This window comes from Balaenoptera acutorostrata, chromosome 9, assembly GCF_949987535.1.
Source record: "Balaenoptera acutorostrata chromosome 9, mBalAcu1.1, whole genome shotgun sequence".
Lineage (NCBI taxonomy): Eukaryota > Metazoa > Chordata > Mammalia > Artiodactyla > Balaenopteridae > Balaenoptera > Balaenoptera acutorostrata.
Genome location: NC_080072.1, coordinates 13,334,653 through 13,406,741, shown reverse-complemented (window position 1 = coordinate 13,406,741; position 72,089 = coordinate 13,334,653). Strand labels below are relative to the sequence as shown.

At 35.5% G+C, this 72,089-nt stretch overlaps 4 protein-coding genes and 3 pseudogenes across 4 annotated transcripts; 6 read left to right on the top strand and 1 right to left on the bottom strand.

Annotated features, from left to right (window-relative positions):
• The first annotated feature begins 3,382 nt into the window (after positions 1-3,382).
• On the top strand, positions 3,383-4,312 carry LOC103019481 (olfactory receptor 4P4-like). The gene has a single exon (XM_007197492.2). It carries the CDS (start codon positions 3,383-3,385, stop codon positions 4,310-4,312), a length of 930 nt encoding a protein of 309 aa, XP_007197554.2.
• Positions 4,313-15,189: 10,877 nt separating this feature from the next.
• On the top strand, positions 15,190-16,105 carry LOC114237843 (olfactory receptor 4P4-like; annotated as a pseudogene).
• A 10,706-nt stretch (positions 16,106-26,811) lies between these two features.
• Positions 26,812-27,744, bottom strand: LOC103018681 (olfactory receptor 4P4-like). The gene is given in 1 exon segment (XM_028166196.2): positions 26,812-27,744. A coding segment is annotated over 1 exon segment (933 nt).
• Positions 27,745-48,669: 20,925 nt separating this feature from the next.
• LOC103018944 (olfactory receptor 1165-like) lies at positions 48,670-49,602 on the top strand. Its single transcript, XM_007181262.2, has one exon. It carries the CDS (start codon positions 48,670-48,672, stop codon positions 49,600-49,602), a length of 933 nt encoding a protein of 310 aa, XP_007181324.2.
• A 9,379-nt stretch (positions 49,603-58,981) lies between these two features.
• Positions 58,982-60,446, top strand: LOC103019233 (olfactory receptor 1165-like; annotated as a pseudogene).
• A 7,831-nt stretch (positions 60,447-68,277) lies between these two features.
• Positions 68,278-69,216, top strand: LOC103019495 (olfactory receptor 5D13-like). Its single transcript, XM_028166197.2, is given in 1 exon segment — positions 68,278-69,216. A coding segment is annotated over 1 exon segment (939 nt).
• A 2,271-nt stretch (positions 69,217-71,487) lies between these two features.
• Positions 71,488-72,089, top strand: part of LOC103019763 (olfactory receptor 5D13-like) — an 803-nt pseudogene continuing 201 nt past the window's right edge.

Below are 72,089 nucleotides of genomic sequence, written 5' to 3'. Positions count from 1 at the left end.
AATATAAATGCTCTTCTGATTATCTCTTACCATATTTATACAATTGGATAATAAAGATTTCAAATATATTAAAAACATCAGCAACTTCTGTTTTTGAGGAAATTATTTTAGGAGAGGTGAGAGATAGAAAAAAATATCCATAGTATTCCATCAGTGTTATAACTTTATAGAGTTATTGAATCATTCCTGTGATAACCCTCAAGAGACTAAATTAAAGAAATAAGCCTCAAACCTGTCTTATAGATCCCTTTTATATTATTGGCTTTATTTCTATAATTATAACCTCACACACATTGCCTGCCGTAAAATACCTGTGGGATTTTTTTCCTTCTTGTCTCTGTTGTGTTTTTAATTCAAGTTATTCCCAGCAATGCTTTCCTAAAAGATTCTTTTGGATAAACAATTCATGGGAGAGTCAGATGTATTCTATATGTATTTGCCGTTTCAAAGCACAGTCTCAGAAAAATAAAAGGAAACAGACTGAAGGATCACCTGACATTCAAAGAAATGTAAAATCTTGCAGAAGTGAGCATTATGATTAGTTACATGTATATACATTAAATTCATATAAAAGAACTGGGATTTGGAACAATTTTACTTTTTTTTGATCTTAGTAATTGAAATTTTAAAGTTCCGATTCTTCTAGATTACTTTTCATGGTGGTTATTTTCAAGAGAGGGAATTCAGAAAAATTCAGATGGTAATTTGAGGGCAAACTGAGGGTTTTAGGCCTTTATTCATATTTGTATTTGTGAGAAGACATTTCAGCATAATGAAAATAGTATGAGATTCCATATCATACAGAAATTATTTAGATACAGAATTCTCCTTAGTATTTGTATAAACTTGAGTTCTATCATCCTTATTTGGAAAACAGGGGCAATAATACAATAATATATACCTTACCAGATGGTGCTGAAGGTGAAATGGTCAGTAAATGAAAATTTTTTAGTATTATGCCTAGAACATATAATTAGTTAGTATATGGTATCTCAACATTTTACTCTAAATGCAGCTAATAATGAATACCACAAATTTTAATTTCACACATTTTCTTTATTATAGATATGATAAACAGTTAAAGAAAAAGAAAAATCCTATCTAATTGCCCTTGGTGGGTTTTTACACTTGTACTCTCATGACATTAGTCATAAATCTTCCTAATATGCTTATAGAAATGCTTTTCCCTTTAAACAGTAGTTGATATATCTTTGCAAACAATTCCCCACAGAGATTTTTCTTAAAGAATTTAAAGTTTGAAGGAGAATTTTTGGAAGAAACTCTTTAACTGAAAGGTATGTGAAAAGGTGGGCTCAATATTCTTCCTTCACTCCTAAAAACACTGTGCTAAATATATATTTGGGTGGTGGTGGTGGTGGTGGTGGTGGTGGTGGTGTGTGTGTGTGTGTGTGTGTGTGTGTGTGTGTGTGTGTGTGTGGATAGAGAGAGAGGCGGGGGGAGGGAGAGAACAGGGTGGGAGAAAGAAAGGAACAAGGCACAGGGAGTTTTTATGGACTAAAAGAAGATCAGGAGAAAAATAAGACCTGCTTTGAAGGATCTTTTTTTATGTGTCTGAATTTTCCAAAGTGATATTCAATCATTGTAAGTAATGCAGCACTGATCCAAATGTTAAGGGAAGATGAGGCTTGTACCAATGTTTAAAAAACATTCTAAACCAAGAGATGCATTTTCTACAGTTTTGATTCTCTAGTGTTTCTAGTTTTGTATTATAATTTTAATGAAAATTTGTCTTAAATTTGTTTATATCATGTGATCAGAGTCTTCTACATAAACATAGACTAGGTTTATCAATTTATATATAAAGAAGTACTTTGCTAATCTCTCCTTTAGTACACAGAACAAACTTATGCCAGTGCCCATGTTTCTTCCTTAAATTTATGTAAGTCTAATATGAGTTCTTCAGCCAATCTCCCTGTGGCAGAATACGAAACCCAAAGGTAAAACCATTAACTGATGAACATGTTGGTGTCTATTTTCTTATAAAACAGTTGATTTTTCTCCCAATATTTGTTGGAATACTGTTCTGTGTAGCTGACGTTAGAATCATAAGCTCTTTATGTTGGATATTCTTTGTATGAATTTCACTTTTGCTCTTGGCATATGGCAAATAGATCCATCACTATGAATTTCTCTTACCAGTTGAAGAAGGAGGCTCAGAGAGGATGAACTGCTCAGTGCTCACAACAAATATCAAACAGGACATATGAGCCTGGATGCTCATCTTCATGAACATTAGATGATGGATCTGTCCAATACATCACATTGTTCCTCAACGGTACCATTCAAAAACAACTCATTGAAATTAACAGTATTTGAGGCAAACAATGATTTTGCTGTGGAGGACATTTGGTTATGGGTAAAAGGTGATGCTTTAAACATATTCACCCTGGGCTCCTTGGTTTCCTACATCAAAAAGGTGGCACTGTTCTAAATGTGTTTAAATAAGTAGGTCATTCTTTAATCACATTGAGTTTGTCCAATGTCAACAGAAACCTACTAGCTCTCCAAAGTGTTTATAAAGTATCAATAGCAACCTCTAATTATTCTTTAGAATAATTAGGGCAAAAGCAAATTTTTTATATAACAGTAATCTGTCTTCCTATATTCAGATGCCCAGCATTGTGCTTAAGTTCTCTGTTTCCAGCCTCTCCATTTTCTGAATCTAGACCACACATGCCTAGAAGGAGAGTCACTGAAACTATTTTCAACTAATTTAGGTATGTTCTGTGATGATTAAAAGCACCTTTTTTAAATTTCAAGAATAAATATTTAGTTCCACTGAATGGGTGGAATGTTCGTGTGTGATTTTTACATGATTTACATGCACATTGAGAAGGGGAGAGATTTGCTTAAAGTTACACAGGTAGCTAAAGGCAAGGATGGAGAATGACCTTATGTCTTTTACAGAGATGGACAAGAGCTGGAATTTCATTTGTTCAGTGAATGCTATTGCATAGTCCCCAAGAGCATGAAATCTGGTATCAGAGTCGGTTTCATCTTAGATTGATTGCAATTTAATATCTTAATGATTTGGTGTAATTAATTGAACCCTCCTATTTTTTGTTTTCCAGTATGCAAAATGAGTATCAGAATATTACCTACTGGTTGGGTTGTTATGAGTTAATTAACTGCAAAATGTTTACAAATGTTCCAGACACAAATATTCTTTTATTAAATATCATTTAAAATATGATGCCCTTAATCAAAAAATAAAGTCTATAGTAAATACTCTATGACCTACATTTTTATTCAATGCAAATAGTCCAAAACTTTTAAAAAAGTGCTATTAAATATGTATTATGTACTGTATCATTTCAGATGAATTGAGTTTCTGTGTGTACTCTGATCTCAACTCAACTTCATGGAAAATCAGAACAATGTCACGGAATTTGTTTTCATGGGACTATGGGGAAATAAGAAAATAGAGCTACTGTTCTTCTTCTTGTTTCTGCTATGTTACCTGGCTGTATTAATGGGGAATATCATCATCTTACTCACAATCACCTGTAGCCATCTAATCCAACAACCGATGTACTACTTTCTCTGTCACCTTTCCCTCATGGACCTCTGCTACACCTCCACTGTGGTCCCCAGGCTAGTCAGGGACTTAGCTGCAGCAAGAAAAAACATTTCTTATAACAACTGTATGACCCAGCTCTTCACTGCCCACTTGCTGGCAGGTGTGGAAATATTCATCTTGGTGTCCATGGCTTTTGACCGCTATGTTGCCATTGTCAAGCCTTTGCACTACATGGTCATCATGAACAGGCAGAGGTGTAACATGTTAATCATAATGGCCTGGGTTGTGGGTTTTTGGCATTCTATTGCTCTACTTCTCATGGTACTCAATTTACCTTTCTGTGGTCCTAATAAGTTAGATCACTACATATGTGATGTGAAGCCTCTTTTGAAACTGGTGTGCAAAGATATTCATGTTGTAAGTATCTTAGTGATTGCAAATTCAGGGATGGTGGTGCTTGCCATATTTCTTGCCCTAGTAGCTTCTTACATAGTCATATTATATAATCTTAGAGTACGCTCCTCTATAGGGCGACAAAAAGCTCTTTCAACCTGTAGTTCTCACATAATGGTTGTAGTTTTATTCTTTGTGCCCTGTATCTATACTTATGCCCTACCTGCAGGGACTGAGAACAAGGATAAGGAAATCTCTCTGTTTTACACTGTGATTGCCCCCATGCTGAATCCTCTCATCTATACCCTGCGAAACATGGAGATGAAAATCGCCATGCGGAAGGTATGGTCTAAAGCGGTACATTCAGATTTAAAGTAAATAGGGTGATATTCATTGTGCTTTAGAATTTATGTCCCCAGGACATGTATATTTTGAGATGTTATGGAAAGCATATACACTTTCTTTGGGGAGTTGGACTAAATGACCTCTGACCTTATATGAGCCAAAGAAGCAATTTACTGTGATTCAGATTGCCATCTGCATTTTAAAGGATACAACTAGTTCTAGGTGTGACCAATTGGATTTGAGAAATGCAAGAACTGTTCTTCTAAAGCACACCTTCCATCATATCATGGGCATCTCCAAAAATTGCTGTGGAACCCTATTTTCCTTGGAATAAAATCCAACCTTCTTACATACGCGTTAGAAAATTGTTCAAATATAAGTAGCTAATCTCAGAAATCACCACATTGAAAGAAAGTATGGTGTTATAATGATAAGCTATGGGGTTAAGGAGAGCTGGGTGACTACTCACTTTGTAAGTTTTTATGCCTTTGTCTTGGAAATTTGCTTTACTTACATTGTTTCCATTTTGAAAATATCTATGAAATGAGATAATATTATACTTCATAAAATGTAATATTAATTGGCCTAACGCTTAATTTTTGTAAGGTATATGGCTACCAGAAACTCATATTAGGTACTTTTCTTCTCTCTTTACCTTTCTTCCCTCGATTCCCTTTGACTGGATGCTTTCATCCAGCTACACTGGGCTCCTCTACTTTCTCTAAACTTACTCTACAATCTGTTAACTCTATGATTTTTTTCTTCTATCTCCTCTGACTACGATGCCCCCACCCCTAGGCTTTAGGGTCCATGTCTTAAATATAATTCACATTTTAGAAGTTATCTTATTCAGGAATATTTTGCAGATCCTTCGATAGACCAGAGATATTTCTGATTCCTTCCCTACTCTTTTTATTGCTTTTCAGCTGTACATTTACTGTATATCAAACAACTCTATGCTCCATACTAGCGTTTCTTCTTGTGAATTGTATTTTACCTGTTTGGCTGAGACAAAGATTATATGCTATATCTTTATTTTTCTTTGTATGTCTCTTTTTTTCATAATAAATCTGGCACAAATTAAGATGTAATTAAACAGTTATGGAATTAAATTCAAAGACACTATATTCTCTTTTTTATTTGACTGTATACATCGTTCTCATATATCTAGAACTTCCCCTTATGTCCTTAACAAACATGCATTAATAATAAAATCAGTAATATCAGAAAGGCTAAAAAATTAACGTAAATCCCATGTAACTATCAGGCAGGGAATGCTGAAGAAACTGTCTTTTCCCCATTGTATATTTTTGCCTCCTTTGTCAAAGATTAATTGTCCAAGGATGTGTGGGTTTATTTCTGGGCTCTCTATTCTGTTCCATTGATCCATATGTTTGTTTTTGTACCAATATCATGCCGTTTTGAGTACTGTAATTTTGTATAGTCTGAAGACTGGGAGCGTGATACCTTCAGCTTTGTTTTTTTCTCAAGTTTGCTTTGGCAATTTGGGGTCTTTTTGATTCCATATGAATTTAGGATTCCTCGTTCTAGTCCTGTAAAAGATGTCATGGGTATTTTGATAGGGATTGCATTAAATCTCTAGATAGATTTGGGTAGTATGGCCTTTTTAACAATATTAATTCTTCCAATCCAAGAGCATGAGATTTCTTTCCATTTCTTTATATCATCTTCGGTTTCCTTCATCAATGTTTTTTAGTTTTCAGAGTACAGGTTTTCACCTCCTTGGTTAAGTTTATTCCTAGGTAGTTTATTCTTTTCATGTGATTTCAATGAGGATTTTAAAATATTTTCTCCCTATGATAGTTCATTATTAGTGTATGGAAAAAATAAAGAAAACTAGTAAAAGACAAATAAGATGTGGTCTAAAAACCACAAATAAAGCAACAAATAAACCAAGAGTAAAATGCATTTGGCTGCACATGAATGTTTATGGCGGCTTTATTAATAATTGCCAAACCTTGGAAGCAACTAAGATGCCCTTCAGTAGGTAAATAGATAAACTGTGACACATCTGGACAACGCAATACTCTTCAGTGTTAAAACCAAATAGCGGGGCTTCCCTGGTGGCGCAGTGGTTGAGAATCTGCCTGCTAATGCAGGAGACACGGGTTCGAGCCCTGGTCTGGGAGGATCCCACATGCCGCGGAGCGGCTGGGCCTGTGAGCCACGGCTGCTGAGCCTGCGCTTCTGGAGCCTGTGCCCCGCGACGGGAGGGGCCGCGATAGTGAGAGGCCCGCGCACCGCGATGAAGAGCGGTCCCCGCACCGCGATGAAGAGTGGCCCCCACTTGCCGCAACTGGAGAAAGCCCTCGCACGAACCAAAGACCCAGCACAGCCAAAAATAAAATAAATAAATAAATAAATAAATAAATAAATAAATAAATAAAAATTAAAAAAAAAAAAAAAAAAAAAACCAAATAGCTATCAAGCCATGAGAAGACATGGAGGACACTTAAATGCATATTATTACATAAAAGAGGCCAATCCAAAAATGCTACATACTGTATGATTCCAACTTTATGACATTGTGGAAAAGGCAAAACTAAGGAGACAGTAAAATGATCAGTTGTTGCCAAGGGTTACAGAGGAGGGAGGGAAGAAGAGGTTTAGCACAGAGGAAACTTTTCTGTATGTTACTAAAATTGTGGATACATGTCATTATACAGGGCAAAATCCATAGAATGCACAGCACCAAGAATGAACTCTAATCTAAAGTAGGATTTCTGTGTGATAATGATGTGTCAGTAGGTTCATCTGTTTGCAACAAGTGTACAAGTCTGGGAGGGAAGGTGTCCATGTGTGGGGAAAGGGGGTATATAAAAACTCTCTGTACTTTCCACTCAATTTTGCTGTGATCCTAAAACTGTTCTAAAAGTAAATGTAATAATTGAAAAAATACATTGTGGCACAATAGATAAAGCAAATCATCTTATAAGTGGAATGAGGAAGAGACTCTGAGGAAGTATTTATAAAGAAACCGGAAGAAAAATGTTTGAAACACCTTTTTGCATGCTTAATAAGACTTGAAAAAAATCTCTTTAAAAAGACAGCAAATGAGCTGTTTGTATATTTTGGAGATTAACCCTTTGTCAGTTGCTTCATTTGCAAATATTTTCTCCCATTCTGCGGGTTGTCTTTTTGTCTTGTTTATGTTTTCCTTTGCTGTGCAAAAGCTTTTAAGTTTCATTAGGTCCCATTTGTTTATTTCTGTTTTTATTTCCATTTCACTAGGAGGTGGGTCAAAAAGGATCTTCCTGTGATTTATGTCATAGAGTGTTCTGCCTATGTTTTCCTCTAAGAGTTTTATAGTGTCTGGCTTTACATTTAGATCTTTAATCCATTTTGAGTTTATTTTTGTGTATGGTATTGGGGAGTATTCTAATTTCATTCTTTTACATGTAGCTGTCCAGTTTTCCCATTACCACTTATTGAAGAGGATACCTTTGCTCCATTGTATATTCTGGCCTCCTTTGTCATAGCTTAGGTGACCATATGTGCATGGGTTTATCTCTGGGCTTTCTTTCCTGTTCCATTGATCTATATTTCTGTTTTTGTGCCAGTACCATACTGTCTTGATTCCTGTAGCTTTGTAGTATAGTCTGAAGTCAGGGAGTCTGATTCCTCCAGCTCCATTTTTGTCTCTCAAGATAGCTTTTGCTATTTGAGGTCTTTTGTGTTTCCATACAAATTATAAAAGTTTTTGTTCTAGTTCTGTGAAAAATGCCATTGGTAATTTGATAGCGATTGCATTGAATCTGTAAATTGCTTTGGGTAGTATAGTCGTTTTCACAATGTTGATTCCTCCAATCCAAGAACATGGCATATTTCTCCATCTGTTTGTGTCAACTTTGATTCTTTCATCAGTATCTTATAGTTTTCGGTGTACAGGTCTTCATACATTAACACATATAGGTGGAATCTGAAAAAAAATGGTATAGCCGATCTTATTTACAAAGTAGAAATAGAGACAGATGTGGAGGAAAAACAGTATGGATACCAAGGGGTGGTGGTGGGATGAATTGGGAAATTGGATTTGACATATATATACTATTGATACTATGTATAAAATAGATAACTAATGAGAACCTGTTGTATAGCACAGGGAAATCTACTCAGTGCTCTGTGGTGACCTAAATGAGAAGGAAACCCAAAAAAGGGGGGATATATGTATATATATATAGCTGATGCACTTTGCTGTACAGTATAAACTAACACAATATTGTAAAACAACTATACTCTAATAAAAATTTTAAAAAAAGAAGAAAATTAATAAACAAACAAACAAACAAACACAGAAAATGTAAGAGAGAAGGAACTGGATAACCGGATTTTATGAAAAGGAAGATAAAGTACTGAAAGTGTTTTGAAATGCGTAAATGCAATGCAAGAATTACAACCAATCTGGAGGTAGTGTTCAAAGAAGGATAAAGAGCAGAGAAAACAATGAGTGAGATAAAATTAAGTAGAGCTGTTAATAGCAGGGAGGAATTGGACAAACTGCTATCTCAGCAGCTACTTATAAAGAAACCACCAATTTTAGTTTATTTTTGAAAAACCATCACAAAATATTTGTCAGTAAAAGTTTACTGACTTTAAATATTTTACATGTAGTCAGTCTAAATGTTGAAAAGGAATATGTTGAAAATGGCCAATTTTATTATCAGAAAAATGTTTTCATTGTTTATGAAGCAGAAAAATAAATCCTTCTAAATTAAATGAGCCCATACATAAAAAACACATGTGGTTTTCTTGAAAAAAATATTTTCTAAGAAGACTTCAAACGTAACATCTCTCTTTATATAAGTGTATGGGCTGTTCTCACATGTCCAAAACCTCCCTTTATGTCATTAACAGTGATGCATTAATAACAAAACATGGGATGTCAGGAAGCCCCCAAATTTAAAATGTATCCCCATGTTCCTATGACAGATAATTATATACAGTAGACTCTTAGCCCCTATAATGTGTTTTGTTTTGTTTTTTTGTAAAGACTCTTGTTTAGAGCAGTCTTAGATTCACAGACAAATGGGAGGAAGTACAGAGACTTCCCATATATTCCTATCCTCATACATGCACAGCCTCTCCCATTATCAAAATCTCCCACCAGAGTGGTACATTTCTTAAAACTGATGCACTTACACTGACACATCATAATCACCCAAAGTCCATAGATTACATTACTGTTCACTCTTGTTGCCATTGATTCTATGGGTACGGACAAATGTGTGATGACGTGTATGGGATTGCACAAAGTAATTTCACTACCCTAAAAATCCCCTGTGCTCCTCTTATTTATCCCTCCTCCCCATATAATGTCTTTTATTTATTTATTTTCTTCATTAAAGAGAGTGGGAATTTTGAGGAGGTCTCACAAGAATGCTATGAAACAACTATGAAGCCGATTTGATTTTTTCCCCAAGGGACCACCAAAGTTTATTAGCAGAAAATATAATAGTGTAATATATTAAGTCCACACCTACACTCTGTTGAGCTAAGATTATGCATTTGCTTGTCATTTCATTTTTATTTTATATTTATATATTTTGTATTTTTACAAAATATATATATATTTTGTATGTATATTTATTTTCTAGCCTGTAGCATAATATCTGGTATTTCAAAAATATCTGTCAAATAAACATATAAAGAACTTTATCAATTATTTGGTCAATATATGACTGTCTGGATAGACTAAGAAATATTTATGGTTGTAAATGTGTAATTTAAGAAATTTTGTCTATAACTATATGATTTTATTGGAAATTTAAAAGCCTATATATCTGTTTTTTTTGAAGTATATTGCTATATAATGTTGTGTTAGTTTTAGGTGTGCAGCAAAATGATTCAGTTTACATACCTATATTTTATTAATGAATACCATTCCTGCTAATGAGCACTCATATTACACAGTCACATCATTTAATTCCCAGGACTGTCAAAATCATCAGGCTCGAAGAAGCTTAGAATCTTGGATATGGCCTAAAGGAAAGATTAAAGGCAATCCTGTAAATAAATTCATATAATCCATAAAATGAAAAGTATTAGAAAGGGATTCTAGAAAAAAGGGATAAATAAAAGAAAATTAACTCTCAACAGAACAATTTCAGATGACCTGTGACAAACTCAAGAATTGAGGTTGTAAATGAGGCACTTGCATTCTTGTCTAAGGAGTATCCTGGTGTGTGTGTGAGTGTGTGTGAGTGTGTGTGTGTGTGTGTGTGTGTGTGTTAGGTAGAGATATGACCAGCTAGCCCTTCTGTGTATTGACACAAGTGAGCTTGAGGGAAGCATGACCATGATCAATATCAGCCTAAAATATGCTGAAATGAGCAACCAGTAAAACACTGGGTTGTGATATCCTTCATTCTGAAGTGCTAGAATCTCTCATTTTCCCAAGGTTATTCAACTTTCAAAGCCTGGAGGTAATTACTAAACTGATCAAAACCTGTTTTTTTTCACTCACAGAAGGCACTCAATTCTTTTTCTGCTGTTTGAGCTAGTCATTTAACTTCTAAAGGCTCATGTTCTTATCAATGCAATATAGGTAATCCTACTTATGTCATTATTGTGAGATGAAATTATGTAATAAAGTTGAAGCATGAAATAATCTCTCAATAGATGGTTGTTATTACAATTACTTTGTAACAGATAAGGTATTATAAAAACAGATTTCCTGAAGTCTTACATGTTTGAAGGAAAACTTTAATATGTGGATTTGAGTATGAGAGAAGGAATTGGTTACCTGAACTTCAGGGCGCACGTTTTGGACAGAGCATATATGACCTGCGGAAGTGAAGTGGTGTAGGAGAAAAACAAAATGGTAAACAGAAAAAAAGTTATGCTGTACATTTAGTGCTGATTACCCCTGATATTTTGTTATATTCTCAGTAATAAATAATTTCTGCTTTGAAATGTGTATAACAGAACAGAATATCTATCCTTTTATCTTTTCTCCTTCCTCTATTTCTCAACCATCAATTCCATGAAGGTTATTCCCTGCCAAAAATTCACCAGGTTCCCCTCCTGTTGTTGCAGGTCACTGATTTGATCACATAGATAGATGTAATCTACCCATGAGGATTGCTCTAGATAAGGATCTGTATTTGGACTATAGCTGCCTGGCTTTGGTTCTGTTTATCTTTCCTCATCTCAGACTTTCCCAAAAGTTAACTTAGATTATTCCATGCAACATTATTTTCCTGCTTTCCTTCAGAATGCAATTTGAGCTCAGGGCAGGCAGTTTCCTGAACTCTCTGACTAGAGCATGGTGAGGCCTCCAGAGAAACAGTGCCTGACCCAGGCTAACACAAGGATGAGGAGAAAGTTATAGTCAGACAATGCCCACAGCTCCAGGGACATGACCTTGGACAGAAGCTCAGAGGCTTTTGGTGAAGCTCTGGTTAGAAATGCCTCTGGGAATATAATTTCTTAGACTATTCAAAAGCCTATTAATCCTCGCATTGTCATATAAGTCATATTCTGCTCTTCTGAACCAAATTTGTTTTAGGCATGGGAATAAACTAAATGACTCCCAGGACTGAAAATGTATGTTTGCTTTTGTGAGAATTTAAAAACATTTATTTTTATTTATTTATGTATGTATATATGTATGTATGTATATATGTGTGTTTTTGTTTTGGTCTGAAGATTCATTGGTTCCATCACTTACTTACGTTCCACTCCCCTTGCAAATATATACGACTTTCTAAGACATGTTGATTTCCAAAATAATTTTAGAGAACTGACATAAATGTGTTTGAATAATTGGTTTGTAAATCACTCCATTTTATTTCAGGTTTAAATACTGGGGAAGAATCAGCAAAGCGAGTATCTCAGGAGGGATTGCTTCCTGAGGTATTTCAAATTATTTTTTGTCTTATTCACTATCTTTCTGAATTATGTAGTAGTATATCAAATCTATAAATGTGAACAATGCTGCTTTAAGAGGTTAGCAATAAGCTCAATGTTCATAAATGGCATGGAAGGGGAGAAAGTTAATTCCATTTACTGAGTTTCTTATTAAAAGAGTTTGGTATATAGGACAAGAAGATATTTAATAAAACTGATGAGAAAAATGTTTGGATAGTGTCTGCGTTCGAAATGGGTGATTGATTTCTCATGGAACATTAGCATGATTGCTCAGATTTTAAATTCTACACATCCACCTTATATAACTACAATTACAGTGAAATAAGACAAAAATAAAGGCATATTGCACTTAATATCAAACTATTGGAAATATTTAGGTAATAGTTTTCTTTGTATATTTGGATTGTTACTGCTATAAAAACACAATTTGAATCAAAACAGTTTACTATTGAGTTTATTATACTTCATGTTTCTACCTCTTTCTTTGTTGCCACTATTCTAATCACTTATAGAGTGGGTGCATAATATTTCTTCCTTTCTTCATCTATGATTTCAATTATTTGACAAATTGAGATAATTGAGAATATATGATCAAGAATATATATGTTCTGTGTTTCAATGACAGTAATTCTCTCATCTGACTGTAATCACCTGTTTCTTTTTCTCCTGCACTGGTCATAAAAGTATTTTCCCTCAGAATTTGGGATGGTATTTTAAGACCTATAGTGGACTAAATATCTTTATTGATCTAGAGAAAGAGCCAGAATCCTACCTTAAGAAATGCACATTTTGCTAAAGCTGATGGAAAATTATTTCACAGTGATTTATAATAGAGAATGCTGGACCACATATTTATACTAACTGCAAGATATATCCCCAAAATTAGTCATAAAGGCAGATAGGGTGACTTGGTAACCTGTCACCTTGCATATTTTTTTTCTATTGAGATTAGGACTCAAAATACTTTCTCTCACTGCTATCCTCCATGACACCTCATCTTGCTCGGCTCTCAAGCATAGGAAGCAGCCCCACACTGAGTGGAAATCAGAACATCTGTCCTTCCGTATCCACAGTGTATTACTTTCTCATGCTAAGAAATTACTTAGATTATCTTTATTTGAGTCTCTTTTATTGAAAATTGGTGGTTTAGCTATATCAAGTGATATCCAGTTTAAGTTGTTTACTAATATATCGATCTAATGATTATCTTTAAATCAATTTGTTTTAGGTAAATTAATCTATCAGTGGCATAAACAGTATGCCCTCTCCTAAACAAGGAACCATTGTTAGCTATAATAAGGTAAGGAGGAAATTAAACAAAAAATATTAATCTCTATTTAGGTACTGTTAACTGTTGAACACTATGAGCCTGATGGTTATCTTTGCTTTGTTAAAAAAAAAGAGGTAAGGAAGCGTTCTAGCAGTACTGAATTCATAGTAGGAACAAACTGAGGTGTTTTTCTTGGTGAAATTAGAGTTGAATAATAATTTAAAATAGAATTGGTTTCTCATAGTATTGAGCATTTTAAAATGCTGCACTAATCACCTATTTACCATCTAAAATGATCTTAAAGAAACAAGTGTGGAATTTGTGAGTCACTGTAAATGATAGCTTCCAAGTAACTTCACTACAAAAGCATTCTGTATTTCATAAAGTCACCTGAGTGCCCAGATATGGTGCCTACATCTAACCAGACTGCAGTTGAACGTGTACTGTAGGGTTTACATCCCCACTGAGCATCAGTTAACCTCTCAACATTTTATAAAATAGCTCCCGGAGAGTACTCTGTATTTCACATGCTATTTTCCTCTGTGTAAATAATGTCTCAAGATTGTACAAAAGAGGAAAATGTTAAATCTTCCATCCATTCATTAATGGAACAGTCACTGACTACTGACAATAAATCTATCTTAGAGCTACATTCTATATCAACTTCTTTTGTTAATTTTTATTGCCTAGCTTGTATATAAAACACATAAAATAAAAGAAAGGAATGAATTTGTTGATTGTTTTTCACAACTTCCTTCAGTCGATAGTCTATATTTTGCTGAATCATTTTCAATCCTTCTTTGCTTTTAAGGTCTCTAAGGCTATGTTAGTTTTAAATGCCCAATTTGTATTATTTGTTCACGTCACAAGGAAGATAATTCTTTAAACAAATTAAATAATTCAAGCTGATGTATTTTCAATACATTTGCATTCGTGGGGATACACTCCCAAATAAAACAGAAAATTTGTCCAGATCATTCAGGAAGAAGTTCATTTGACCCTATCAATAAGGAACATGCTTTAAAAATGTGCCAGTCATGTCAAGTAAACTTTTGTTGTTATCTAAATTATATAATTAACGCTTGTAAAATATTTTCTCTATAATCTAATAATTTAAATATTCTATAATCATTGATGGTAATATAGAAAATTACTTCACTTTTCCCATGATAGAATTATTATTTTTTATTTATTTATTTATTTATTTATTTATTTATTTATTTATTTATTTATTTATTTATTTATTTATTTTTGGCTGTGCTGGGTCTTTGGTTCGTGCGAGGGCTTTCTCCAGTTGCGGCAAGTGGGGGCCACTCTTCATCGCGGTGCGGGGACCGCTCTTCATCGCGGTGCGCGGGCCTTTCACTATCGCGGCCCCTCCCGTCGCGGGGCACAGGCTCCAGAAGCGCAGGCTCAGCAGCCGTGGCTCACGGGCCCAGCCGCTCCGCGGCATGTGGGATCCTCCCAGACCAGGGCTCGAACCCGTGTCTCCTGCATTAGCAGGCAGACTCTCAACCACTGCGCCACCAGGGAAGCCCCCATGATAGAATTATTACACAATAGATTTGTTAATTAAGAGGAAACCAACTTAAATCTATCTATAAGGAATAATTAATATTGTTATTCATTGGATGTCATTGTTTGGTAAATTTAATATTATTATTATGGTGCTATATTAAAATATAGATTCATGATTTTTCTTGTCAGATATTTAAACCATCTGTTTATAATATATGTCGATCTGAACTATATGGAGAGCCAGAGCAACGTCTCAGAATTCATTCTTTTGGGACTTTCTTATGACCGGAACATAAAAGCATTTTGCTTTGTGCTCTTTTTATTCTGTTATATTGCCTCGTTGGTAGGAAGCCTTCTGATCCTAATCTCCGTTCGATGCTGTTCTCTTTTTCACCAACCAACGTACTATTTCCTCAGCCACTTATCCTCCATGGACATCTGCTGTACTTCCAGCATTACACCCAAGTAATTGGTGACCTGCTAGTGGAAAGAAAAACCATTTCCTACGGTAATTGCATGTTACAGGTCTTTTCCAAGCACTTGTTTGGAATGACTGAAGTCTTAATTCTTACAGTCATGGTCTTTGATCGTTATGTTGCCATCTGAAAGCCTCTCCACTACATGATTATCATGAACAGGACAAGGTACAATCTCCTAGTCTTAGCCGCTTGGGCTGGTGGGGCAGTTCACTCCTTTCCTCAGTTTTCTGTGACAATCCAGTTACCCTTCTGTGGTGCTAATAAAATTGATCACTATTTCTGTGATATTTTTCCTTTGCTAAAAGTTGCCTGTACTGATACCTACATCACTGGTGTCATTATGCTTGTCAATTCAGGAATGGTGACCTTAATGACGTTCGTGATTTTATTTTTTTCTTATGTAATTATATTATTCACTTTAAGAAATCACTCAGCTGAAGGAAAACGCAAAGCTCTCTCTACTTGTGGGTCTCATGTCACTGTGATATAGTTTTATTTTTTGGTCCTTCAATATTTACCTATCTTAGACTGCCCACCACTTTCCCTGAGGATAAAATATTTGCACTATCTTACACCATCATCACTCCTGTGTTCAATCCCTTAATCTATACACTGAGGAATTCAGAAATGAAAAATGCCATGAGAAAAGTTCAGTTTCAAACGTTATAGCTAAACTTTATTTAAAAAAGTTTGGGGGCTTCCCTGGTGGTGCAGTGGTTGAGAATCTGCCTGCCAATGCAGGGGACACGGGTTCGAGCCCTGGTCCAGGAAGATCCCACATGCCGCAGAGCAACTGGGCCAGTGAGCCACAATTACTGAGCCTGTGCGTCTGGAGCCTGTGCTCCGCAACAAGAGAGGCTGCGATAGTGAGAGGCCCGCGCACCGCGATGAAGAGTGGCCCCTGCTTGCCACAACTAGAGAAAGCCCTCGCACAGAAACGAAGACACAACACAGCCATAAATAAATAAATAAATAAATTTCAAAAAATAATAAAAATTAAAAAAAAAAAGTTTGGGTGCAGCTAAATATGGAAGCAAAGAGCTAGAATCTCACAGATTAATTGCTCCATTGTTATCATTTTATGAATGACAGAAATAAGGACTTAGTAAATATGAATGAAATACTTAGTTAACCATACAGAAAATAAACTCAACATTTAATTAACTTTGTGGGGTTTTGAGATGGTGCAAGAAGGGTTACATGCATAAAAGCATCTGGGATATAACAATTAAAGCAATGCTAAATAAGCAATGAATTTTGATGCAAAAGTGAAAATATTAATAATAATTTATTTAAAAATCAGGTGTAGTGGCAAGACTACATGATGTTTCACATGATGAAACATTCTGTATGACAAAGGAGTAAATCTACCATTTTAATACTGAGTTTTAATTTATGATAAGATTTTCACTTAAATGACCTCAAGTGGTATTTAGAAACAAATTACACAATAAGAAGTTTGTATAATAGAATTTGATTTAAAGGGATTCCTTGGTGTTAACTCCCTTGACTTTCCATTGGGGGGTAAAAATAAAAAGAGTGAAATCAGTTACTCAGAATGTTGAAAACACATTCACTGCTCTTCTGTCCAGTGTTCAGAATCTATTTAAATCAGTAAAGGAACTTAATCATAGAATGCAAGAAATTAGTAGGAAAATCACTAGTTATTGGATTCAGAACCTTTCCTGTTACGTGAGAAAAACATAAGCAAAAAATAAACAAGGATCAAACAAACTATAATTAAAAATCACTGTGACACAAATCTTGGAAAATGGTGACAATAGCAAATTATCTTCGTGACTATCATGAAGAGGAGACATCTGAGAAATATTTCCTAGAGAAACCTGAAAAATTTTTTTGCCCAGTTTTTATTTTATTTTATTTATTTTTTAAATTTTATTTATTTTTTTATACATCAGGTTCTTATTAGTCATCCATTTAATACACATCAGTGTATACATGTCAATCCCAATCGCCCAATTCATCACACCACCGTCCCCACCCCACCGTGGCTTTCCCCGCTTGGTGTCCATACATTTGTTCTCTACATCTGTGTCTCAATTTCTGCCCTGCAAACCAGTTCATCTGTACCAGAAACCTGAAAAATTTTTGATGAAATGTGTTTAGTTGCATCTCTAGTAAGATGCAAAAAAAAAAAAAAAAAAAAAAGATCTCCTAGAAAGCACCATACCATAAGAGAAAAGAGATTAACAGGATCATATGACTAGGATAATTGAAATATCCGAACAGTTTTAACTATGTAAATGTAACATAAGAATTACAACCATTATAAAAGTAATCTACACAGAAGAATAAAAAAGCAGAAAAATATTAAGGGACATATAATTAAATAGAATCTTCACAGCAGAGAAAAATTGGAAAAATTACTATTTTGGCAAGTTACTAATAAAACAAAAATATTGCCATTTAAAAATTCTCTTCTGAAAAAAAAACCACAGGACATTTGGCAAAGTCTAAATGTTTGATGGGAATGTTTTCAAAATGTCAAATTTTATTTCCAAATTGTACTTTATCATTTAGGGAAGAATAATAAAACCTTCCCATTTAAATTGGCTCATGAATTGAACAACACACGTTTCTTTCCTCAAAAAAAAAAAAAAAATTGAAAGTTATTTTAACAAGACAAGAGATGAGCCAATGTAAAGAAATCAAAATGGGGCCATTGGTGCTAAAAGGGATTGATGCTTTATGTTTCCATCATCAAAGGAAAAAATCATATGTTTCAGAGTACAAAACTAGGAGTTCCACCTTTACTCTTCATCTAATGTTTTATTTTTATCAAATTTACTTCGTTTCACTTCCTGTGGTCCTAATCATATAGTTCACTCCATATGTGATGTGAAGACTGTTTTGAACCAATATGCAAAGTTATTTATGTTGTTAATACCTTAGTGATTGCCAGTTCTAGAGATGGTGATGGTTGTCATTATTTTTGCCCTAGAAGTGCCTTATACTCATATTATATGATCTCAGAACATAGTCTTCTGTAGGGGGACACAAAGCTCTCTCAAACTGTAGTTCTCATAATGGTTGTAGTTTTGTTCCTTTTGCTTGTATCTATATTTATATTCTACCTACAGGGAGTGAGAACAAGAATATGGAAGTCTCTCTGTTTTACATTATGATTGCCCTGATGTTGAATTGTCTCCTCTATACCCCGAGAAACATAGAGGTGAAAATCTCCATTAGAAAAGTATGGTCTAGGGGCTTCCCTGGTGGGGCAGTGGTTAAGAATCCACCTGCCAATGCAGGGGACACGGGTTCAAGCCTTGGGCCAGGAAGATACCACATGCCGCGGAGCAACTAAGCTCATGTGCCACAACTACTGAGCCTGTGCTCTAGAGCCCATGAGCCACAACTACTGAAGCCCAGGAGCCCAGAGCCTGTGTTCCGCAATAAGAGAAGGCACTGCAATGAGAAGCCTGTGCACTGCAACCAAGAGTAGCCCTTGCTCGCCTCAACTAGAGAAAACCTGCGCACAGCAATGAAAACCCAACGCAGCCAAAAATAAATAAATAAATAAAATAAATTAAAAAAAAGAGGGCTTCCCTGGTGGCGCAGTGGTTGAGGGTCTGCCTGCTAATGCAGGGGACGCGGGTTCGAGCCCTGGTCTGGGAAGATCCCACATGCCGTGGAGCAACTAGGCCCGTGAGCCACAATTACTGAGCCTGCGCGTCTGGAGCCTGTGCTCCGCAACAAGAGAGGCCGTGATAGTGAGAGGCCCGCGCACCGCGATGAAGAGTGGCCCCCGCTTGCTGCAACTAGAGAAAGCCCTAGCACAGAAACGAGGACCCAACATAGCAATCAATCAATCAATAAAATAAATAAATCTTTAAAAAAAAAAAAAAAAAACAGAAAAATATGGTCTAAAGTGGGACATTCAACCAGGAATTAACATAGTGTTGTAGGTCAATTATACTTCAACAAACAAACAAACTCATAGAAAAAGAGATCAAATTTCTGGTTAACAGGAGTAGGAGGGGGAACTGGGTGAAGGTAGTCAAAGGTACAAATTTCCAGTTATAAGATAAATAAGCACTTGGGATGTAATGTACAACATGATTAATATAATTAACATTGATGTATGTTACATATGAAAGTTGTTAAGAGAGAAAATCCTGAGTTTATAATCGCAAAGAAATTTTTTCTTTTATTTTGTATCTATAGGAAATGATAGATGATCAGTAAACTTATGGTAATCATTTCATGCTATAAGTCAGATTATTATGCTGTACACCTTAAACTTATGCAGTGCTGTATATTAATTATATATCAATAAAACTAGAAAAACAAAAATGCAAAAAAAACTTAAATGACACATTCAAAATTAAAGTAAATAAAGTGATATTCATTACACTTTTGATCCTGTGTCCCCAGGGCATTTATCGTTTGGGATGTTATGTAAAGCATATAAGCTTTCTTTGGGGAGTCGGACTAAATAACCTGTAACATTGTATCAGCCAAAGAAGCAAGTTGATATGATTCAGATTGCTATCTGCACTTTAAAGAGGCCAACCACTGGGTTGGCTGAAAGTTCATTTGGGGAAATGGTCCTGGGTGTGACCACTTGGATTTAATGGTAAAAAGTGACCTTCTAAAGCACATTGTTGATCATATCCCCCTCCATAAATTTTAATGGAATGCTATTTACCTTGGAATAAAATCCAATCTTCTACTTGTTTATCAGAAATTTCCCAACATTGGTCCAGGTCTAACTTAGTAATGTCAGAAGTCACTGAATTGGAAGAAAGTACGGTGTTACAAGGATAGGTTTTGGGGTCAGGGAGACCTGGGTGACTACTCACTCTGTCAGTTTTTACCTCCAAGTCTTGGCAACTTGCTTTAATTACATTTCTCTGTTTTTAAAATGTCTATGAAATGGGGTAATATTGTATTTTATAAAGACACAATACTACCTAAGCTAACACATGTGAATTTTTAACATGGCATAGGGCTACCAGAAACTCATGTTAGATACTTTTCCTCTTTCCCTACCTGTTTCCCTTTGTTTGGATGCTTCCATTCAAGCTGGGTCCCTCGGCAGTCTCTAAGTGTACTCGAAAATTTGTCACCTAAGTGAGTTTTTTCTTCTCTCTCTGTTTAGGATCCCCCAACCCCATGCTTTAGGGTTCACATTTACATGTAATCCACACTTCAGATATTTTCTTGTTCAGGAAGATTCTGTAGCTCCATCAACAAGGTAAAAGTATGTCTAATTCCATTCCCGTTGTTTTATTGCCATTTAGCTGCGTGTTTAATCTATTTCAAATAACCTGATGACTTAAATTAGTGCTTCTTCTTATGAACTGGGTTTTTCTAGTATGACTGAGGCAAAATATTATGTGCCATATCTTCATTTTCTTTTATCTCTCTTTCTTCTAGCAATAAACCTGGCACAAATTAAGATGTAAATAAGCAGTTACTGAGTTAAATACAAAGATTCTATGTTTTCTCTTTATTCAACTGCATACGTTGTTCTCACATATCCAGAATTTGCCATTATGTCATTAATCATGCATTAACAACTTTTAAAAAGTAATGTAGCTGGGACAAAGTGAGAGAGTGGCGTGGACATATATACACTATCAAATGTAAAATTGATAGCCAGTGGGAAGCAGCCGCATAGCACAGGGAGATCAGCTCAGTGCTTTGTGGCCACCTAGAGAGGTGGGATAGGGAGGGTGGGAGGCAGGGAGATGCAAGAGCAAGAGATATGGGGAAATATGTATATGTATAGCTGATTCACTTTGTTATAAAGCAGAAACTAACACACCATTGTAAAGCAATTATACTCCAATAAAGATGTTAAAAAAAAAAGTAATGTCAGAAAGGCTAAAAATATAACATATATCCCCATTTTTCAGTTATGGACTAAGTGAAATCCAGCAGACTCTCACCCACAATAATATCCTTTTATTTATTTAATGCATTAAGGAGGCATACTATTTTAATTATTATTTACCCTCATGTCCATTGAATCACATAACCCAATCTCAGTTCCTTGCTTTAGTTTCTATTTGACTAGAATTTCTCTCTGCCCAAGCACTCATCTTTTCTCAGTAGAATGACTGCTTTGCTTCCACACAGTTTTCTTGACTGAGTTACTCCTGCCCCACAACCAAGACAAAATCCAGGAAAAAAACATACAGACTATATGTAGTGTTTGTCTTTAATGTCAGGCACACTTCTTTTAATGTTTCAACTCTTAGAACTATAAAAAATTAATAAAGGGAAACCTCAGTTAAATGGAGTTGGGAGATCAGAAACGGGGAGCTTTCCCACCTGTGACAATAGAGACCAACAGGAAGAAGAAAGACTCTTCTTTCCTGGCCGGGACTCAGCTAATGAAAAGCCATGCGCTCTTTATTTACTATATAACCTTCTTAACTTCCATTTCCTCTCTATCAAAGTGTTCTACTTCCCATTTTTTGGGGGGAACTTGCACATAGCTCACCATGGTTGCAGACCCTACATGGCAATTCTCTGCTGATCCCAAATAAATCCATCTTTGTTGGAGAAATATCTCACAGAAGTATCTCACATTCAAATATTTTTTTAATGGAAAGTCACTAGTACATTTATGAACTGGATTTAACTTACCAGCTGCTTAACTCATCAGACAGATTCTTGTAAGCTGAGATTTCACACCTAAGATAAAGTCAGAATTTTAAAAATTAGCACTGCCATACAATAATCCATTTCAAGTTGCATAAAGTCGTATGAGAGAACTCGTGATTTCCATCAATAGAGATACATTTGGTAAACTGAACTAAATTTGAGAGTTTTTTTAGCATGTTATTTTTCCATTTCTAAAAAATAAATGTGTGTCTCTAACATTTACCTTTGCCTCTGTAGAAAATTTATATATGTATTATATATTTATATATTCTTTTTGATGTTGAATTGGCATTTAAGGTGAATGCTGAGAAAATGTGTTACATAGAATAGGTCTCAATATCTCTGAGGGTTTAGAAATTTCCCATCAGTATACTTTGCCATAGATATAAACCATAGCTTCAATTTCTCCCTAATAAGTAGTTATGCCAAAGTTCATAGTTATATTTTCCTATTGCATCAGGATCCAAAGCACTGAGGTTAGACATGGGACACGGGGACTATGAGGGAATGTTGTATATAATGCTCATTTTTCAGCACAGGGCAGAATTAGGTAGCTGCGGGAGGCTGAGGTGAGCTGCAATGGGAAATACATGAGAACACTATGGCCAGAATTAAAAGTACAGAAAGTAGACCCAGGATTTATGATTTATTTTTTCTGAGGAAAAAAAAAAAAAAAGCTTGTTAGGGCATTGGAATTTCTAGTTCATTCCTAGAAAAGTCTCCTATTCTTTAAAACAGTTCTTTTGGGAACCCCACATGCCCCCATGGGTTCTCTTGCCAGGTTCTCAGATATCTTCCTGATTTATCTCTGTATGGCAAACCCCTTTCTAAAAATATATGCTTTTTCTGACTGAATTTCGTATATGTATATTGTAGAAAATCTAAAAAAGTATAGAGAACTATAGCAAAAACCAAAATGGTCTCATAAATTCATCCATATAAAAATATTTACTGTCACCTATCTCTAAAAAGTCTGAGTTGGATCCAACTCAGGATAGAGAATGCATATAACTGTAGTGACACACAAACCAGGAAGTTTTTGCCCTCAATGAGGCTGGAGACCAAAGGAGAAGACAGACAATGAAACAAACAAGAAAACAAATGTATAATTACAATAGTATATTTTAAAGAAAAGAATAGGAAGCTGTTAGTCTTTTCTTTTTAATTTGCAGAAGCTTTACTCAATTGTAAATCTTTGACATTTTTATGTTACACAAATATTTATTACTTGGTTGTCTCCTGAATTTTACTTTACATAATTCCATAAGACAATTGTATTTTCTCATCCTTTTTGTACCTGAAAATGTAGTCTCTATATTTGTTCAAAAGCTGAAATCATATGATTGAATTCACCTTTTAAAAAATTTGCTTTGTCTTTATAGTTTGTCTGAAAGCTTGTCAGATCTTTCATTTATCGCTGAATTTTTTTAAACAGCAGGTATCTGTGAATGGATCTATTTTTATAGCTTCTTTCTAATTTCAGCAATATTTTAAAGCTTATCATTGTCAAAGGATAAATTTTTTTTTAAACATCTTTATTGAAGTATAATTGCTTTACAATGGTGTGTTAGTTTCTACTTTATAACAAAGTGAATCAGTTATACATATACATATGTTCCCATATCTCTTCCCTCTTGCATCTCCCTCCCTCCCACCCTCCCTATCCCACCCCTCTAGGTGGTCACAAAGCACTGAGCTAATCTCCCTGTGCTATGCGGCTGCTTCCCACTAGCTACAAAGGATAAATTTTAAAAGAGGATGTAAAAGTGGTTTTTATACAAATAATGAATGAACATGTCAAAGATTTTATTTAACTTAGAATTTAATGCAGAAACCAGTAAGGTGTTACCATTGTTTCAGACAAAAACAGTGTACCACACATTTATAGTCAGTAAGGAGTGCTGAAATGAATTTATAAGTGGATGCAAAACTAGCCCAATATCCACAGGGCTATAATCAATTGCATTTCACCGAACAAATTTGTATTTCTATGGCCAGGAGTTGTTGGCATTGCTATTATTTTCTGAGTCAACTTCTATATTTTTGAGTTGTAAAATACCTTAGCCAAAGGTAATGAAAGGTGGATGAACTGAATGCAAGAGCTAGTAAGGTCACTCACTAAATTGCAAAGAATCTCATCATGCTTTCCCTATAGTTATATGCGATATTAATGATCCAATTGGAGAGAGAAAAATGGCTGATGCAGAGAAAGATGGGAGAATCAATGAAGTGATGTTCTTGAGAAGCTGAGAAGGGAGGAGATCAAAGGGCAAAAGTGAAGGAGTTAAATTAGAATTCCCTGCTTAATGATTGGTATTACCAATGTCTTTTTGCTCCAAGTATTTGTTTGTTTATTTATTTGTTGAAGTATAGTTTATTTACAATGTTGTGTTAGTTTCAGGTGTAAAGCTGTTACCGAGTCCAAGCTCACTCTGCTCACCGCATGACAGGCCAATGACTCGGAGACGAGGTGTTGAGGCAGGGAATACGACCTTATTCAGAAAGCTGGCAGACCGAGAAGATGGCAGGCTAGTGTCTCTGAAAAACCATCTTATCGGGGTTTGGATGCCAGTTTCTTTTATAGCACAGAGAGGGGGGAAGGAGATGAGGAAGTAAAATAAAAAGACCGTAAGTTTTGCAAATATCCCCTGGAATGGCCAGCCTTGGTGAGAAGATGTGTTCATTTCTTCTTTCTTGCAGCCATCCACAGGTGGACAGGGTCAGATATCTCCCTGTGAGCTGAACAAACGCATTTTAGTTTAACATTCAAGCAGAGGGGCAGGGCTCCCTGAGGCAGGCCATTATGTGTGAATATAGTAATAAAAGCAATGAAAAGCAAAGGTTTTAAAGTCAAAGAAACAGATCGAACATGGAGTCCCATTTAGCTCGTCCCTGTTACACAGCCATGTGATTCAGTTCATATATGTATATGTGTGTATATATATATATATATATATATATATATTTTGTAAATAAGTCCTTTGTATCATTTTTTTTTTAGATTCCACAAGTAAGTGATAGCATATGGTATATGTCTTTCTCTTTCTGACTTACTTCACTTAGTATGATAATCTCTCAGTCCATCCATGTTGCTGCAAACTCCAAGTGCTTTAATTATCCCTCTTCAAAACCTTTATTCCAAGGATAAAAATAAAACAGAAACATTTGTATTAATTTTTGAAGTTTTATTTTTCAATAATACAAGTCTGGTTGGCTGGAGGATAGGGCTTCTGAAACAGAGGGGAACTTCGAGGCTTGGCGGGTCTTTTTATGAGAGACCCTGCTTATTTCACACCAGAAAGCGATCTTTCACTTTCCTGTTCTGATTTGTTCTCTGACAGGTATACTGTGTGAGCCCTACTCAGGAGTTTTGGGATAGCTGTCAAGACTTAGATTTAAAACAACAACAACCCGGAAGTATGTTAGGATATTTCTGTAGAATTTCTAGCACATAATATTTTCAGGTTTATTTGCTGGGCATTTTAAACTGAGTAACACAACTATGCTATTTTTCTCTTTATATTATGCACCCATTTTAGGAACCCTTAACAACAGTAACTCATTTTTATTTAGTCTGGCTTTGTATACAATTTGAAAACAGATTCTCATGCAAGTATGTTATGTCAGTGAAGTTTTTAAAGACCTTTGAGATTCTCCCCATTCCTAACCAATTATCCACTGGCCTGATTTTGCTCCTAGCCATTTCTGATGTTGGGTGACTTTCAATTCCTGCTGAAAAAACTGCCTTTAACTTGTACAGTGCCAAAACAATGTACCCATTGAGTTTAACTGATATTTTCTACTTGCCCACTCTAAGAAAAATTTAATTTCACCAGTAACAGGAACATGATGCTAATATGTGTTCCTTAACTTTTTCCCATGCTTATACTCCCACTGCTTTGTCAGAATGGTTACTTTTCTGATGCATAACGGGGTTGGGCAATAAAAATAGCTCATGCTTATTGAGCACTTACTGTGTGACAGGCAGTGTTTCAGTCCTTCACATATCCTCACAAGACTGTGAATGTTGGGCTATTATTATCATTAATAGAGGCTTTGTTGGGTATATGTCCCACTCCTCATAATTAGTAAGCAAATCTGGGTCCAGAACTCATGCCCTTAACAAATACACTATAAGGCGCTAGAATCAGAGAGTTGCAGTTCGCTTGTACATAAACAGATCTGGTAGATAAAGTTCATTAGAACAAAAGAAAAGAGTTTGATGTGGGGCTTAGGCATGTGAGAAGTTCCAGATCGCCACTGGCTACAAATTATCAGAGTAGAAGATGTTTTTTTTAAGAAATATTGTGGCAGGTCATAAATTTGATCTTTTATAATATTCTCTAAGTGATGCAAGTGAAAGATTGGAATTATCTTTTAAATCATTGTTTGGTGGCTGGAATTAGCTTCCTTGAATATGGTCACATATAAGAATGAGCTCTATGGGCTCTCAGTGTTGATTTGTATTGCATGGTGGCTTTGATAGTCTGCTGCTAAATATGCAAACTGTTACACAGCCAAACAATCAATGGGGCAAAAGAGATATAAATAATAAAGCTAGAAGAGAGCGTAGCAGAGTGCCTGGACAAATCCTTGGAATTGTAAATTTTGCTCATATTTGAGCCTATACGTGTTGCTAGACACAAATACATAGGCAAACATTATGCATTTTAAAGTTTTCAGAGTAGAGAAGTCTTATATTCAACAAGCTCAGCGGTGAAAATCAGGGATGTCTTTCAGTTCATTTCCTTTCTTCCTGTAATATGGAACCATAGTTTCTTTATGGCATTCTTCATCTCCATGTTTCTCAGTGTGTAGATTAGAGGGTTGAGCATGGGAGCAATGATAGTATAAAAAAGAGCGAATACTTTGTCTTCTGGTAAAGTAGTTGCTGGTCGAAAATAAATAAAGAATAAAGGAGCAAAAAAGAGGGCCACCACAGTGATGTGGGAACTGCAGGTGGAGAGAGCTTTGCGGCGATTCTTTACAGAGTAGGACCTGACAGTATATAAGATCATAGCGTAAGATATCAGCAAGACCGCAAAAGTCACCAGGCTCGTCAGGCCCGAATTGGCAATGACCAGGAGACCGATTCTGCTGGTGTCAGTGCAGGCCAGTTTCAGCAAAGGATACACATCACAGAAATAATGATCTATTTCATTGGGGCCTCAGTAGGGTAAAAAGATGACCAGGAGAAACTGACCAGAGGAATGCAAGAATCCCCCAGCACAGGAAGCAGCGATCATGGCAGCACACTTCTGTCTGGTCATGATGACAGTGTAACGCAGGGGTTTGCAGATGGCTACACAGCGGTCATAGGCCATCCCTGTGAGGATGAAGACCTCCATCCCCCCAAAGAAGTGCATGGTAAAGAGCTGTGTCATGCAGCCATTGTAGGAAATGGTCTTCTTTACTGCCAGCAAGTCAGTGATCAACTTGGGGGTCACAGTGGAGGTGTAGCAAAGGTCTGAGAGAGAGAGGTAACTCAGGAAGAAATACAGAGGCTGGTTAATAAGTTGACTGCAGGTGATAGAAATCATGACAAGTAGGTTTCCGATCAAAATTACAATGTAACAAAGCAAGAACAGGAAAAAACAGAGGACTTCAATTTCCTTTTTCTGAGAAAGTCCTAAGAGAATAAATTCTGTGATGTTATTATTATTTTCCATGACTCAGAGCAGTTTGTAGCCAGCTGAAATTAGATAATTATCAATTCTTATAAATATTTAAATATAGTGATGCATATCATTCCTTGTCATGGGGCAGATCGTAATGGAAAGGGTTCAAAAGTTGAAGAAAATGATTAGATTTTTATTTAGGAAGTCTTTCCTGGAGTTCTTTTTTTCCCTTTCTTGAAGACGTTAATTGCTGGTTAAAATCTTAGGTACCTGAGATGAAGACTGACTAACGTTGTAGAATGCAGTATATATATATATATTTTTTTTTTGAATGCAGTATATTTATGTAACCATTCTATTAGCATGTATTATCAAACATAACTGGATATTATGCCCTGGTAGAATTCAAGAAATGGTACTGCAGAAAAAAAACCCAGATATCTCTTTCCTGTTCTCACTGTTTATTATTAGAAAATACACACAGAAATGAAATATTGAGTGAAAATACAAATAGGGCAAATATATGAAGTATAATATGTGGATAACGTTATATGTGAGAAATTTCCTGCTGTCTCTCCTAGGTGGAAAGGGGATAAATAGAAAAAAATCAGCAAATTTGGAATCATGAGCCATATACACATGGCCAAAATAGGCTATATTTCTCTTGTGCTTAATTTACAAATAAAATATTATATTTTATAGTCAACCAAAAGGATAACAAGCAAAGTATAATGCTCTCTATTTTTCAAAACATTTATCATCTCAGACTTTTAAAATATTTGTTTTTGACATTCAGCAAGGCATTCAAGGAATAATAATAGTAAGTTTTGCTTGAATTTTAGTCTCATACGATGGCTTACTCACTTGCATAAATTGGCTTCTTTCTAATTGATGTACACAAACTCTTCAACTCGTCTCAATAATCAGCCATCCTGAAAATGCATGCTCCTTTCTGTCCCTACATCATCCATCTTAGTATTTCAGGCTTTTCTTACTTTCATTCCTGTTATTTCTACCTTCTCCTCCTCCTACTCATTGCTGTAAAGTAAGACCAGCTCTAATAATGTGTTAATAACTATTACACCTTAGGACAAATCAAAACCTTTCTACTGGTAGAAGTTCAAGAATCATAGGCTAAGGAAGAACTACTGAGAAACAATCATTCCACTAAATCACACCATAAATTCTCTACTTCAGTTATATAAAACACTGGACCTTGGTATTTAAAATATTTTATTTTGTTTACTCATAATTTCAGAGCCAATATATTCACAATTTATTTTCAAAGCTGTAACACTCCCCTCCTTTTTTTCCTTTCAGTGGAATCACCATTCAAATTTGTGTACATAAAGTAGGATTTTGAAGAGAAAAAAACATAAATCTATCTAGTATATGAGAGTTATCGTCAATGGCCACAAAATGACATTTTGATATGCTTCCTACTGAATAATGAAGAGGGGATATTCGTAGTGGTCAAATAAGCCATCTCATTCAACTAACAATTACATTTTAGGCTTTTAAAATTATTCCCAATCATTTAAAAGAATGCAGTGCTCTACTCTAACTTCTCTCTTAAATTACATTCTTCTGATTTGGTGGCAAACACTGTAAGTTAAATATTCAGTCACAGCTTATTCTTTATTTCACACTTGCTGTGTGAACTGATCAATTAACTTTTCTCAGCCTTTTTTTCCCTCACAGGTTTTCCAAAATCCTGCCTCTGTGAGATTCTTTATCAGATAACAGGTCAAATCATATTTGAGAAAGACAATGTAAATGCCATTTTGAGAAAAGTGTGTTTGCAGGCTGAAAGTGGAAAATCAATGAAATGATTATGAATTATCAAGAAAATAAACAAAGGATTTTTAAATGCAGATTATTTTGTTTACCAATACTTGGATATTTCATACAAAACACAAAACTCTTTTAAAAATTATAATCATGTAAACACACTCAGTCTAGTATATTAGAAAGAGGGGAAAATATGAAAAATGACCTATCAATTAATTTACTTTTTAAAATACAAAATCTATATAATGCATGACTCAAAAACTATAATCTATATTTTGGAATAACTTGAAAGTATTTTCCCTATTTTTAATTATTTCTATAGAAAATAAGAAAGTATGACTAATATATCTACAAGAATCATTTTATATTTTCATATTTTAAAAAATAAATAATATCAACTTAACAGAAGATATTCTTTAAAATACTGGACTATTTGGAAAATGAAACAAAATATTGTCTCCTTCATCTTGTTGCACTATTTCCTAACTTTGATTTATAATATGCTGCATCCCTTTTTTATACTTCAGTTTAACCATAAGTAAGCTGTGGGAGTTAAACTAGATCTTTAAGGACTGCCTCTGGACCTGAACTGTCCATGGTTCTGACATAAATTAGGAGGTGTCAGCAGCTGGGTGTTGATAACTATTTACTTATTTTCCAAACACGTCAAAATAAATTTACAACTCACCTTCAGGTTATTGTCTCTGTTATCTCCTTTAAGATGAACTGATCCAGTCTCAGAATCACAACAAAGTTGGTCTTTTCCCCAGAAAGAAGCAGAAACTCCTGGAGCTATCCCTTTCTTTGGATCGTTTATAGCCTGTTATTTTAAATTCCCTTTATGCAATCCAGGTATATAGAAATCTCCAGCATCTGCAGTTCAAACTTACATATCCTTTCCTGGGATTCCTAATGATTCCCTGCAGCAGTGGAGCTGGACTTGTGGTTCCCAATCAATCCTTGTTCAATCCTATCAGAGTGTATTAAACTCCTACTACTTCCAGGTAGATTTCACTATAGCCCACCATGCAATGAATACTCAAATAGTCTAAGTCTTTTGGTTCTTAGAACTGTCTACCTTGCTTCATATTTTTTTTCTAATTATTGCCAGATACTGTTAAATGCTTTAGCTTATCTCTCTAAGGAAATCTTATCTTGGTGAGAGTTAGGGCCAGTGCCTCATTTTCTCCCTGACCTGGACATAATGAAAAAAAATAAATAAATAAAATTTATGCCATTCAGATCTATGTAGAATAGTGGACGCCTGACTTTGGGACAGATTATGTGAACTTTCTAAGCCACCTCACTTGTTTAATCTCTAAAGAAAGGAAAATAAAACTCATCTCCTGTTGATGTGGGGAAAATTCTTAATTATTAATTACTATGTGCCAGAAATTGTGCTAGGTGGGAAAAAGACTAAAATTACCAAGGTAGGCTTTACTGAAATTCTCATTTAGTAAGATAGTTACCTAGTTCTCCCATAGTAAGATTGTGACTGGATAATGAAATGATGAATTATGAAAGATTCAATGAATTAGATAATACATTCATAATTTAATCAATCAGATGGCACTTTGTCTCATCATGAATTAAATTATTAATTCTATTCCTTTCCTCATTATATCCCCACCCTATACTTTGATTGTTTTAAGTATTCAGCATGTATTTGCCAAATTAATGAATAAATGTAATTTAAATGTTTGATAGAATGAAATGGAAATTCATTTTAATTATATGTCATTATCATTATAATTGTTTTGTCATGTATTTAAGAGATGTTTATAATCAAATTTACTTCAGAATGATAGAGACACAGAAAGATCCACTTAGAATGGTTCTTCTAATTTTGACTAGTATCCTGCTTGTTAGCAAAAATCATTTGGAGGTCACAAAAACCCATCCCTGTAACCTTCCCCCATTTCTTACTCCCTTGGTGTACTTGGAGACTAGACTCTGGACAGCAGGCTTATATGTTAAAACTTGGTCACTTTCCCTAAAACCATGGTGGTCTCCAACCTGGATGGTCTCCAAAATGTACAGAACTAAACCTGACCATGCTTTATTCTCCACCCTTTCACTCATTCTGAAGGATTATTCAGATCATCTTCATTAACTTCCTATTTTAATAAATAGCTCAGTTTTGGTTGAATTGTAATAGAATAAGTGGTGTTTAAATACAGGAATGAGAAACTCAAACTATAAATATGACACATTCAGACAATTGATAGGAAGTAGGAATAGAGTGGTTTGACATACTCTGTACTTCTTGAGTTTTTCCTTTTCAGATTTTCTATATCCTTCACTGAATATAAATCACTAACTTTCTGCTTTGTTTCCCCTTAACATTCCCCAAGTTGTGAAAAATATTAATCATTGTCATGTTTTTAATTATTTTATACAATTGGCATAGAAAGTGTAAGTTATCATATATGAATTCTATAAAACATATGTAGCCATCAAAGATGCTCTATATTACCAAGTAGATAGTTTCAAATGCTGACTGTATATAAAATATGGTTAAAGTTTTCTAACAAACATTAGCCAAGGGGGAAATGGTCATTAAATTAATATTTTAATAATAAATTCTAAAAATGTATTTCTTATTGACCTAAGGACAGTGATTAATTGTGGGTTGATTAAAGAAAACTCATGTCCAACTCACTAGGTATTTGGCTTAAATCTAAGGTACATGTAACATTTCACAGTACCATACTTAGAATTAACCAGTAAATTCAATGAATATTCAGTAATAAGTCTCACTGTGCAGATAATTCTGAAGAATCCTGAAAATAGAACTTACCTGCTCTCTAAGGTAAGGTGTGCAGCTTTTTTCTTAAGCAAATTCAAGAGTCTTTCCCCAGTTTTATTTTAGTATTTAAGAGAATAAAATGGTACCTTCAGCATTTATGTTGGCAACTAGTCTTCATTTCCTTTAAATAGCACTTTTATTATATTCTATGGTGAAAATGAAAACAAAGACAACACACGATTCCTGTCTGATTTCTAAACAACTTTACCTGGGAGATATGTAACTTGCAGACATTTATGGCAGTATCTCTGTGAGTTTGGAAATTCCCATTGGGATAATTTGACCAAAGTGAAGCTGAACTTTTTTTTAATATTATTCAAAGACCTAAAAATAATTATATCAATCAAGTCATATTTTTCCTCTGAAACTAGGTACCGATCAGTTTCTGTTTTAATATGGGGACAATTATGAGAAAACTCTAATGACCTGGAAAGAAAGTTCGTAACACTCACACCTCAGAAAGAAGAGAAGTAGAAAGAGAAGAAAACTGAGTTGCAGGTAAAAGGAAAACATTAATGTTGCCTCAGTTCAGTTTGTGGAGGACGCTGCATCTCCCAGCACACATCTCCTAGAGTATAACATTTGCAGATGACATGATACTATACACAGAGAATCCTAAAGATGTTACCAGAAAACTACTAGAGCTAATCAATGAATTTGGTAAAGTAGCAGGATACAAAATTAATGCACAGAAATCTCTTGCATTCCTATATACTAATGATGAAAAATCTGAAAGTGAAATTAAGAAAACACTCCCGTTTACCATTGCAACAAAAAGAATAAAATATCTAGGAATAAACCTACCTAAGGAAACAAAAGACCTGTATGCAGAAAATTATAGGACACCGATGAAAGAAATTAAGGATGATACAAATAGATGGAGAGATATACCATGTTCTTGGATTGGAAGAATCAACATTGTGAAAATGACTCTACTACCCAAAGCAATCTACAGATTCAATGCAATCCCTATCAAACTACCACTGGTATTTTTCACAGAACTAGAACAAAAAATTTCACAATTTGTATGGAAACACAAAAGACCCCGAATAGCCAAAACAATCTTTTTTTTTTTAAAGGAATTCCTTCATTTTTATTATTTATTTATTTATTTATTTATTTTTGGCTGTGTTGGGTCTTCGTTTCTGTGCGAGAGCTTTCTCTAGTTGCGGCGAGCGGGGGCCACTCTTCATCGCGGTGCGCCGGCCTCTCATTATCGCGGCCTCTCTTGTTACGGAGCACAGGCTCCAGATGCGCAGGCTCAGTAGTTGTGGCTCACGGGCCTAGTTGCTCTGCGGCATGTGGGATCTTCCCAGACCAGGGCTCGAACCCGTGTCCCCTGCATTGGCAGGCAGATTCTCAACCACTGCACCACCAGGGAAGCCCCAAAACAATCTTGACAACGAAAAATGGAGCTGGAGGAATCAGGTTCCCTGACTTCAGACTATATTACAAAGCTACAGTAATCAAGACAGTTTGGTACTGGTACAAAAACAGAAATATAGATCAATGGAACAGGATAGAAAGCCCAGAGATAAACCCACGCACATATGGTCACCTTATCTTTGATAAAGGAGGCAAGCATATACAGTGGAGAAAAGACAGCCTCTTCAATAAGTGGTGCTGGGAAAATTGGACGGGTACATGTAAAAGTATGAAATTAGAACACTCCCTGACACCATACACAAAAATAAACTCAAAATGGATTAAAGATCTAAGTGTAAGACCAGACACTATCAAACTCTTAGAGGAAAACATAGGCAGAACACTCTATGACATAAATCACAGCAAGATCCTTTTTGACCCAGCTCCTAGAGAAATGGAAATCAAAACACAAATAAACAAATGGGACCTAATGAAACTTAAAAGCTTTTGCACAGCAAAGGAAACCATAAACAAGACCAAAAGACAACCCTCAGAATGGGAGAAAATATTTGCAAATGAAGCAACTGACAAAGGATTAATCTCCAAAATATACAAGCAGCTCATGCAGCTCAATATCAAAAAAACAACAACCCAATCCAAAAATGGGCAGAAGACCTAGATAGACATTTCTCCAAAGAAGATATACAGATGGCCAACAGACACATGAAAGAATGCTCAACATCATTAATCATTAGAGAAATGCAAATCAAAACTACAATGAGGTATCATCTCACACCGGTCAGAATGGCCATCATCAAAAAATCTAGAAACAATAAATGCTGGAGAGGGTGTGGAGGAAAGGGAACACTCTTGCACTGTTGGTGGGAATGTAAATTGATACAGCCACTGTGGAGAACAGTATGGAGGTTCCTTAAAAAACTAAAAATAGAACTACCATACGACCCAGCAATCCCACTACTGGGCATGTACCCTGAGAAAACCATAATTCAAAAAGAGTCATGTACCAAAATGTTCATTGCAGCTCTATTTACAATAGCCAGGACATGGCAGCAACCTAAGTGTCCATCATCAGATGAATGGATAAAGAAGATGTGGCACATATATACAATGGAATATTACTCAGCCATAAAAAGAAATGAAATGGAGGTATTTGTAATGAGGTGGATGGAGTTAGAGTCTGTCATACAGAGTGAAGTAAGTCAGAAAGAGAAAAACAAATACAGTATGCTAACTCATATATATGGAATCTAAGGAAAAAAAAAAAGAGGTCATGAAGAACCTAGTGGCAAGACGTGAATAAAGACACAGACCTACTAGAGAATGGACTTGAGGATATGGGGAGGGGGAGGGGTGAGATGTGACAGGGTGAGAGAGTGTCATGGACATATATACACTACCAAATGTAAAATAGATAGCTAGTGGGAAGCAGCTGCATAGCACAGGGAGATCAGCTCGATGCTTTGTGACCACCTAGAGGGGTGGGATAGGGAGGGTGGGAGGGAGGGAGATGCAAGAGGGAAGAGATATGGGAACATATGTATATGTATAACTGATTCACTTTGTTATAAAGCAGAAGCTAACACACCATTGTAAAGCAATTATACTTCAATAAACATGTTTAAAAAAAAATCTTAAAAAAAAAAAAAGCTACCACAGTCTGTTGTCCTTCCTCTCTCAATGTCCTTGGCTATTGATTTTTCTGTCAACAATTCATCCAAACAATCCCCTTATATACCTCATCCCTGTAATGGAAGATAATATCAAGTCTTTTTGTGATTACTTGTTTATCTTATTTCTTGGTAACATTCTGAGACAGTATTTTCTCTTCTCTGACAGCATCTTATTCAAGCTCCACAGACAACATTCCTCAAATGTGTTTACATTAAAAAAAACGGCACTTTGGGCTTCCCTGGTGGCGCAGTGATTGAGAATCTGCCTGCCAATGCAGGGGAAACAGGTTCGAGCCCTGGTGTGGGAAGATCCCACATGCTGCAGAGCAACTAGGCCCGTGAGCCACAATTACTGAGTCTGCGCATCTGGAGCCTGTGCTCCGCAACAAGAGAGGCCGTGATAGTGAGAGGCCGGTGCACCTCGATGAAGAGTGGCCCCCACTTGCCGCAACTGGAGAAAGCCCCCGCACAGAAACAAAGACCCAACACAGCCATAAATAAATAAATAAATAAATAAATAAATTTTTAAAAAATGGCACTTAAACAACTTTAGGTGCATAACTCAGTGGCATTAATTACATTTACAATGTTGTGCAACCATCACTACTATATATTTCCAAAACATTTTCATCACCCCAAACAGAAACTATGTACCCATTAAGTAATAACTCCTCATCCCCTTTCCCTCTGCCACTGATATCCTTTAATCTACTCTGTCTCTATGAATTTGCCTATTATATTTCATGTAAGTGGAATTGTTACCGAGTCCAAGCTCGTTCTGCCCGCTGCACGACAGGCCAATAAATAGGAGACGAGGTGTTGAGGTAAGGAATAGCGACTTTATTCGGAAAGCTGGCAGACCGAGAAGGTGGCAGACTAGAGTCACTGAAAAACCATCTTATCGGGGTTTGGAAGCCAGTTCCCTTTATAGCACAGAGAGGGGGAGGAGATGAGGAAGTAAAGTAAAAAGGCTATAAGTTTTGCAAATATCCCCTGGAATGGCCAGCCTCGGGGAGGGGATGTGTTAATTTCTTCTTTCTTGCAGCCATCCACAGGTGGGCAGGGTCAGGATGCTTCCCTGTGCAAAGGCACTTCGGTTTAACATTCAGGTAGAGGGGCAGGGTTCCCTGAGGCAGGCCATTATGTATAGACAGTATCCTTTTAGTGAACAAAAGCAGCAGAAAGCAAAGGTTAAAGTAAAAGAAACAGATCCAACACGCAGTCAGATTTGGCTCTTCCCTGTTACAGAATCATACAATATTTGTTTCTCCTATCCTTTTTTATCTTGTAATTTAACCTTGATTTCTCAAAAAAGCCTTTTCTTTGATTTCTTTCTTGAGTCCAATCAACTCTTTTGGGCATAATCTCTTTTTTCTATTCATGTTTTATTTTATATTTATGACATATTTTTAGTATTTCCAAATGATTTTTTAAGGAGATTTAGTTCAGTTTAGAGTATTCTAGTTTTCTTCTCCTGTGTGTGTGTGTCTGTGTGTATGTGGTATTATTTTGGGGACATTTTCATTGTTTGGAATGTTTTGACACATTTTATGTTTTTCCCTGTTTCCCTTTATAGTCGAATTGTATGGATACAGATTTTTTTGATAACTTAGTGGACTAAGTTGTGGGTTTTGTGTGGCTTACAAGAATTCTAGCTTAAGGTTATTTTCTTCTGTAGTATAGTGTAATGAAGTGTGTGTGCATACACATACACACATAGGTATACTCACACATACTTACACATATATGTGTGCATATACCTATATCGATATATGAATCCCTCTATACGTAAAATGCCTGGCTGCTGAGAGGTCTTGATGATCGTTTGTGTGTGTGTATGTTTCTTTCATCTTGTTTCTGGAAGATCCTTCACATAATTTACTGATCTTCTTTCTCTTTAAATTTACAACTCTAAAGGGTACTGTCATCTTTTTGCTTTTCTCCTTTCTCTTAGAAAGAATTTTCCCCAAAGTTTTCACCTCAAATCCTATACAATTGCTAGCCTTTTCCCTTTAGCCAATGCTGTTTCTTATCAGACTTTTGACCTGTTTTCAATTATTGGTTATGTAAGTGGAACTTTATGATTGATTTTACCTGTGTTGTCCCATTAATAAGATCTCCAATTTCTTTTGTCTTTTCTAATCTGTTTCTTCAGATTTCTTCACTATACACACATAGAATTATGGTAATTTGAGGCCCAGAGATAACCCTTTTCTCTTCTGATGAATATTTCTCTACTTACAGGCAAATTTCACTTCATGGGGTTATCTTTCTCACAGTGATGCAAAAAGTGTGGGCTATTCATTTGATTTCCCTGGTCTGAAAAGTTTCAGGGAGGTTGGGTGGGAAGATTAAATTTTAGGTGCTATCACTATATAAAGGCCTTTTTCTAGACCTTTCAAGTGGAATGTTTTATCTATTTTCATTTTATTGATATCAATATGCAATACCATATAATTTATTTTGACAATCACCTAGAGTATATCTCATATAGTAATTTTGCTATTGTGGTCTATATTATTCCTTCATAATATTTTAATGGCATGCTTTTACATTTTTAAATGGACTGCCTTATTTATACTTATATTTATTAGTGACCAATAAATGATATTCACATTTCTATTATGTTAATTATTGATAAATTTGTTGTGTTTTACTCATGGGTTAAAATATAGTCAATTTTTAAAAAAAATAAATTTATCTATTTATTTATTTTTGGCTGCGTTGGGTCCTCATTGCTGCACGCGGGCTTTCTCTAAGTTGCGGTGAGCGGGGGCTGCGGTGCATGGGCTTCTCATTGGGGTGGCTTCTCCCGTTGCGGAGCACGGGCTCTTGAGCGCAGGCTCAGTAGCTGTGTCAGTAGCTGTGGCACACGGGCTCAGTTGCTCCGCGGCATGTGGGATCTTCCCGGACCAGGGCTTGAACCCATGTCCCCTGCATTGGCAGGCGGATTCTTAACCACTGCGCCACCAGGGAAGCCCTAAAATATAGTCAGTTTTTAAAACTGCTTAGGAACAATTGAAAAAAATTCTATTCCTTGCTAGTAGAGTTCTGGGCTATACATACGATTGTGTTATTTGGGATTACAGCTTTAATTACTAAATGTTTGTTGTTGTTGCTTTTTACTTTGAATTGAGAGTGTTTGTTTTTTCTCCTCTCATCTCCTATAGTTTCTCCTATGGTTTATAGATATTGTTGCTTTGTCGTTGGATATATGCATATTAATAACTGTTATAACTTCATTATGGATTCCTGTTTTTTGTAATATAGTATTTGTTTCTTTTAATACATTTAAAGCTCTATGGTCTGCATTCTCCTTTATAACATGTCATGATTTTGGCATCTTATTTCTTTTTATTTACCTTTGTCTAATATCTTTATCACATATATATGATAAAGGTATATATGTATCTTTATATATATGTATATATGTTTAAATATGCAAACATATATATATATGTTTTAATATGCATACAGGAAAGTGCATGAACAGCACCACAAGTTTTCACAAAGTAAGCACACCTTTTAATGAGCTTGGAGACCAAGAGATTACTATTATGAAATGAAATTCATAGCTTATGGCAAGACAAGAAAAATTTAAACATAAGAAAATCCTCCTCTGGCTTTGGCTTCCGGCCTCCTCTCTTCCCCACTGTGCATTGTGTATCTACATTATGCATCGACTAAACCTCCCCATCAGCAGGAATACATGCTCAACCATAAAGAGAAACATTCTCCCAGCATCAGCAAAACAACTCCTTAAAAGACAACATTCTTTCTTGATCTTGTAAGGGGTCACATGACCCACCATGATGAAGCTTAGATCTAGATTACGTAAACTGTCAATAATACGTCATTTGATGTACAGCAATCTGTCTCAAAAAACTTACATAACTGTGCCTTGATTTCTAACTGGTGGAATGGTTCTCAGAGCTTTCTGAGATGCTCTTCCTGGGTTATAATCCTCAAATTTGGCTCACATAAAACTTTCCAATTCTTAGATCCACTGATTAATTTTTTGTTGACACTATTTAAACTTGTAATACTAATGTTTTACCTGTTTGTAACTTTATATAAATAAAACTATACATAACATTTTTTTTGGTATCTGGCTTCTTTTGATCATCATTATAGGTATAACATTTATTCACCTTGTTGCTTGCAAATTTCTTTGCTGTATAGTTTCACTGTATCAATATACCCCAAATTTTATACATAAAATGTTGATGGTTTTCTAAGTTTCTTTTTGTTTTTGTTTTTTTTTTACTTTTCAGTAAAAATTATGAATAGCGGCATTTTGAAGACTCCTGTTATATTTTGGTGAACATAAATAAATGTTTCTGTGTGGTATAGACCTGAGTAAAGTTTCTCAGTAGTAAGTTAAGCATGTGTTCATCTACTTTATACATTGTAAAAATAAAAATATATTACAAAGCAAAGTCTTTCTAATGAAAGCTCATGCATCTATAACAATATGAGACATTGTAGGTTTAAAATAAAATAAAATTACTGAAGATAATTTCATAATGACATACATGTTCACCTTCTAAGAAGAGGTTACAATTCAAATGTCAATGCACATTTGGATCTTCAGAATACGTAAAGAAAAATTCCAGAGATACAAAAGAAATAGACAAGTCCTGTATCATAGGAGGAGACTGTATGTAACCTATGTTTTCAATTGATGAGTAAACAAGCAATACAATGTCTAAGGTTGTAGAAGTTTTAAATGACATAATTAACATATTCAACCTAATTAATGTTGATAGAATATGCCTACCAACAAACGTAGCATACATGTGTTTTTCACTGCACATTAGAAATATATCACATTTGATTATTTGCTGGATCATAAAGCAAGCCACAGCAAATTCAAAGGACTCAAATCATTCAGAATAGTTTCTGTTCACGAAAATGAAATTAATTTAGGAATTGCTAACTCATTCTTTAGTTTTAATTTTACTGAATCTCTTTGTTTATGAGTTTCTCATGTATATAAGATAGTGTTGGGTTTAACTTTGTCATTAAATCTATTAATTAATCAATATGTTCTGGTTCAGTTCTGTAATATTTTATGTCATATACATGATATTTTACATCATATACATTCATACATATGTGTATGGATATATGCGTGTGTGTATTAATAGATAAATATCTTTTCACCATTTTGTTTGTTTTGTTTGCTCTTTTAGGAAGGTTTGCATTTCTGTAAGGATTTTAATATTTATACTAATATCTGTACATGTTATTAATCACCTTTTTATTTGTGTTTTTACTTATTATAAAATGGATTGAAATGAACTGCTAATACTATTTATTACCCGAACTGTGTGATTGTGTAAGTGGCCGAAAGCCAACATATCACTCCTAGTTCAGAATTGAAAATTGGAAAAACAAAGATAAAAATCAAAGGTGAGTTGATGCTTGAATGTGGTCGAGTAATTTCCCATCTTTGAGCATGTGTTTCCTTATTCCCGAGAGATGAAATTGTCAACTAAAAAAAAAAAAAAAATCGCGCAACCTAAAAGTTGAGAATTATTTTTTATCCCATGGACTTCAACCTGGAAGACAGCCTGTCAGCTGGTTCTAAGAGACTGCTCTGAAGAGGCAGGGAGAAGCCAGGATATATGTGCATTTTGCAACAAAAACCAGGTAGTTGGAGCATCAGATTACCATTAATTAAAGAAAACCAGATAGCTCAAGTTAACAAATTTAGCACTTTTCTGTGTATGGGAAGACGCAAGAGTCTGGGCCCCTTGAAATCATTCCTTTGACATGCGCCTTAACTGGGGCCAGTATCCTGTACTTTTCCATCCTGAGTCCCCTCAGGGTGCAACGTTTGTCTCCAGCCTGAGCTCCTTCAGGGCTCACCTGTCGGGGTGGGAGGTAGGGGTGCGGGGGTAGTAGCTGATAGCTTGATGGCCTCAGCATCCTTTGTTTGTTGATTTGACAGGTAACGTTTTTCCTTCACAGAATAAAAAATTTTCAAGGTTGTATTGAAACCATGAATATCTTGTTTTCTGTTTGTTTCTGTTATTCTCTCTAAAGCAATTAATGTACATTATTCGTGCCTTGATTTAAATTACGGTATCACCCTGCCATCTAGTGGATATTCTATTTTATCACTTGTAAGGGAAAGACAAGTTCATACTCTGCTACTAATTTGCAGAGGGATTTTATACTACTAGACCCTGTGAAAAAAATTCTACCAATTACTATGTACTTTTGCTGAGAATGAGATCAAAAATAGACAATAGAGAGTCAAATTGGGAATGTTGGGGGAAAACCAACATTTCTTTCTCATTATGTCAAGCTAGGATAAACCTAAGGAAAAAAAAAAGAAATTGCTTGTTGTGTAATAGGAAATAATACTGGACTGAGATTTAAGAGATTCATTATCATATTTACCTTAACTCTTTAATCTTTTCTGAAATATGTGTCAGACTGGAGACCCAGATTAAATCAAAGAAAGATAAAGAAAATTGCCTGTAATCACACTGAGTTATCCTAGAAACCAGAGCCCTAATGATGGGCTACACTTCATACTTTCCATTCTCAGAAGTATCTATATCTAAATACCCGTTATCTATCTATAACTATGTATTTATGCATAATGCTGGATTTGGGAGGCTATTTTGAATTGAATTTCTTATTTTTTTAAAGTATGCTGTACTTACATACGCTTACAGGAATGGTCTCCTCAATTATAGGCAAGGATTCATAAAGCTTGCATTGAACTGAATCATTTGTTAAGATGGTTAGAGTATATTATTTAATTACTGTAATAGGTATTTTATTAGATGGGCAGTTAAACCAACATGTTAGATATGAATAAATTATGGGTTTTGAGAATTGTACATATAATTTAAAAACAATAGAGTATTTTGAGAACACCAAACATAAAGTGATCTTAGTGAAAGCTTTAGACCAATGTAAGGACTAGACTCAGAATATGGGAAATGCAGAGAGACATTGTGAAGTTTTATTTTTTGTCTGCATTCTTCCTGAAGAGCCACCCCCTTCCCTTTATTTACATTAAAGTTGATATCTCTATAGCCCCTTCTTATATCCTTTTAGTGAAACTGAACAACCCAGAGATTCTGAGTCATTCATACTATTCTGTTTCTGGACACTCTGGAGAGAAAGTCCTTTTTGGTTGTTGTTGTTCTGAAACTGGTTTTCCTGTGGTTTGTAAATTAATTCATTTAAAGTTAAGTTTCTCTCTTGAAGACACAGAAAAGAGGCCACTGTTTCTTTCACATTTTAGCCTTTGGATATTTGAAAACACTGGTAAGAGTCTCCTTTTGTTTTTTTTCTGTATTCCAGAAATCTTCAGGCCCTTGATTGGTTTATTAGATGCTCTAGTTCCCATATATACATCTCACTGTTAATTACTTCACATTGCAGGCGCCTATACAATTATTATTATTATTATTTTTTACTTTTATTTATTTATTTCTGGCTGTGTTGGGTCTTCGTTTCTGTGCGAGGGCTTTCTCTAGTTGCGGCAAGCGGGGGCCACTCTTCATCGCGGTGCGCGGGCCTCTCATTATCGCGGCCTCTCTTGTTGCAGAGCACAGGCTCCAGACGCGCAGGCTCAGTAATTGTGGCTCACGGGCCTAGTTGCTCCGCGGCATGTGGGATCTTCCCAGACCAGGGCTCGAACCCGTGTCCCCTGCATTGGCAGGCAGATTCTCAACCACTGCGCCACCAGGGAAGCCCCTACAATTATTAATAGTTACTGGGAACCACTGATTTACCTGCAGTGAGATGCTGTCAAGAACATAATGCTCGCTTCTGAACTAAAATGAAAATGGAAGTTACTTCTTTCTGTTTACATCAGCTACTAATGGAACCTAATTGAATGCCATGATTATAATATTTCATTCCCAATGTCTACAACTTTTTACAACCATAACCTCTTTATTATTACATACTTGTCCTGTTGGCATGGAGCTCTATTACAAGGTTCAACAACCAGCACTAACCCTAACTGCATTCTTTACACAGTTTGGATCCTCTTGTCCTCCGATCTTATGTTGTACCGGTACCTGCATAAACTCTACTTCTAATTGATAAAAACTTGAACATTCAAATTCCTGCCTTGGCTCAGAATGTCTTCTCTGCTTAAAATGTCTTTTGGTTTTCTTTCTTATCCCTTCAATTCTAACTTAACATTATAGTTCAACTCAAAGTTCAGAATCCTATTGTGATTTTGTTAACCAGGAAATATCTTGGATGTTATTCAAGTATCTCAACATGTGAAGAGCACTCTTAATGCACTTAACAAAAGCTTAAAGAAAAATAAATAAACAAAACAAAAAATATTATGCACAGTGACAATGCAGAAAAGTGCAGTATTGCTTAAAGCAAATTATTGTTTCTCTCACTACATTATAATTACATGAGAATAATCACATTATTATAAACCACAATTTGGAAAAAGACTAGGTCCCTGCACCACCATTCAGAGGACACCTGCCTACTGCTCTAGAGATAATTTTGGACCTTGAACAATCAAGAAATACATTCTATTGCATGGGTTGACAAACTGTGACCTGCAAACCAAATGTGGCCTACTGTCTTTTATAAATAAAACTTTATTGGAACAGAGCCATGCCTATTGATTTACGTATTGCCCATGGCTGCATCCATGCTACAAGATGCAGAAGTGAATAGTTGAAACTGAGACTATATGGCCCACAAAAGCTAAACTATTAACTGTACAGCTTTTTCCAGAAAAAGTTTGCTGATACCTGTTCTATTAAATTAAGTCACTGGAGTTGAGATGTTTATATGTTAAGATATGGCAGCTTCTTATGTAATAAATATACTTCCCATAAACCTAGACTATAAACTGAAAAATAGAGTACCAGGGTTATTTTTCAATTTCAATAATAAATGTAAGAATTAAATAGAATTGTGCTCGTATTTGGATTAGTAATGCAAGTGTATTATCTTAAGAAAACCAATGGTTTTCATGGAAAATGAAGCTCACAATACAATGTTAAATTAAAGAAAGGGTAATAAACACTATAACTATAATATGATTCATATTGTATAAGTTTTACATCCAAATACACATTCATAGATATATATTCACATAGAGAGGGGAAACCAGAAATTCAACAAAGATTAAGAATCTTTGGATTGTTGCCCAATAGCTTGTCAACTTAAAAAATATGCACAACATGAGAGTTGTGAGTTAAGTTTTATCTGGGGCAAAATGAAGACTATAGCCTGGAAGACAGCATCTCAGATAGCTCTGAGAAACTGCTCCGAAGAGGTAGGGGGGAAGGTCAGTATATATGTCATTTTGGTGAAGGAGGAGTACATGCAATCCAGCACATGTTTTTACAGCAGGTTTCTGCTAGTTTCATGAAGGTTACTGCTAGTCACGAGGAGCAGACGTCACCATGAAGGATTCTAGTGTTTTTCTACATACAAGGAGATACAAGAATAGGGCTCATAAAATCGGTTCCTGAAAATATCTAACTATCTGAAGACCTGTTCTGCCAGTTTTTGCCAGAGCACAGAGGGCCTCATCTCTGCTCTCCATCCCGAACTCCTTTCAGGGGGTGTTGAAAATCAGCAACTGCAGCAGCACATGATTTAATCCTTGTAGAGGCAGATGACAAGTGCCAATTGGTAGTTGACAAGGTGGTTTTACTTTTGTACATTTCTGTATTTTATAAGTATTTAAAGAAAAAATATATTGTCTGGTGCAACATTTTTAAAAGATCAATGGGCTAGAGTTCATGATGAAATTATTCCTTAAACTTTATAAAAAATCATATACAACCAAAATATCACATGGGCATTACTTCATTTAATTGCCCCATTTGTGGTCTCCAAGGCAATAGTTCAACAATATTCTCTAGGGTTAACCTCCCTAGGGTTTTGGTGGCATATATATGGGACAGTTTGGTGTTAGGGTTCAGATTTTTGGTCTCCTTTTCTCTTTGTCATCTCTGAATTTATTTTTAATAGATTAGAAGAAAAAGCCATTTTCCTGAAATATTCATTGCAATACATTCTAGATTCCTGTTACTATTATTTCAGGCTTATTACTATATAAAAAAAAAGTTGAATTCTCAGCAGGAATTTTCCTGGAATCCATTAATCTTAGCAAAGAAACTTCACTAAATGAATAAGTCAAATTCTTCTGCACTCAGGTGAGTTGATTCAATCCTTATTTCACTTTAAAAGGAAAATAATATGTTCCAATGATCTTAGCATGAGGCAAACACATGTGTAAATCTGTCATGTTACCTATTTAGTTTAGCTAACTAAAAGTATTTGATTCCTTATTTTTCAGCACATTTATTATTATTCGCCAGGCTACATCACTAGGAAATATATTCAGTTTTTCTGGATCACAATATTCTCATTCTCTTTATACACACAAATTTTAATAACAAACAATAATTATAAGTTGTCATGTATCATTTGTGCTTGTGTGCATTATTTCCTGGAATAATTCTCTAAGGAAAAACAAATGAGGATGAGACTCACATTTTATAATTTTATAGTTTCTAAATGCCTGTGACAGTTCTGAATATACAATGGGTCTTCAATGGGAAAATTATTCCAGGATAGAGGAACTGGAAAGGAGGGAAACAGTGTAACAACACCTGTGTCACAGCTGAACATGGCTGGCACTTCCTGGGGCCAAATGGGTGACTGTGAATGCTGGACCCAAGCCTGTTGATAAACACAGAGTGCGGGAGGTGATGTGAAAAGTTACAGGTGTGGAGAAGATGTGTGGGTAAGAAGGAGCAAATATATATCAGATATTGTATTTATCTTTGGTGATGATTTCCCTTTCAACCCTGGGCTTCTCAGACTTTGTTACCATAGCCATAGGGAACAGATACTGATTTTGGAAAAAAGTATCTTCAGTTATAGAATATGAACTCAATGAGTTTTATGTTAAATTGAAAAATACTCTCAGGAAATCATAAATGTGATGAGGGAATTAATCACATGTATCAAATCAAAGGAATCTAAAGGAACAATTGAAGAAGAAAAAGAGCAGGGTTATGTGAATAATATAGTTATATATGTGCAGGAAACCTTTAAGTGCTCCATACAGTCTTGGAGGATAAAGTCACAATAACTGACTAAAAACAACAGAGTGTTTAATTTCAGCTCCTAACAAGACACAGAATTTTTACAGAATTCTATGTGGAATGAACTTTCCTTTACCTGTTGCTGTTTTAGGTTTCAGTAAGAGGTTAGAAGTGGCTTTGAGAAGAACGAATTATAATGACAGAAAAAGACAGTTGAGGCATTTTGGAGGAATACAGGATATTTTAAAAAAAGAATTCAATGCACTCTTTTCCCCCATAAGTATTCTTATTGTATGCTAATTCAAGAAGCTTAGGTCCCATGGGGTTTCATTATTGCTCCTTGTTTCACAGGACTCAAGATGTGGCTCAGTGCATCGTGAGTATACAGTGTGGTGCTAATTTAATAGGCAAGAATAAATTCTTTTACCCCAATATGTATATTATATGTCAAGAATCTAGTCATTCACGTACTCATATATTCATTTATACAATAAATGTTGTTGAGTGTCTACTTCAGCCTAGTATCCATTTTTGTTTTCATGAATTTTTAACTGTGGAACAAACAATGATAAAATGATAAATGACAAAAAACAAGTAAAATATATATTAGGTTACAGATATGGATGAAATTGTTATGTTTTGAGGGCTGACAACTAGAGTATGACCATGGCCATAAGTCAAGTAGAGATAAAATTATTGGAGGAGATCAAGAAACTAAGCCCATAGGGCATTGGAAGAATTATCTAAAAGGATAAATGACAAAAAACAAGTAAAATATATATTACGTTACAGATATGGATGAAATTGTTATTTTTTGAGGGCTGACAACTAGAGTATAACCATGTAAGTTGCAGAAGATAAAGTTTCCTTTAATTGTTTTGTTTGTAGCTCATGACAATAAACTGTCAGGATTCTCCAGGGTTTCTGTCCCCAAGGTTAGGCAGTTAGATATAAAACAAATAACACAATCAAGGAGCATAATTTTTAGGTCTGTCTATTCCTCAAGGACATGTCCATTCTCCTTCCACAATTTCTTGACAGTTGCAAAAATAACATTTCTTGCTATCTTTATTTTTTTTTTATTTTTATTTTTTTTTAAAATTTATTTACTTATTTTTGGCTGTGTTGGGTCTTCGTTTCTGTGCAAGGGCCCTCCCCAGTTGCGGCAAGCGGGGTCCACTCTTCATCGTGGTGTGCGGGCCTCTCACCATCGTGGCCTCTCTTGTTGCGGAGCACAGGCTCCAGACGCGCAGGCTCAGTAGTTGTGGCTCACGGGCCCAATTGCTCCGCAGCATGTGGGATCTTCCCAGACCAGGGCTCAAACCCATGTCCCCTGCATTGGCAGGCAGACTCTCAACCACTGCGCCACCAGGGAAGCCCCGCTATCTTTATTAATTATAGTTTGCAAGAGTCATCAACTTTCTGGTTAAAGGACTGGAAACATTTAAACAAAAATTTCAATTTTGAGACAGAATGTATATGCAGTTTATTAATCCTAGCAAGGAAGCTGTCAATAAAAATACATCAGGAAAATCTGGCTTTTGGTGTGCTGATTCAACCTAGGATCATCTTTTCATTCTGATCTGAGGGATATTGGAATCCAGCCGATTTTTGGCAGGAGAAATCTATGTGAGCTGAATGAAAGCAATATTTACTTAGTTCATGGTTTATATTCAACAGGCTAAATTCTACTTTCATTATTCCCAGGACCAATGGGAATGTATGATGATACATTTTATCTCAAAGAAATTTAACTATTATGTTTTTCTATATGTATTAAAAGTGTTTAATCTTTCCAAGGCCACTTCTGCCATTACCATATGACTACCATAATCCGATCAATGTTTTTTTTTTTCCTGATTTCCTTCTATGTCTCCTTTGTTCTGATATAATTATATTTTATCATAGGGCTATTCAATGTTTGAAGTATCACATGCATTTAGGAATCATTTATATAAAATAAGACTATTGATAAGTACTATTTTTTTTCTTGTTTTCCAGATGAGGAAACTAAAGTTCTGAAGGATAAAGCTAATTTCTCATAATCAAATTCAGTTAAGTTATCAACTAAGACTCCAAACTGAAGCTTCAGAATACTCCTGGGTACACAATGACCACATTGCCTTCACTAGTTTAGGTTGAGCTATCCTGACTTCCTCTCACTCCAACTTCTCACTTTCTGCTGCTCAAATTTAATTCTTTTTGATTATTTGTTTACTTTTAAAATCAAGAGCCATGGTACTGAATGAGGGAAATCAGAGCTCTGTTCATCCTCCTGGGCTTCTCAGAATATCCACACCTCCAGGCACCCCTCTTCCTGGTGTTTTTGACCATTTACACAGTCACTCTGGTGGGGAACCTGGGCATAATTGTGGTCATAAGGACCAATCCCAAACTCCACACACCCATGTACTTTTTCCTCAGCCATCTATCCTTTTTGGATATTTGTTCTTCCAGTGTATTTACACCCAAACTCCTAGAAATCTTGGTTGTGGAAGATAGAGCTATCTCTTTCAAAGGATGCATAGCACAATTTTTCTTTGGCTGTGCATTTGTGATTACAGAAACGTCCATGTTAGCAGTGATGGCCTGTGACCAGTTTGTGGCTGTTTGTAACCCCCTGCTCTGCACAGTTGCTGTGTCTCCTAAGCTCTGTACCCTCCTGGTAGCTGGCACCTACTCATGGGGTAGAATATGTTCCTTGACAATCACATATTCTCTTTTGGAGCTATCCTTCTGTGGTCCTAACCTCATACATCACTTTGGCTGTGAGTATCCTGCCATCGTCTCTGCTTCTTGTTCTGACCCCTACTTCAGTCAGATGACATGTTTCATCATTTCTACACTCAATGAGGCATGCAGCCTCCTGATTATTCTCTCCTCCTATGTTTTCATAGTTGTCACAGTCATCAGGATGCCCTCTGCTGGTGGACTCCAAAAAGCCTTCTCCACCTGTGCCTCCCATCTGACCGCCACCACCATTTTCCATGGAACTGTCCTATTCCTTTATTGTGTATCCAACTCCAAAAGCATCTGGCTCCTGGTCAAAGTAGCCACTGTGTTTTTCATTGTTCTTATTCCCATGCTGAACCCCCTTATCTATAGCCTTAGGAATAAAGATGTGAAAGAGACAGTCAGGAGTTTAATAAATACCAAACTGCTTTCTCACTCGATATAATTCAGAAGTCCAATGAGATGGAGTAACCACTTGAACTAAAGTCGACCTGTATATAATTCAAATAAATATGTGTTTATTCAAATTATGTTGTTTTATCTCCAAAATAAAGCTATGTCTCCATGTCTCTGCTTTCTGAGCCATCATTGTCACTCAACTGGTTTTTAACAGTTAATGCCAAAATATTCATATTTCCCATATTTTTTACCCTGATATAAGGCATGAATCCCAGATTATCCATTGTGATTAAAATCAATTTATTTCACTCTCCAGCTTAGAGTTGTGCAATATTTTTTTATTACATTTATGATGAAAATCTAAATCTTTGCAAAATGTAGCATCTGCCTAATTCTCTGACTTCACCATTTTAAATTTAAACTACACTGAAAAATACTTTTTAAACAAACACCCATGGAACTGCCAAGTACAGCAATTCATAGAACATTGTCCATACCCCAGACCTTTTTTTTCTCCCACCATTGGCAATAGCCAAAAGGGTGACTTTTATTATAATGATGTACTTGCTTTTCTATTCATATTCAATATCTATGTCTCTCAAAAAATACAGATTAATATTCCCTCTTTAAAAAAAAAATCCCTCTTTGTAAACTTTATGTAAAAGAAATCGTGCTTTATGTATTCCATGTATCTTTTATTAATGAACACTACGTCTTTACAAATAATTCATGCTGTTGCATATACCTATTGTCTGATCAATTTTGATTCACTTAAATATTTCATAGTATAAATATTTTATATTTTTTCTTTAATGTACTCTACTATGATGGACATTTGGGATGTTTCAATTTTGGGGCATGTATACTATTAGACTGCACATATGTACTCATTAGAATGGAGTTTATACCAGAAGTATTAGGCAATTATTTAATTCTCAATTTTTCAAAGTGGTTGTATCAATTTAGACTCCCTAAAAGTTATGTTTGTAAGTTCTGAAGTTGTGATCCACTTCTTCACCAGTGTTCAGTATTATCAGACTTCATGGTTTTTACCCATTTACTTGATGTAGAATATTTAATTTGTAGTTTAAATTTGAATAATTGTGATTATTGAAGTTAGGCACATTTTAATATGTTTATGGATTTTTTTTCTTCTTTAAAGTGCGTTCGTATGGCATTTTACCAATATTCTTTTAAATTATTTATCTTTTTAAATTTATTTGAAAATTTCTTTTATATAATGAACATAATCTCTTGGTCAGTTAAATATCTTGAAAATATTTTTGCATTTTGGCTTTACTTTTTACCCTTTTAATGTCATTTCATAAAGAACAAGTTTGAACTTTAACTTAGTTAAATATATAACTTTTGTAATGTTTTTATAATTGTTTAAGATTATATTTATCTACCCTTTAGGTCAAGAAGACCTTTGCATTATATTCAGGAATGCTTGTCGTTCTTCATGTTTTGTCCTATGATCACCTGTAACTCATTCTTGTGGCTGGTGTGAGGTTTGGGTCTCTGATAAATTGTTTTATTGTTCAACATTATTTGGTGTCTTTTCATCTTTGTCATGCTTCTCTATAAGTAGGAAAAGTCCCATGCAATTTATTTGGGACCAAAAAAATGAGTGAATGTGTTGTAAGTTACATCATGAAAGAAGCTTTAAAAGCCCGTGCAAGGTTTGAATCTTTCCTCTTTGATCTCACGCATTCAACCTAGAGAAGAGCACAGCACAAATAGTGTTCCTTCCGCCTGGGTTCCTCAAATGAGAAAACATGGGAATTTGAGCCACACTTCGCCAAATACAGCATGTCTGACCTACAGTCACCAACATCCATGTTACTACTTCATTTTTACCCATATGAATATACCATTGTCTCATGCTATTTACTGCAAACAATCCATTCTCTCCTTGTTGCTCTGCAATGTCAGTTTTGTCATAAAATGTCTATATGTGTGTTTATCCATATAACTGTTTCCTATTGCCAGAATAGCTCTTGAAAAAAAAAATCCAGCAATCAATGGCTTAAAAGTCACAATTATTATTTATTTTCAAAGAACCGGAGGTCACCCGAAGTGGCCCTGCTTCACGTGGCTCTGCTTCTGTGATACTAGATATGTTTTGCTTTATATGACAGTTCAGTGAGTATAGATTGTTCTGTGTGTCTTTTTTTTAAATTAATTTTTATTGGAGTATAGTTGCTTTACAATGTTGTGTTAGTTTCTGCTGTACAGCAAAGTGAATCAGCCATGTGTCTGATAAATGTGTCTGAAGACATGTTTCTTCCATCATCTTTAGACTAGTTGGCTATCTGTCTTATGGAAATGTCAGAAAAGCAATAGACCAAGAGAAAATATGCAAGGTCTCTGAAAGCCTAAGCTAAGAACTGCTATATTTTCTCTTCTGCTGACATGTTATTGGACATGTCACAGGATTGGACTCATAATCCAAAGGAGAAGAAATGCACTCCACTGATAATGAAAGATGAAAAATTTATGAATGAAAGGAGATGCTGAATAATTGGACCCACTCACTAATTTACCTCAGGCAGTTTCTTAAGTCTTTATATTCCTGAAATATTTGCCATTACCACATATTATTATTATAGCTTTGAAATAAATCTCAATATCCATTAGAGTAATTTCTGTCATATTTTTCTCCCCCGTGGGTGGGTCCTGGTTATCCTTGGCCCTTTTCATCTTCATAAAAACTTCAGGATTTATTTTGTTCATTTACTGCTTGCTTTTGAAGCCTGAGACTCTCTGGGGCTTTAAAATTTATGTCACTTGTTCTTTAGATCTGCACTTTAAATCATTCTTGGCTGTAGCTATGCTTTCTCTGCTTTTTTAGTCTATACTCTGCCTTAATCATTACACGTTTCTGAAATTATGGTAAAATCATACCAACTGGTTTTTATTTTACCATTGTTTTTATTGATGTGACTTTGTTATTTGATTTATTTCTCATAATAATTACTATTATTGATTTGGTTTCTGAGGGAGGAGAGAGGCAACAAGGACATATTATATATTGATTTTGACAAATTGAGTTAAAAATAATCCACTCTTTACCTCTCTCTTTACTGGTGAGGGGAAAAATGGACATAGGTAGAACCCTACAGGCATGACAAATAAGACTATATTGTGAAGAACCTATGTTAATAAATTACAAATCTTAGTGAAATAAACACATTCCTTGAAAAACATATCATTCAATTTTATACAATAAAAACAAAAAATCTAAGTAAAATCTTATATATTAAAGTAATGGAATTTGTTTCCAAAAACTGCCTCACAAAGAAATTCTATGCCCTGTTTACTATGTTGGTGAATTCCTCCAAACATTTAAGAAATAATTATTGCCAATTGCATATAAATCTTTCTAGAGAACAAATTCAGAGGGGATACTTAATAGGACATTCTATTCACTTAGTCAAATTTTAACAATCAATTAGAACAAGGCTATTACGAGAAATAGATTTATAGGCCAATCTTTCTCATGAGCATAGATAATGAATATTCAAAACAAAATATTAACAAACTGGATTTTATTCCAGAAGCTGAAGGGTGGTTTAACAGTCATAAATTAATAAATACAAGTCAACATATTAAAATAAAAAGGAAGAAATAGAATTTATGCAAAATACAGTTCCAGAAAAATGATTTGGTTAAATACAAAACTCATTCCACTCTGAATGGTTGATTTTTCTCAACTCATGCTTAGTAAAATTGTTATTAGCTACAAGAAATGTAAAATAAATAATCCTCATATTGACTATGGGAAGTACTGTGATTAACTTTAAAATGCTTTGTCTGTAATGTTATGTATATACCTAAATTAATCTCTAAGCTAGCATCTCTCAAGAATGTACAAGTCCTAAAGCGGTCCCCTAGAGTTTTAATTAAAAAGTTCATACTCCCCAGATGGCTGTGACAAAAGTTTCTAGCATCTGCATCTTGAACAGAAATTATCCTTTTCCTGTTAGAGTGTAGAATGTCAGAAATAGGTTATCATTGTGAAAAATATGACATGTTGACTAGTATAATGAATACTAGAAATGGCTTTCATTAGATGTAATTAAGGTCACAATCCAGGGATTGTGACTTATCTATCAATAGCATATTGACAATCCTTGCGCTTGCATGAACAAGGCTTGCAAATTATACTTTTAAAAAGTCATTTATATTTGTTCATCGTTAGACTATAACGATACAATTGATATTTTTATATACACTCATTTATGCAATAATACTGCATTCAGTTATTGTTTTCTCATATTTTTCTTGTGAATTCCTTAGGATTTTCTATATACAGAATCTAGTCGGCAAATAAAGAGCTTTATTTTTACTTTTCAATAATTATAATTTTCTTTCCTTATTCAACAAAGATTTAAAATATCATTTTGAATAAAAGTGGTGAGAACCGACATTCTTTCTTCTTTTGGGTTTTTGTTGTTGTTGTTGTTATACCCAGATTTAGGAGAAAATAATCCAAGTTATTTTATTTTATGTAGGATTTTTTGTTTTTTCTTTTACATTAAACATAATGTTAGCTGAAGGTTTTTTTGTAGATGACCCTTTTCATGTTGAAGGAATTTTCTTCTATTGGGTTGGCCAAAAAGAGTGCCTTCAGTTTTTAAGTAAAATTAAAAGACACATTTTTCATTTTCACCAAGAACTTTATTGAACAACGTATTCACCCTTTTGTTCCACTACCTTCTGCCATTTTTCAGGCAACGTCATAATTCCATCTTCCCAAAACTTTTTATCTTTTTGAGCAAAGAACTGTTCCAGGTGCCTTTTACAGTCTTCCAGGGAATTGAAATTTTTTCCATTAAGACAATTTTGTAAAGACCGAAATAAATGGAAACCTGAAGGTGCAATGTCTGGTGAATTCGGCGGATGAATCAGAACTTCCCAGCCAAGCTGTAACAATTTTTGCCTGGTCATCAAAGAAACATGCGGTCTTGTGTTGTCCTGATGGAAGATTATGCGTATTCTGTTGGCTAATTCTGGACGCTTTTCGTCGAGTGCTGCTTTCAGTTGGTCTAATCGGGAGCAGTACTTATTGGAATTAATCATTTGGTTTTCTGGAAGGAGCTCATAATAGAGAACTCCCTTCCAATCCCACCATATACATAACCTCACCTTCTTTGGATGAAGACCTGCCTTTGATGTGGTTGGTGGTGGTTCATTTCGCTTGCCCCACAATCTCTTCTGTTCCACATTATTGTACAGTATCCACTTTTCATCTCTCGTCACAATTTGTTTTTAAAATGGAACGTTTTCATTATGTTTCAGTAGAGAATCGCATGCGGCAATACTGTCAAGAAGGTTTTTTTCGCTTAACTATGTGGAACCCAAACATAAAAGTGATTAACATAACCAAGCTGGTGCAAATGATTTTCCACACTTGATTTGGATATTTTGAGTATGTCAGCTATCTCCTGTGTGATATAACATTGATTGTTCTCAATTATGTCTCGATTTGATCGCTAACAACTTCGACTGGTCCACCTGACCATGGAGCATCGTCCAGCGAGAAATCTGCAGCATGAAACTTCGCAAACCACTTTTGACATGTTCTGTCAGTCGCAGCACCTTCTCCATACACTGCACAAATCTTTTTTTTGTGTTTCAGTTGCATTTTTACCTTTCTTGAAATAATAAAGCATAATATGCTGAAAATGTTGCTTTTTTTCCTTCCACATTCAATATTGAATTGGCTACCTAAGAATTCACCGATTTTGATAAATCTTTTTTTTTAAATGCACGCTGATATGACAGCTGTCACATACAATCTAACAAAATTGTTTCAAATGAAGTTAAAGACAGCTAGTGCTACTAGAGCCATCTTACGGAAAAAACCGAAAGAACTTTTTGGCTAACCCAATATGTCTTGTTTGCTGATATGCAGATAATCTTATTTTTTTTCTGAGTAATGATTTATTTTCCTGCCATATACTGTGATATTTTATTTTCTAGTGTTTTATTAAGTATTTTTGTGATGAAGTACATTAGATATCTTGATCTATATTTTTTTCTTACAACATCTTTTTCTGGTTTTGGTATTTGCTATTATAATCAGCTCAAGAAAAAATGTTGCATATATTCCATATTGCTCTATTTATTCAAATGTTTGTGTATGTTTTTGTTATTTATTACTTAAATGTTTGACAGAATTTACCATTTAGGCCATATGGGCCTGGGGTTTTCCTTGTGGGAAGATTTTTAACTAAAAATTCAATTTTATAAGAAGGTAGAGGCTATTCATATTTTATATTTCATCTTTTATAAGTTTTTTATTTGTATAGTTCAAGTGATTTTTCCATTTTATTTCACTTTTCAAATTTATTGGAATAATATTATTCATAATACTAATTATCCTTCTATATTGATAGCATCTGCAATGAAGTTCCTTTTTTCCCCTTGATATTAGCAATTGTGTTTTGATCTGTTATTTTTAATCAGTTTATCTAAGGTTATGATTGATTTTATGTATTATTTTAAAGATAAAAATTTTAGTTTTTCTCAATTCCCTATTTTTATTTCACTGCCCATTTTCTATTATATTGATTACCACTCTTATCTTTTCCTCCTTCTAACTATTGGGAGACAAAATTGTGTTTGCTTTTTTATCTTCTTAAGATGGAATCATAGATCATTGAGTTTCTTCTCAAATAAAACATTCATGTAAGTAGATGTTATTTCGAAGAGAATGAGGTATAATTACAGGACAAAAATGTTGATCTCATGAATGATAAGTAAAACTGTAAGCTAGCCCTCAAGATTCCCCACCATTTGGTATACACATACCTTTAACTAGCCATTCAATTAAACATTAATCTAGGTGCCCCTGGGAAGGAATTTTGCAATTATAATTAGGTTTTAAATCAGTTGACCATAAGAAAAGAAGATTATCACGATTGGTGGGCCTGATATAATCAGGTGATTTGTTTAAAAGGCCTGGGTCCCTCTTTAAAGACACATGAGAAGTATAACAGGATCTTGAAAGAGAGATTTGAAGTGTGAGAGTGACTTGAGAGGAGAAAACATAGCTGAGACCTAGAAGTGGATTTTAGGAACTGGGAATAACCCCAAGATAGATGTCAAGAAAGCAAGACCTTATTCCTACAGCTTTAAGGAACTGAATTCTGCCAACAACATGAATGAACTTGGAAAAGAACCAAATTCTGGGTGAGAAACCTGATGACACCTTGATTTCAGCCTTGGGATAACTTGAATAGATGGACCAGGTGTGTTGTGCCTGACTTCAGACACACACAGAATTGTGAACTAATAAATGGGTATTGGTTAAACCACTGAATTTGCAGCAGTTTATTATGATGAAACAGAACACTAATACACCATATTATTCAGCAAACCTATCAATTGCCTTAATGAAAAGTGTATATTCAATATGATTTTTAATAAAAGAGGAAAACATTGGGATACAATGTTAAACGCAAAGGCCATAATATCAGATCTATATTCAATGTGATACTCAAAGTGCTACTTAAAAAAAAAAAGGCCAAATAAGAAAACTAAGAGGAAAGACTGAAATGAAACATAACACATTAACTATATTATGTGTGGTTTATTGGGCTATGTTTGTGATTTTCTCTTTGTGAATTTTGGAAGTCATATTTTCCATGGTGAGTACACAATATATCAAACAATAGGTTGATTGCTACTGTTACTTTTCTAAGATCAGAAGGTACACATGTTCAACCTTCCTATATGATTTAATGATTTAAAACAAATTATATTCTAAACTAGGAATGCAGGATTTTCTTTAAATTGTCTTGTTTGTAGCTCATGGCAAACACCCCTGTCAAAATTCTCTGGGGTGTGATTCCCCAAAGTCACTCAAGTAGATGTAAGTACACAGCATGATCCCTAAATTTAGTTTCCAAGTCTGGCTCACTCTCAAGAGGTTCTCTATTTGTCTCTGATTTTTTTAATGAGAAAAATTAATTTTCTTGATGACTTTATGGGAATATACTTTGGAAGAAGTTTCTATACCCTAATTACAAGTTACAACATTTTTTATAAAAGTTATGTTTTTGTGAAATAATTTTCAAGAATCTTATTTAAATCAAAGAAGACCTCAGTAAATAAATCTATAAAGAATATCTGGCTTCTGGTGAGTTGTTAAACTAAGTGTTATACTTTAATTCTGATGTGGGAAACTCTGAAATCAGCAATATTTTTGGCAGAGAAACACCTATGCAACCCTAGTGGCAGTGCAATGGTATCTATCTAATTCAGTTGAGAAAAAGAATACAAGTTACTGAACTCTATTTCTTACATCTTTAAGATTCTTGGAATGCGTTAGTCTTTAAACTTTGCTTATGTAGCTTAATGATGTCTTAGTCAACTTGGTAAACATTCAAGTAATATTATTTGTTCTCAATTAAAAAATGTTTTAGGGAAATATTCAAAAGAAACCTATAAAACTGTAGAGAAATATGCCAGACTTTGCATTAAAATTTTGAGTTTAAAACCATGTAGGTGGAAGCAAGTCAGAGCAGTAAAGTAAGTTTGAGTTCTGGATTAATCACCAAAGTGGTCTGGAAGTGTGTTGCCTGGAATTTGATATTAAAGGTAGTAATGCTTAGAATCTGATAGGAAACATTAGAAAAGAATTAGGCAAGAAAGCTGTTTCCTCCATGTCTCTGCAACATTTTTTTCTACTTCCTAGTCTCTGTTTGCATCACTTCATACTTCCTAAGATTATAGCTGGTGCTACATTGTAGGATATTTGCAGTCACATATTTCAAATTCAAAGTAAACATTAAAAACAGCACTAGAGGGCTTCCCTGGTGGCGCAGTGGTTGAGAGTCTGCCTGCCAATGCAGGGGACGCAGGTTCGAGCCCTGGTCTGGGAGGATCCCACATGCTGCGGAACAGCTGGGCCCGTGAGCCACAATTACTGAGCCTGCGCGTCTGGAGCCTGTGCTCCGCAACAAGAGAGGCCGCGATAGTGAGAGGCCCGCGCACCGCGATGAAGAGTTGGCCCCCACTTGCCACAACTAGAGAAAGCCCTCGCACAGAAACGAAGACCCAACACAGCCATAAATAAATAAATAAATAAAATTAAAAAAAAAAAAAAGAAATATAAGAAGAGAAGAAACTAAATTTCGAGAGACATTTATTACAAGTGAAATTTAGTCTTAGATGTTTTAGAAAAATAATTATCTAATTTAAGTTATACCTTATACATAATTGTATGATAATAATAATAAATAAATGCTTATAATATTATTTCTATAGATAAGGAAAGGAGCTGCAGAGAGCTTAAACAACTTGCCAGAGACACATATTAAGTGGCTGAGGCCAAATCTGAACACAGGTTGACCTAATTACAAAGTCTAGGTTCTTTACAAGATGTCATTCATATTCTCCAGAATATACAATAAATGACCTATTACAAGGTTTGGTCAGTTGGTGAAATCATTACAGGTATGTAAAACTGGGGCTTGTCTGATGGTAGGACGGTGCTAAGGAAAAGTGAGAGAAAAACAAAAGACATTCCGGGCAATTAGAATGGCCTGAGCAAACATAAGAATTTGCATGTGTAAATAACAATTCCAATTAAATGGAGCTAATTAAAGGAAGCATTCATGTGACAGAAGTGAGACATAGCTGAGATAGATGAGAAGGGTCAAACGGGGCCATTCTCTGAGCCACCCCTGATGCTCAGTTCATCCCGGTCCATCCTCCCCGCGCCCCTCCATCAGGACTCGAACTTTCACCCACACACACAAAGACACATGATGCACCCTTCAGGCTCCAGCTGAGCCCCGTTTGTATTCCTGGGAAACACCAGACTCCACCACCAGAACCAGTCCCCTGCCCAGCCTGGAAAAAAAAAATACCTCCAATTTCTATCATATTTGGTTGCTCAGAATGAACTCTCTGATTTTCTCTGGCAGGAACCATAGTGATGGGTGAGAGAAACCAGAGCACTGGAATCACCTTCCTCCTCTTGGGCTTCTCAGAATACCCATACCTCCAGGTGCTGTTCTTCTTGGTCTTCTTGGCCATCTATACAGTTTCTGTGGTGGGTAACCTGGGTATGATTGTAATCATCAGAATCAATCCCAAACTTCACACCCCCATGTACTTTTTTCTCAGCCATCTCTCCTTTGTTGATTTCTGTTACTCTTCTGTACTTACACACATACTATTAGAGATCTTGGTTGTGGACATAAGGACTATCTCCTATGTGGGTTGCATGATGCAATTTTTCTTTGGCTGCACACTTGTGATTACAGAAATGTTCACGTTAGCAGTGATGGCCTGTGACCGGTTTGTGGCTGTTTGTAACCCCCTGCTCTGCACAGTTGCTGTGTCTCCTGAGCTCTGTACCCTCCTCGTAGCTGGAACCTACATATGGGGTGGCATATGTTCCTTGACAATCACATATTCTCTTTTGGAGCTATCCTTCTGTGGTTCTAAACTCATACATGACTTTGCTTGTGAGTATTCTGCCATCATCTGCCTCCTGTTCTGGTCTCTACTTCAGGCAGATGACATGTTTCATCATTTCTACACTCAATGAGGCATGTAGCATCCTGATTATTCTCACCTCCTATGTTTTCATAATTGTCACAATCATCAAGATGTCTTCTGCTGATGGACTCCAAAAAGCCTTCTCCGCCTGTGCTTCCCGCCTGACTGCCGTCACCATTTTCCATGGGACCATCTTTTTCTCTACTCTGTGCCCACCTCCAAAAGCTCACGACTCTTCATTAAAGTAGCCACTGTGTCTTACATACTTGTGATCCCTATGCTAAAGCCCCTTATCTACAGTCTTAGAAATAATGATGTGAAGGAGACAGAAAGTTAATCAACACCAAACTGTTTTCTCACTCAATGTAATTTTGGGTGAGAAGAGAGAAATATACATACATAGAGAGAGATAGATAGATGATAGATAGATAGATGAGAGAGAGAGAGAGAGAGGGAGAGAAAGGTATTTTCTTTTCTTTTTTGTTTTTTTATTTATTTGATTGCGCCTGGTCTTAGTTGCGGCTTGCCAGGTCCTTAGTTATGGCTCGAGGGCTCCTTAGTTGTTGCATGCAGCTCCTTAGTTGCAGGATTCAGACTCTTCGTTGCGGCATGTATGTGAGATCTTGTTCCCTGACCAGGGATCAAACCTGGGCCCCTTGCATTGGGAGTGAGGAGTCTTAACCACTGCACCACCAGGGAAGTCCCAGGACTTATTTTCTTAAATGTGCTTTATACATTCATTGATGGTTATTAAATTTTTCTTCAAATAATAGGATAAAATTTATTGAGAAAATTAATTAGATAATTTATATATATGTATGCATGTGATTATTAAATCACACTGTGCTTTTAAAATAATCACCTTCAGTTTGAAAGAAAAAGAGAAATAAAATTCTGTTTATGTCTCACTCCCAGAATGTAATAGGCTAAATAACGGTGCTCTAAAGCTGTCCACATCCTCATCCCTAATTTACAGAATCTGTAAATTATTACCCTTCCATGTTTTCTCCCCTTCCTTTCTGTTCCCTTCCTTTCTTTTCCTCTCTCTCAAATCATGAAATGTGACAAACAGGTAGACAAGCAATTCTGAATAACCATCCTGTATGTTACTTTCTCCAAGAAATTAAAAGCAGAACATTGTCAGCACTTTACAGCATTTCCATAAGCACTTTTCTAGTCACTATGCCTCTCTAACACCACTAGGAGCCAACTCCATTGTGGCGTTCAGAACTTTTTCTTTTCAACCTGAGAATAGGTTATGAGAATATAAAAGTTAACTTTGCCTCCTTTTGAAATTTGAATAAATAAAATCTTAGAGTGTATTCCCTTATGTCTGGCTTCTTTGGTTCAGCATGTTGTTTTAAAAGAATATTTAAGTTATTAACTGTAAGAGTAGTTCATTTTTTATTGCGGACAAGTGTTCCATAAAATAAATATACGATAATATGCTTATTCATCCTACTGCTAATGGACTTTTCCTATTTCCTCTTCTTTAATGAAGTATACAATATTATAATAGTTTTAGGGGCACAGCATAATGATTCAGTATTTTAATAGATTATACTCCATTAAAAGTTATTACAAGAAGATGGGTATAATTTCCTGTGCTATACAATATATCCTTGTTGCTTATCTATTGTATACAGGGTATTTTGTATATCTTAATCCAATACCCGTAAATTGCCCCTACCCCTTTCCTCTACAAAGTCTACAAATAACAAATGCTGGAGAGAATGTAGAGAAAATGGAACACTTTTATATTGTTGGTGGGAATGGAAATTGGTGCAGCCAATTGCATACTGTATGGAAAACAGTATGGAGTTTCCCCAAAAAACTGAAAGTAGAATTACCATATGATCCAGCAATGCCACTCCTGGTTTTTTCCTCTTTTTGTCTCTAATGGAATTGTTGCTATGAACATCTTGTACAAGTATGTGCTGCATTGCACATAAGCACTCATTCTATGAGATATGCCCTATGTCTGAAAGTTCTAGATCAAAGGGAGCTTGTTTCTTGTCTTTTACTAGATACCATCAAACAATTTTCCAAAGTAGATCTATTAGTTTACATTCCACCCATATAGTATGTGGGTTCTAATTATTGCCCATTCTTGCCAACATTTAATATTGTCATACTAGACATTTTAATATTTTCAAGTTGGTGAGTGAGTAGTGGTACTTCATTTTGGTTATAATTTAAATTCCTCATTATTAATGTAGTTGAATTGCTTTACTTCAGTTATTAGTCATTTGGCTATTCTTCTTTCTTATGAAGTGCCTATTCAGGTTTTTTTGTCCATTTTTTTATTAGGTTATTTATATTTTATTATGAAATATGTAGTTCATTATACATTCTAAGTAAAAGTCCTTTGATACATGTATCGTGAATATGTTCTCCTACATTGTGGCTTGTCTATGCACTCTTTTTTTTTTAACATCTTTATTGGAGTATAATTGCTCTGCAATATTGTGTTAGTTTCTGCTGTATAACAAAGTGAATCAGCTATACGTATACATATATCCCCATATCCCCTCCCTCTTGTGCCTCCCTCCCACCCTCCCTATCCCACCCCTCTAGGTGGTCACAAAACATCGAGCTGATCTCCCTGTACTATGCAGCTGCTTCCCACTAGCTTTCTATTTTACATTTGGTAGTGTATATATGTCAGTGCTACTCTTTCACTTCGTTCAAGCTTACCCGTCCCCCTCCCTGTGTTCTCAAGTCCATTCTCTACCTCTGCATCTTTATTCCTGTCCTGCCCCTAGGTTCATCAGAAACACTTCTTTTTTTCTAGGTTCCATATATATGTATTAGCAAACAGTATTTGTTTTTCTCTTTCTGACTTACTTCACTCTGTATGACAGACTCTAGGTCCATCCACCTCACTACAAATAACTCATTTTCTTTCCTTTTTATGGCTGAGTAATATTCCATTTTACGTATGTGCCACATCTTCTTTATCCATCCATCTCTCAATGGATACTTAGGTTGCTTCCATGTCCTGACTATTGTAAATAGTGCTGCAATGAGCATTGTGGTACATGGCTCTTTCTGCATTATGATTTTCTTAGGGTATATGCCCAGTAGTGGGATTGCTGGGTCATATGGTAGTTCTATTTTTAGTTTTTTAAGGAACGTGCATACTGCTCTCCATAGTGGCTGTATCAATTTACATTCCCACCAACAGTGCAAGAGGGTTCGCTTTTCTCCACACCCTCTCCAGCATTTATAGTTTGTAGATATTTTGATGATGGTCATTCTGACTGGTGTGAGGTGATACCTCATTCTGGTTTTGATTTGCATTTCTCTAATGATTAGTGATGTTGAGCATCTTTTCATACATTTGTTGGCTGTCTGTATGTCTTCTTTGGAGAAATGTCTATTTAGGTCTTCCACCCATTTTTGGATTGGGTGGTTTGTTTTTGTGGTATTGATTTGCATGAGCTGCTTGTATATTTTGGAGATTAATCCTTTGTCAGTTGCTTCATTTGTAAGTATTTTCTCCCATTCTGAGGGTTGTCTTTTTGTCTTGTTTATGGTTTCCTTTGCTGTGCAAAAGATTTTAAGTTTCATTAGGTCCCATTTGTTTATTTTTGTTTCTTTTTCCCTTACTCTAGGAGGTGGGTCAAAAAGGATCTTGCTGTGATTTATGTCATAGAGTGTCCTGCCTATGTTTTCCTCTAAGAGTTTTATAGTGTCTGGCCTTACATTTAGGCCTTTAATCCATTTTGAGTTTATTTTTGTGTATGGTGTTAGGGAGTGTTCTAATTTCATTCTTTTACATGTAGCTGTCCAGTTTTCCCAGCACCACTTATTGAAGAGGCTGTCTTCTTACTTCTTTTTTTCCGATTTGGATTCCTTTTATTTCTTTTTCTTCTATGATTGCTGTGGCTAAAACTTCCAAAACTATGTTGAATAATAGTGGTGAGAGTGGGCAGCCTTGTCTTGTTCCTGATCTTAGAGGAAATGGTTTCAGTTTTTCACCATTGAGAATGCTGTTGGCAGTGGGTTTATCATATATGGCCTTTATTATGTTGAGGTAGGTTCTCTCTATGTCTAATTTTCAGAGAGTTTTTATCATAAATGAGTGTTGATTTTGTCGAAAGCTTTTTCTATCTATTGAGATTATCATATGGTTTTTATCCCTCAGTTTGTTAATATGGTGTGTCACCTTGATTGATTTGCATATATTGAAGAATCCTTGCATTCCTGGGATAAACCCCACTTGATCCTGGTGTATGGTCCTTTTAATGTGCTGTTGGATTCTGTTTGCTAGCATTTTGTTGAGGACTTTTGCATCTGTATTCATCAGTGATATTGGCCTGTAGTTTTCTTTTTTTGTGACATCTTTGTCTGGTTTTAGTATCAGGGTGATGGTGGCCTCATAGAATGAGTTTGGGAGTGTTCCTCCCTCTGCTATATTTTGGAAGAGTTTGAGAAGGATAGGTGTTAGCTCTTCTATAAAGTTTTGATAGAATTAACCTGTGAAGCCGTCTGGTCCTGGGCTTTTGTTTGTTGGAAGATTTTTAATCACAGTTTCAATTTCAGTGTTTGTCATTGTTCTGTTCATATTTTATATTTCTTTCTGGTTCAATCTTGGAAAGTTGTACTTTTCTAGGAGTTTGTCCATTTCTTCCAGGTTGTCCATTTTATTGGCATATAGTTGCTTGTAGTAGTCTCTTATGATACTTTGTATTTCTGCAGTGTCAATTGTTACTTCTTTTTCATTTCTAATTCTGTTTTTTTGAGTCTTCTCCCTTTTTTTCTAGATGAATCTGGCTATTGGTTTATCAATTTTGTTTATCTTCTCAAAGAAGCAACGTTAGCTTTATTGATCTTTGCTATTGTTTCCTTCATTTCTTTTTCATTTATTTCTGATGTGATTTTTATGATTTCCTTCCTTCTCTTAACTTTGGGTGTTTTTTGTTCTTCTTTCTCTAATTGCTTTAGGTGTAAGGTTAGGTTGTGTATTTGAGATTTTTCTTGTTTCTTTTTTTTTTTTTTTTTTAAAGGATTTTCTTATTTATTTATTTATTTATTTATTTATTTTTGGCTGTGTTGGGTCTTCGGTTCGTGCGAGGGCTTTCTCCAGTTGCGGCAAGCGGGGGCCACTCTTCATCGCGGTGCGGGGACCGCTCTTCATCACGGTGCGCGGGCCTTTCTCTATCGCGGCCCCTCCCGTCACGGGGCACAGGCTCCAGACGCGCAGGCTCAGCAATTGTGGCTCACGGGCCCAGCTGCTCCGTGGCATGTGGGATCTTCCCAGACCAGGGCTCGAACCCGTGTCCCCTGCATTAGCAGGCAGATTCTCAACCACTGTGCCACCAGGGAAGCCCCATTTTCTTGTTTCTTGAGGTAGGATTGCATTCCTATAAACTTCCCTCTTAGAACTGCTTTTGCTGCATCCCATAGGTTTTGGATCATCGTGTTTTCATTGTCATTTATTTCTAGGTATATTTTGATTTCCTCTTTGATTTCCTCAGTGATCTCTCGGTTATTTAGTAGCTTATTGTTAAGCCTGCATGTGTTTGTATTTTTTACAGATTTTTTTTCCTGTAATTGATATCTAGTCTCATAGCATTGTGGTCAGAAAAGATACCTGATACGATTTCAGTTTTCTTAAATTTACCAAGGCTTGATTTGTGACCCAAGATATGATCTATCCTGGAGAATGTTCCATGAGCACTTGAGAAGAAAGTGCATTCTGTTGTTTTCAGATGGAGTGCCCTATAAATACCAATTATTATATCTTTTTCCATCCCCTCACTTTCAATCTGTATGTGTCCCTAGCTCTGAAGTGGGTCTCTTGTAGACAGCATATATACGGGTCTTGCTTTTGTACCCATTCAGCCAGTCTGTGTCTTTTGGTTGGGGCATTTAATCCATTTACATTTAAGGTAATTATCAATATGTATGTCCCTATTACTTGGGTTTGTGGTCCACTGAGTAATACTCCAATTATAATTCTCTGTACTTTATAACTTCATTGTCATGGAGGGAAATACAAGAGCCAGTGTTTGGCAGAGTTTAGACTGTGAATTCAACTTCTGGCTTTTTCTTTGTATTCTTTTTTTTTAATTAATTAATTATTTATTTATTATTTTGGCTGTGTTGGGTCTTTGTTTCTGTGCAAGGGTTTCCTGTAGCTGCGGCAAGCGGGGGCCACTCCTCATCGTGGTGCGTGGGCCTCTCACTGTCGTGGCCTCTCGTTGCGGAGCACAGGCTCCAGACGCGCAGGCTCAGTAGTTGTGGCTCACGGGCTTAGTTGCTCCACGGCATGTGGGATCTTCCCAGACCAGGGCTCGAACCCGTGTCCCCTGCATTAGCAGGCAGATTCTCAACCACTGCGCCACCAGGGAAGCCCCTGTATTCTTTAATATTTCTTATGTTCTGGAAATAAAATGCCATTTTATTGGCATACTCATTGAAATATACTACCACTTTTGTTGCAAGCCTAAAGCCTGTTGATATTTTAAAGAATGTTTGATTACTGAGAAGAAATATACATGAGGTTCATTAATCATAAAAAGAAATCCTCAGTAAATTAATCAAGAACTTCTGGTTTCAGGTCAATTCATGTCTCTTTTGGTATCCTTCAATTTACATGGAAAAGATGGAGCTCCAGCTCATATAGATTATTCCAAAAACTATAGATGGCCCCTTTCTATGATCAGAGACATTTTAATTTTCACTAACAGGGCATGAAGTGTTTCTAATAATTAAATTTTGTATTACAGAAACTGGCAGCAGTGAGCAATGGGGAAGTTGCAAAAGATTCATAACATATTTGTTGATACTGAAATTCCATAGGCCTAGTTTCAATTTGAGTACAAACCTAATCCTAATCCACTGATTTTCTCCAAATCATTTGAAATTGCTAGAGTTAAACACCAAGTCAGTTTCTGAGTATCTTTTGTTATTAATTTAGTCTGAACCATAATGGATATTTGCATTGTATCTGCCCAGTCTCACTGACTATTGGAAAGAATACGCAGATCACACATGTTTTATGTCTAGGGTTGTTTGTGGTTCATGCCAAGTAGGCATTCATGGAGCTGAGTCTGGAGCCTAAAACTTGATCCAGACAAAGCTAAAAAGACAGAACAGATCATCCATCTAATTTTGCTGCAGCTTTATGTCTATAACTTGGGGTCATTCATTTTATGGTCTTACTGCTCTCACTTCCCTATCTTCCCCAAGTTTGCCTCATCATAACAGAGAGCTTGCATCTTACTGGTTGAAAAAATGTGTAATTTTCATTGTATCTTAGCACATATTTTGTATGAAATTATTATTGGTGAATATAATACACTTCTGTTTCTCAAAAAACTATATATTTTATTATATATTATATTTAATCACATATTTATAATTTTAAAATATATTTCAGAATAGATGACCTAAAGGCACATTAACAATTAATACAATTTAATTAATTAACTTTAATTAATAGAATAATAAAGGTTAAGCAAATATCAATAAATAAGACCCACTTACCCCAGGAAGCAGTGTACCATTAATGGAGGTTTTTATGGTTCCTACATGATCATTTTATGAATAAGATTCTGTAATAAAATTTTAAGCACTAAAATTAAGGAAGGTATAAACTAGCTACAATTTAAGATTTATTCCAACTCATAAATGCTATGGGTGCTTAATTTTTATTATGCCTAAAAATGAAAAATGTAAAAACAATTAATACTAAGATGTATGTGGCACCATTTGCATGTCATGTGATCTCCTTGATCCTTAGCATAATTCTTAGAACCATAACAAGGTACTCTGCTTCTGTTTTACCTCTCTTGCTTCTGTTTTACAATTTCTTTTGTGCTCGAAATTTATATTTCAGTTCTATATTAAAAATACTAACAAGGACTAAATTTTAAACAATAGGATGATGAGTCTATTTTAGTGGTTGTCATAATTTAGCATGTATCAAAAATCACCTGGAGGGCTGGTTAAATCACAAATTGCAGGCTCCATTCTAGAGGTTTTGATTCAGGAAGTTGGAGATGGGGCTAGAGAATTTGCATCCTAAACAAATTCTCAGGTGCTCCTGCTGCTGCTGGTTTGAGGACCATACCTGGGGAATCTATATCAACTCTACAGAGACATATGAAGCTTCTTTCTTCTCTGTTTCTCTTTTCTATTCATTTCTACTTTTGGGGAATAACTTTTGGTTCTTTATTCAACAGGAATCATGATGTGATCAGAAGGAAATCAGAGTATCATACCCACATTTATTCTCCTGGGTTTTTCAGAATATCCAGAACCCCAGGTTCCACTCTTCCTGGTTTTCTCGTCTATCTACACAGTCACTCTGGTGGGGAATTTGGGCATGATCTTGATAATCATCAAGATCAATTCAAAACTCCACTCGATCATGTACTTTTTCATTAGTCACTTGTCCTTTGTCAATTTCTGTTATTCTACTGTAGTGACACCTAAATTGTTGGAGAACTTGATTGTGGAGGACGGAACCATCTCTTTCTCTGGTTGCATTATGCAATTTTGTTTTGCTTGCATATTTGGAGTAACAGAAACTTTCATGTTAGTAGCAATGGCCTAGGACTGTTTTGTGGCAGTCTGTAACCCCTTGCTCTATAGCACTGCTATGTCTCAGAAGCTTTGTGCTCTGTTGGTGGCTGGGTCTTACTCATGGGGTATAGTGTGTTCCCTGACACTCACATATTTTCTTCATGCATTATCCTATTGTGAGTCTAGCATCATAAATAATTTTATCTGTGACCACTCTGTTTCTGTCTCCTGCTCAGACCCCTATATCAGCCAGATGCTATGTTTTATTATTGCCATATTCAATGAGGTGAGCAGGCTGGTGGCTATTCTGATGTTCTATATACTCATTTTTGTCACTTTTATGAGGATGCCTTCTTCAAGCGGGTGCTGGAAAACCTTCTCCACCTGTGCCTCCCACCTGACAGCCATCACCATTTTCCATGGAATCATCCTTTTCCTTAACTGTATCCCTAATCCTAAAACTTCTTGGCTCGCAGTTAAAGTGGCTTCTGTGTTTTACACAGTGGTGATTCCCATGCTGAACCCCTTGATCTACAGCTTGAGGAACAAAGATGTAAAAAACACATTCAGAAAATTAGTTTTGCTTTATCACTCCATATAGTATTTTTAGAATTCATTATTTTATTTCTGAAAAACTGATTTACTGCACTACAGATTGTTCAGCTCTTGTAGTGCAATTGATGATTCAAATCTTTTAATCAATAGGCTTTTAATTAATATACCTATGGCAGCACAACAATTTATTGATTGTTGATTATTGATTGTTGCATACATTAACATTTAGTGAAATAGCTGTAAACAACATGTAAAGCAAACTGGAAAAGAAATTATTTGACTGTCTTTTGTAATGTTTTGTAAATTATTTTTAAATGCTTTACCATATACAGTATAATTTTATATGTGTGTTTCCAAAGTAAAACTGATTCCCAGCTCATCAGATATGAGAGGGTCTCAGATGAGTCCCTAGAATTGTAATCAGGAAACTCATACTCCAGAGATTGCTTTAACAAATGTTTCAGTTTACTATAGCTTGTAATGAATCCTTTGCTAATCATTGTATAATAAATGGTGGAAGTTAATTTTTATTCATCAAACATATAGCCTGCTGACTAGCAAACAAAATTAACTAAAGTATTGTTCTGCTTTCCCTAAATTCATATCCCTATTTTATTCCAAAAGTTTTTTTTTTGTCTGTGTGTGTAATCAAGGCAGTGGGATATTAGAATAAGAGGGTCCCAAAATGGACTCAAGCAACTCTGGCCATTTAAATTTCAAAAAACATGCCATTATAATTCAATAGAGAAATGATAATTTTCAACAAACAATGCTGAGATAACTGGCTATCCATATGGATAAATGAGCCTTTACTTTTACTTCATAACATATACAACCATTAACATGAACGAAATGAAATGGATCATAGATGTAAACATAAAAATTAAAACTAAAAAATTTTAGCATGAAACAGAAAAAATATCTTTCAAAACTTATTAATAAACTTATCATTAATAAAATGAAAATATAAGCCACAGATTGTGAGTAAATATTTGCAATATATTTGTTTGATAAAGGATTTGTGTGCAGAATATATAGAGAATTCTTCATACTCAAAACAAGAAGAAAAATGATCTAGTTAAAGAGTTGGTGAAATATTTGAGCAGACATTTTGACAAAACAAAATATACAAATCATCTGTAAACACATGAAAAGATACTAAGCATAATTAGTCATCAATGAAATTCTCATTAAAACTAAAACTAAAATCACAGTGAGATACTTCCGCACTCCCATTAGCAAAGCTAAAATGAACGAGTTTCAAATATTGGTGAAGATGTGGAGCAAGTTGAATGTTTACGCATTTCAGAGGAGAGTGAAAGGTTAAATGACTTTGAAAACAGTTTAGCACTATCTTATGAAGTTACGCAAACACTTCTTCCCATACAAGGCCCAAACTACTCTAAGTTGGTTGTGCAGCAAAGGAAATTAATATACAAGAAGTTTGCTAGATTTGGGTGATTTGGGTGCAGAAATTGGCTCCAGAGCTGGTCCAGGTGTCGGTGATGGGGAGAAGATGCACTGTGGAACTCAAGCCTATCCCACTGAAAGAATAACCATGCAGACCTGTGGGATTCTGGATCAAGGCCATGCTATGTACAACAAATAATTCTATGCCTGGTGAGAAACTGCCTCTTTTGTGCTATGGCTTCCTTAAAGTCTGGCAAGGATTAGTCAGGTTGTCATGGGCCTAGAAAGCACAAGTGGATCTAATTGGGTGGTATTTTGGTTTAGCGGAACCAGTGGATTGGTTGACACCCAGTGGTTTTAGAGACTTAAACATGTTTCCAAAATGCATTTGTCACTTTTAAGAGATTATATTATTTAACTGTATTAATATAAGCTTGGAAGTATGGATTGGGCATATTTAGAAGAAAACACAATTTAGTTTCAATAAAGTACATCACTGTTTCTGAAAATAATAATACTTATGTTAAGCAATAAAACCAGAATCCAAGTTATGTTGTTTATACACCTCAAAGCACATGCGCTTTATACACAGAAAAGGACAAAAAAAATCACACAGTAAATGTAATAGCAGTTATCTCTGAATAGTTGCATTTTAGCTGATTTATCTTTCACTTTGAGTTTTACTGTAGTCACCATATTTTCTAATTCAGTTCGTATATTTTTCTGTAATTAAGTTTTAAAAAGAAATTCATGGAGTAGGCTAGATGAGGCGCTGTCTCCAGTGATTTAGAAGAAACCACCTTCTTGTAAATTTCCACATAGAAAAACATTCAAGCTAATTTCTGAGTTTGTGACATAAAAAGAAATAGTTCAGTAAATACTCTCTGGGGTCTAAATCCCCAAGGCCATGGACACATGCATAAGCCCTGCATTTTGTTCATTGGAATCAGATTCCACTTCCAAATCTCTCTCTCTCTCTCTCTCTCTCTCTTTCTCCCACTCTTCATTTCTCCTAGTTTTTCCACCCAAACTCTTGAAGAACTTGGTTGTGCGAGACAGAACCATCTCTTTCCCAGGATGCATCATGCAATTCTTCTTGGCTTGTATAGTTGCAGCGCAGAAATATTCATTTGGCAGTGATGGCCTATGAGCGATTTGTGGCAGTTTGTAAGCCTCTACTCTACACAGCGGTCATGTCCCTAGAGCTCTGTGCATTGCTAGTGGCTGGGCCCTACACGTGGGGTGTAGTCTCTTCCTTGACACTCACCTATTTTCTACTGGCATTATCCTTCTGTGGGTCTAACATCACAAATAATTTTGTCTGTGAGCACTGTCATTGTCTTCGTCTCCTGTTCGGATCCCTACATCAGCCAAGCGCTTTGTTTTGTCATCGCCATATTCAATGAGGTGAGCAGCTTGGTAATTACCCTCACTACGTATATGTCCATTTTTGTCACTATCATAAAAATGCCCTCTGCTGGTGGGCGCCAAAAAGCCTTCTCCACCTGT

What these genes read in the sequence shown, in the direction of transcription:
- LOC103019481 (XM_007197492.2), top strand. Translation starts at nt 3,383, where the DNA reads ATGGAAAATCAGAACAATGTCACGGAATTTGTTTTCATGGGACTATGG.
- LOC103018944 (XM_007181262.2), top strand. Translation starts at nt 48,670, where the DNA reads ATGAGGGAAATCAGAGCTCTGTTCATCCTCCTGGGCTTCTCAGAATAT.